At 33.9% G+C, this 72,089-nt stretch overlaps 3 protein-coding genes and 1 long non-coding RNA gene across 4 annotated transcripts in view; 2 read left to right on the top strand and 2 right to left on the bottom strand.

The window, feature by feature from the left end:
* Positions 1-5,671, top strand: part of LOC134718814 (toll-like receptor 6) — an 8,713-nt gene extending 3,042 nt beyond the window's left edge. Inside the window, exon 2 of the mRNA XM_063581551.1 lies at positions 1,932-5,671. Coding sequence (XP_063437621.1) covers positions 1,932-5,594 — 3,663 coding nt within the window. The 3' untranslated portion in view covers positions 5,595-5,671. The remainder of the gene's footprint in view (positions 1-1,931) is intronic.
* A 6,602-nt stretch (positions 5,672-12,273) lies between these two features.
* LOC134718813 (zinc finger protein 271-like) lies at positions 12,274-23,798 on the top strand. Its single transcript, XM_063581550.1, has 2 exons — positions 12,274-12,386; positions 20,414-23,798. The coding sequence occupies exon 2, from the start codon at positions 20,518-20,520 to the stop codon at positions 22,111-22,113; it is 1,596 nt and encodes a 531-aa protein (XP_063437620.1). The 5' UTR covers positions 12,274-12,386; positions 20,414-20,517; the 3' UTR covers positions 22,114-23,798.
* A 10,046-nt stretch (positions 23,799-33,844) lies between these two features.
* On the bottom strand, positions 33,845-35,507 carry LOC134718812 (uncharacterized). The gene is made up of 2 exons (XR_010107448.1): positions 35,325-35,507; positions 33,845-34,804 (listed from the first exon to the last, which is right to left on the bottom strand). It is a non-coding gene; the product is annotated as an uncharacterized LOC134718812 (long non-coding RNA).
* A 6,498-nt stretch (positions 35,508-42,005) lies between these two features.
* On the bottom strand, positions 42,006-47,912 carry LOC134719619 (uncharacterized). Its single transcript, XM_063582609.1, has 2 exons — positions 47,838-47,912; positions 42,006-44,142 (listed from the first exon to the last, which is right to left on the bottom strand). The coding sequence occupies exon 2, from the start codon at positions 44,138-44,140 to the stop codon at positions 42,143-42,145; it is 1,998 nt and encodes a 665-aa protein (XP_063438679.1). The 5' UTR covers positions 44,141-44,142; positions 47,838-47,912; the 3' UTR covers positions 42,006-42,142.
* Between the last annotated feature and the right edge of the window lie 24,177 nt (positions 47,913-72,089).

The raw sequence follows: 72,089 nt of genomic DNA, 5'->3' as shown, positions 1-72,089 counted from the left end.
TTGTAAAGTGCTTTATTATGGTCTGTTCGGAAAACCTCACCTGCATGTCGAATGCTCAGTTGTATATAAAAAGAACGGATTTCATATATAAGGACACAAGTTACATGACAAAAGTCTCTGTGGTTATTTCACCAATACTTTACATCAAATTAGAGTGTTTTTTCTTCCTCTTTCTATAATCAACTGTGTACAACTTTTACTGTAGAATGTAATTTTTACATTATATTAGAGTTTATAATATGTACTGTAATTGACAGGGTTCAATGTGCCAAGCAATGATTGATTATATAATAAAATTTGTAAATATTTATTAAACAATGGTTATTACCGATTTCTAGAAATAGACATTCAATTTACTTTATAAAAAATAATTCCAAGAACTTTCTTTAACATGTATGTATTCAGTCGATTGTAATTTAAACAATTGAATTATGTCTTTTTGCCATGTGACTTCTTGAACCAAATATTTTGATAGTTCGTCTTAGTGTGCCAATATTGCAATAGAATAAATATACAAAACGTAAAAATTGCATGTTGGTGAAATACATAGTGATTAAAATATCAATACAGGAAAACCAAATCAGTTATTCAATACGATTGAAATCGTTCTAAATGAATGTTCTTCCGCATTTATAAATGTATATACAACATACATTTGCATGTTAATATTAACGCGCAGAAAGTGTTTATAAGTGACAAACGTGGGAACAACCATTAGTCTAAACTACATAACCTTTTTTTTCTAACAAACTGATAATTTTTGTCTATATAATTATAGATTAAACATATACATGCATGATATCAAAAAATTACATAATAAGATAATCTTGAGGTGAAGTAATACCATGAACAATTCAAGTTAAGGGGTGTCAATCGCATACATATTATCTTCAAGATTAAATTCACCAACATGTGAAATTGTCATGACGCTTGGAGTGTGGTTATTCAAATAGAAGGTTTTCAATGTTGAAAATCGAAATAGTAAATCTGAACACGAACCCTCATATAAAAATATTGCAAAACTTTAAAACCAGGATGCAAACATAATATATATACATGAGAAACGTATGTTATACATGAAAAAAGTCCTGAACATGTGAATTTAATATTAAATATATAGTAAAGCATATATAGATCATGTAGATAATTGACTAATGTGGACCTTATTTTTCGCAATTCCATGGAATGCTGTTTATATACAATGCTAGACACGATATCACCATTGGGATCTAAAAGTGTTTAAAGTTTCGAGTTTGGGTCAAGCTATAAAAATAAAAACGAACACAGTATAAAACAGTGAAAAATCATTGAAAAACGAAATCATATAACAAAATTAAATTTCAAAAGAAAGAAAGAAAGAAAAGCTTCAGAATTAAATCAAACTAAAAACAAATCAGCTCGTAACATCATTGACGCTCACGGAAACCAGAACTCTTATCGTATATATACACTATTGGAGATCATGCATATGGTAAAACAGTCATGTCACAATAGAAAAATGGCCAGTCCGTCGAATATTTTGAATACCTAATAAATGACATATATGTAACCATGTCGTGTTTTAAATAATTCAAATTGTTGCTGGGTTACGACACGGATGTCCAATTTCATATAAAATTTAATAAAATATTCAAAACGTACGACATGGTATAAACTTGAGGAATGTTTTTTTTTCGGGTAATTGAGATGGGTGATGAACGCTTCATACGTTTACCTCTATTTTGAATTGAAAATTCGTTTTGCAACAAACTCTGTTGCATTGTCATTTTCTGGCATGGCTATGGTTCTTAGTTATTGAACTTAATTAGTCAATTAGTCATTAGTATATATAATATCAGTTAGACTTTGAAATGAATTGTAAATGCATATAGTTGAATGGACTTAAATATGCTTATATCTATTATCTAGTATCTCTATTTTTTTTTTTACAGATGTTGTTGCTGATTTTATCTACATTGTTTCTCACAACAACATACCGTACCAATGCAGCTTCTGATGACGTCATTACATTTGATGTCAGATTGCTGGACGGAGGGGACTTAACTTATAGCTTCAACCGATCTGAATATGGTGACTGTATCTTTACATCTCAACACCAACAAGTCACGTGCATGGTAAAACGGAAGTACAAATCTGTAGTGGATCAATGGAAATACAATCCTTTACAGTTAAAGTACTTGTCCGTTAATTGTATGGAACAGACATATTATGCAAATAATCGCCATGCTTGTATATGTGTTAACGGAAGTGATGCTGCGAATCCTGGGAAATCTAAACAACATGATAATTTGCATTACTGCCATCTAACAACATTGCCTGAAGGTATGTTTGCGAAATTATCACAGCTTACACTTTTGGATTTGTCTAGTAATGCCATAAAGGAAGTACAAGAAGACACCTTTGCTGGATTATTTTCTCTGAAGTACCTGGACATCAGCCACAATCCTATTGGTTCCATTGCTGTCAAATTTCTTTGTGATTTGCATATGTTAGAAGTATTAAAACTGAAAAATATAAGTATGAGCAGCAAAACATTCCATAAACGAATTCTATACTGTTCTACGTCACTGAAACAACTAAAGTTTATCGACTTGAGTGACAACCATATCGAAAGCATTCCAAATCAGCTGTTTGATAGTATTCCAAATGTTCAAACACTTATTCTTCGTAACAACTGGATAAACTTTATTTCCGTAACTGCATTCTTTGGTGCAAGTAATCTTAAATATTTGGATTTATCTAAAAATCATCTTCCTGCAATTCAAAATTCGTTTTGTAAGTTTATGTATCAAGTCAGGTATATCAACATATCGTCCAATCGATTGACACATCTCGATATGGATGACATGTCTAATTGTGAAACAATGACCGTTTTTGATACGTCAATGAACATGATACATGAAATAAAAGGAACTTTATCACAACGATCAGATTTACAAGTGTTCAACGCTTCAGGAAACAGCATAAAGACAATAAGTGATAGATTTCTTCTCAATGCATCAAATATAAACGTCATTGATTTGTCTAACAACGATTTGCACCAGGTAACGGCGGAAAGCTTCAACAGCATGCCAAGACTGAAAGTTCTTAAACTGAATGGGAATAACTTCAATGACACTGCAGATTTTCTCCACATTTTTAACTACATTTGGAATCTAGAATCATTTAATATAAGTTCAAATGTTATTAAGAATATTGTCAATGGTACGTTTCAGCTTCTTAACAGTTTGCAGACTTTGGATATATCTAACAATAGCATTGCAAAAACGTTTTCCGATACATTCAAAGGGATGCAATCGCTAAAAGAATTATATCTAGATCATAATAACATCCGGGATATAAATAGAACATCTCTTCTGCCGTTGACGTCATTAGAGATTATCGATTTATCGCATAACATGATCGACAATATCATAGACAACGTTACGATGCCAGGAACCTTGACAAATGTGAATTTAGAAGAAAACATTTTAAGTAAATTTCCGAAATGTTTCAATAAAACGAACCTCAAAAGTCTAAATCTTAGAAGCAATATAATTGCTACAATGAAAGGAAATCGTACCAAGGATTTACAAAGTTTAGAAAGAATTGATCTCAGTTTTAATCAGCTTGACTCGTTCGATAATGCATCCTTTATAAATATGACGTCATTATCAGATTTGAATCTCTCTTTTAATATCATATCCGGATATTTATCTGCTGATGTTTTCCGTGGAACAGAGAATTTAACTATATTGAACCTTAAAAAGAATTATATCAGTAACATAGAAAAGTTCTTTTCCTTTCATTGGACGAAAACTATAACTCATCTTGATTTGTCATTCAACACCATTCAACAAATCAATTCTTTAATGTCACATGAGTCCAATAACCAATCGGATCACTTGTTACGGGAATTGAACTTGGAACATGGTTACATCCAGGATATTTCCCAGGATGCTTTTCTAGGATTTTTGAATTTACGTCAAGTGAATTTAAGAAATAACATGCTTAGAACAATTCAACCATTTAACATTGCGTATAAGACAGAATTTTTGTTACAAAACAATCCTCTACAATGTAATTGTAACATGAGTTGGTTGTCGGACAGTTATGTCATAGTCGGCGAACATAAAGTGTCAACTTTTGATTACGAGGTTGGCACGTGCGTTGTTCAACCAAAAAATATAGAACTTTCGGTTAGAAAGGTACTGAAAAACGAGTTCAGGTGTAAAGTAGTTAATGACTGCGATCGAATGTGTGAATGTTTTTCGGATAACTCCAAAACAAGTGAGATTGATTACATAGATTGCAACGGTTTGATTGGCTACATGCCTGAAATATTGTCACGTGACGCCAGAGTCATTTATTTGGATGGCAATAGAATACCTATTTTGAAATTGCCAGAACACTATGGTCCTGATTTCCTTACAACAGAATTATATCTAAACAAGAGTCAGATCGGGTTCATAGAAGACATTTTCTTTTCTGGTTTTGATAAATTGGAAACTTTGGATTTGAGTAAAAATAAGATACCGACACTTCCAACAGCCATTTTTAACAATTTGTTGAATCTAAAAAATCTTTATTTGTCAGACAATAACATACAAACTGTTTCTCCGTTGTGGTTTAATGGACTTTCTCTTCAGATACTAAATTTAAACGGCAACAAGATACACCATGTGAGTCAAACATTTTTGTCCAAAATAGACGGAATGCACAGTCTGCGGTACCTACAATTACAGAACAACCCGTGGCAATGCGATTGCAAAAATAGAAATTTCAGGATATGGCTGAAAACTTCCGGAAAAGTTGTCCGACATCGGTATGATATCGATTGTTATGGCGATTCCAAACCATTGTTATCAGTTCACTTGTCCGAGTTTGTTTGTAAAGTAGAAGAAAGCCATACAAAGAGACGTGGTATCATAACAGCTGTGATTATTGCATTGATTTGTCTTGTCGTGGTTATGTCAGCAGCAATATACTACAGAAGAGATTTGATAGCTGTGCTATATGTGAAGCTAGGCATTGGTTGCTTACGACATAAATACGAACTTAACAAACCATACGATGCATATCTCATCTATGACACAAATGACGCAAAGTGTTCTGATTGGATAAATAAATCTTTATTAATATTCCTCGAAAAACGAAGAAATCCTTATAACATTGTAACAACAGACAGAAGTAAACTGTCCTCAAGTGTCGCAAACATTGAAAATACACAACTTCAAGAAAGCAAGAGTTGCATATTTATCATAAACAATACTGTTATGTCTAACTCTTGGTGCGTAGAAAACTTCCATAGAGCCTGGAACTATGCAAGAAAAAATCCAAAGTTCAAACTAATAATAATTGTGTTCGGTGATATAGAATTAAATATGTTAGAACAAGAAATGAGAGTAATGCTGTCTCAGGGACAATATATAACAGCCCGATCAAAATCGGTTTGGGAAAGACTGATTTATGAACTACCCAATCCAGAGACAGGCTTCCGTTCTGTGCGAGGCGAAGATGACGTTTCAGAAAATGACGTCATTATCTATAGTGCGTCCAGTAATATTTTAGACGAGTATGGTAGTGTATCAATGCCGTCGCACAAGTTTATGTAAATCATCGTGATTTTTAATTGTATGTACATGTATGTTTTATATTGTGTTAATGAATGATTAAAATATGTTAAATAACATTTTCATCTATGAGAAACGAGAAATTGTGCTATGACAGTGGAAACTGTTGCCGTATTCACATGGGCAACATCGTTAATTGCACGTTTTAATATCTATTAGATATTTTTCAAATTAGAATTGAGCTCCCTAAAGCATGCTGACCTTGGTTTGTCTTTGTTGCTTCGATTTATCCCATTTTGTCAAAGTTGTTTAGCTCTGCACACAAACACGTCCCGTGATCAAACTTGACAAGGGGGACCCAGAAACACTGTGTTGTGTATCCAAATGGTCCATCAAAAAGTAAAATCACAAAACTGCTGAACTCAGAGGAAAATTCAAAAAGGAAAGTCAAGGCTAATATAATCAAATGGCATTATCAAAAGCTCAAACACATCGAACGATGGTAGTACTACTGGTATTTTCTTATGTAGAAATGGTGGTTTAAACCAGGTGTTTCAGAAACCTCTCACATGCATGTATGACAGTCACATCTATTTTCATATTATTGACAAGGATGTGTGAACAAAACAAACAGACATAAATGTTATAGGTAAAGTTATACAAAATAGGGGTACAGCAGTCAGCATTGCGTTATAATTTTAATCACTATACAAACAAACAAATATGAAGCACAATATGGCTAATAGACCAAGCATATTAGCCAAAACTAAAGACACGAATACACAAATTTTCCTAAGTCAATAACACAATGACGGAATGTATTAGTACAGAGCCACGTCATATAGTTATCAAAGAAACATAAAAAAAAAAAAACATATATAGACAAAGCACATTAGCAAAAATGAAAGACAAGCATACACATTTTTTCTACAATAGCACAATAATGGGATGTATTCAAAAAAACACCAATAGGCATATGGACAAAGCACATTAGCAAATTTGAATATTACTTTTATTGTTTAGTCTGCTTTTATTGATATCCATTTGACGTGGCTTGGTACTTATACATCCCTTGATTGTGTTATTGTTCTTTGATAATTCTCGTATTCTTGTCTTTTGTTTTCGCTAATGTGCTTAGAGAAGTAAAATCAAGCGTACAAATGGTACAGTTTAGGGAGAAAACATTGTCTGTTTTGTGGTTTCAATACACGACAATATTATAGGAAAACATATACCCCCTCTCCCTTCCCATATTGCACCGAGTATGTGTTTGATTTGACTTTTTTTGTTGCTCTTACATATTATTATGCGGAGTGAAAAGTCGGTTATTTGAAAATGGTCTGGGAGATGCTAATCTAGACAAGAGCGTCGGATACCAGAAATTTATGTATTTTCATTTGAAGTAAAGTTCTTACACACAATTTTGATACGGGTTGTCTAATTGAGTGCAATATTTATGTATCCAAACACTATGTCTGTTTACAGTGAAACCTGTTTAAATCGAACTTCTTCGGGATTAAAGATTTTGTTCGGTTTTGGTCGATGATCGGTTTCGTCAGTTTAACAACGCATACAATTTGATATGACGGTGCTTAAAACATGTTTGGTTTATAGGGATTTTTGGTTTATGAAGGATTCGGTGTAGCCAGGTTTCACTGTATATGCTCAATTTCTTTACTTTATTGATGGTCAGCATGCATAGTATTGATAATATCTAAAATGTGTGATATGCACATATGTAGCTTCAGAATGTGTTTTATGCACATACGTAGCTTGAGAATATGTGATATGCACATATGTAGCGTTGTTGACATCTAAAATCAACAACGTTATAAAAGAGGAACGAAAGATAATAAAGGGACAGTCAAACTCATAAATTGAAAATAAACTGACAACGCCATGGCTCAAAATGAAAAAGACAAACAGACAAACAATAGTACACATGACACAACATAGAAAACTAAAGAATAAGGAACACGAACCCCACCAAAAACTAAAGGTTATCTCAGGTGCTCCGGAAGGGTAAGCAGATCCTGCTCCACATGTGGCACCCGTCGTGTTGCTTATGTGATAGCAAATCCGGTAAACAGTCTAATTCGGTAGGTCACCGTGATTCATAAAAGGGAAGGGGATTGTTGTTACGACGTAAGGAACATATCCGATATCATTTGTGAAACGGTTATCCCATAACGGTCAACCAACTCGTGATGGCGTCCGTAAAATTTACGCAGGGATGATTTCAACTTCACCAATTGGAACTCTTGGTTTAATAACTTCCTTGTGATTAGCAACCCTCTATCAAGAAAGTCATGATAGGAAATGCAAGCATGGGCAAAGTACGGTCTTCAACACGGAGCATTGGCTCACACCGAACAACAAGCTATAAAGGGCCCCAAAATTACTAGTGTAAAACCATTCAAACGGTAAAACCAACGGTCTAATCTATATAAAAAAACGAGAAACGAGAAACACGTATAAATTTCATAAACAAACGACAACTACTGTACAACAGATTCCTGACTTAGAACAGGTGCAAACATTTGCAGCGGGATTAAACGTTTTAATGGATCCAAACCTTCTTCCTTTTTCTGAAACAATAGCATAACATCACAACATAGAAAACCACACGATAAAATATCAATTGGCAGGCTTAACTAAATTGTCAATTTCTAGATGTAAGTCAAGATATGAGGCCGACTTAACTGTATCTGTAGTATCCTTTATCTCTAGTTCGATGGGATAGATGCGTTCCACATAGTCAACAAATTTTGAATAATTTAGTTAAAGAACATCATCTATATAGCGGAAAGTAGTGTGTAAAGAGTAGAAAAGTCAAATGTGTTAATACTATTACAAGATAAAAGAGAGTCAGATTGTATGTACTCTAAAAGATCTTTGGAATTTTTATGTATCCACATCTGATTCACGCCACCTCTAGAATAGGCAGTTTCGCAATATCTTTGAAGCCGTCTTTGATTGCTGATAAAATAGATGTTAATAATTTAGAAAGAGGTTTCGTGGAGCACTTGGAAGACCCAGTAATATACCGTTGTTTGTAAGGACATTTATGTAGTTTAGGTATCCAATACAGTGATGGAAGATCCAGTTCTTCATCTTTGGTTGAAATTCCAAAGGAACATAGAACATACCTATGACTTTTCAGTATTTCCTCTTTGGTAAGTGTCGTGAGGATATACATGTTGAGTTTTCAAGTGAATTGTCAATACCTAATTCGTTTAGTCGGATTTTATTCTAGTTTGGGGTCCGCATCTCCATGCACTTTTTAAAAGTTATCTATCCGCGTCTGCACAGACAAGATTAATACCTCTATATTCAACTCTTGCTGATTTGAAACTAGAACATTACTTTTCAATGGTATTTGTAAACGTTTTTTATGAATCGTTAATGTTCTCTTGTGTATTTCGCCTGACACAAATTAGGAGAAAGGGTTCGATAATCTTCTAAACAATTTGTCTAGCAAATCAAATAATTATACATATGCAACAAAATTGAGAATGGTAACGGGGAATATGTTAAAGAGAAAACAACCCGACCAAGGAGCAGAACACAGCTAAGGTCACCAGTGGGTCTTCAACACAACGAGAAATTTCCATCCGGAGGCGGGATTCGGCTTGTCCCTTTACATTAACGTGTTGCTACAACCACAGGGACTCGGTTAGAAGTTTAAAATGGTGTTCGTCAATGTTTTTAAATCTGTTTTCGTATTATATTCTGTCTATTTGTGTAACAGTACTAGTATTAACATTTTTTATCGTTGGCATAAATAATTCTTTGTTTTCCAGCAATATGCAGTTTACTACACATAAAGGGATATGAAAAGTTTAAGTAAACTGAACATGACTAGAAAACAAAGAATTATTCATGCCAAAGTTAACAATGGTATGGAAAGACCATTAAACTTTAAAGGGGGGGTATGGTTTACGTTTTTGTTTTCTAAAAAAATAGTTTGTCCCAATTTGATGAGAAAACAAAATCTGGACAAGCTAATGGCTATAAAATATTCTGAATCCAGTTTCCCACATACCTTATAGTGGCATTCTAAAAAAATAGTTTGATCGATAGCGCTGAAAAACTTAAAAAAAATATGTGTCCGCATTGCATGAAAAAAAACCTAGCTACGACAAAAAAGCAGTACCCCCCTTTAAAGTTAAATGATTGCTCCCTTAATGAAATACAAATAGACATTAAATACGAAGAAAACATTTAAAAAACATTAATAAACAAAATTTAAATCTGCTAACCTAGTCCCTGTGGCTACAACCTCCGTTAACAATAGAGATGTGAAATCTGATACAATGCGTTTTCAGTTCTGCACTTCAGAGAACTTTTGAGACAATTCCAAAGTGGTATATATGTTGCTCTATTGCAACTCCTTTCTTATTCATATCAAACACCCTTACTTTGTAAAGGCAGCCCAAATTTCACGTTCGACTTACTTGTAGAACCTGGGATTGTATTTATTGTTAAAGATGTTCTTAGGTGAGGTTTATGAATGTTTGTGAAATGTTCGAACTCCTTGTTTTTTCACTTCAATGCACGGTAAAATATTTTGTCCCACAACACCCGTTTTTGCTTGTTTATAACACTTCAATAGTTCATATTAAAAGGATCATTTAGCAAAATTTAAGAAGATTCTAGATATCTTTACTTTCAATTTGAAACCAAATTAATACCAATCCAATTATAAGGTAAAAGTTCAAGTCAGCCAATACCCGCCATTTAAAAAAAAATATCTCAAAAAGGAGCTCCATAATCACAGGGATTGGGGAACTCAACATGGGTTTTTGGATACAGAAGTGCAGCTTGGATTTCAACCCCATCCCCATTCATAATATGGTAGTTTTATGAAATTCGGTCAACCAATAAACCATTACCTTTTCCGGCATATATTTCTCAGTTATCACATTTTTTTTTTATCTCTTGACTTGATATTAAACGATAAAACAGAATTAATACAAAATCTATTAGAAAGATGAAAATTATTGACTCATTGACATATTACTTTAGTGAAATCGCAACCCATTGATATATTTGATGTGTAAAAAAAGGGACCCATTCCACATTTGTATTTATGTTCCAAACCACGCGGTTCGGATCGTATACGTATACTCGTACGGTCTGATCATACGCGTACGGTCGGCCCGTATGAGTATACGCGTACAGTCCAGCTAACCATATATGTTTTGGGATCATATGGGTTAAATCTGAACAAACATTTATCAAAATCTTAATTTTTAGTTATACAAATTGTTGTTATTACAGTTGGATGCATGGATAAAGTGAATAAGCGAACAATTGAAATTAAATATTTGTTTATTTGTATATATCCGTGAATCCTATTTTTTACTCAAGGTGACACTAGCCTCCACTAAGAACGTCATATTTTTTTTTACATTAACATGTTTTGTTCATTCATGTTTCTCTGCATATGCATTTTTTGGTAAAGTTCCTAAATATTCTAAAACTATTGTCCTCCCACTCTATGTTTACTTCCGATTACTTCAATTTCAATGAGCATATATATACTGGTCTGCAATTAATGAATTTACTGACACGCTAAATACAGGAGATTAACAGATTAAATAAGCGTGATTTTCTTAAACAGTTATAATATTAAAAGTTTTTATTTCAATTACTTTTGAACTTTTTATATTAATTTGAAATGTAAGTTATGTTGATCTGTTATTTACATTTGTATATAATGAAACTTGACCAACTTCTTAATATTACCAAATATGTTAGCTTATATAATTGTCCCTCTGAATTATGGTATCAATTCTATCAACTTTATATATGACTCAGTAGATAAGTAGTCTAGAATTCAAAAAAATATTATCTATTCTAAGTAAATCATCTTCAACTTATATGCACCATATATTCACCAATGGTTATTAATATTCCGAAATCCCGTCAGTACACGAACAAAACACTCATTGCAGTGTCGGGTCTTTGAGTAGTCGAAATGGTCGTGTTTTGATGAACACGATTTTTTTTGGGTGGCCTAATATTTAATATAATGTCAGCAGAGACATATATTATATGTCTCTGATGTCAGCAAAGGCAGAATCGGGTGAAATTGTTTCAAGTTGTTTATGTCTGTGTCATTTTGGTCTTTTGTGGATAGTTGTCTCATTGGCAATCATACCATATCTTCTGTTGTATACTTTATTATAAATGTGTTTATATCTTAATTTACCGTCATATATTTTTTATCACACACCGTCGGATTCTTCATATTTTTAAATGTCTTTATAAAATTCACTATGTTATATTACATCTTTAAAACATGGTTGAAATTGATATAAAAATGAAATGATATTGCATTTACATTAATTAATATTTCATTTTCAATTATAATCTGTAAAATTATTTCCCATTACAATACATTTATTGAGGGTTTTATTTACTAATTTAGCTTATATTCAAATACACTATTTTTAATACACATAGTTTTTGCAAAGATTTTTTTTATTAACTATTCTACATGTATATTTTAACTTCCCAGAAAGAATTTCACGGCAATGGATAATATATCACAATGAAATATTTTCCTCCGGATTAAAAAATAACAACAACTTCTGTTACATTTTCTGTCCAGATGATATTTCATCCGAATAGAACTTTGCTTTACATATATCTACTAAACTAAGCCCCACACAATGTTTTCGTTGGTAAACCTGTGGTGTGCCTCTAGGTGGCTATTTAAAGCTCTTCTGTGTGGAGTACTGAAATGTATGAGAAGCGCCACCTGTGTTAGCAAAAACAAAGAGACTTGACAGTTTTAAATGATTTTGGCACATTACAGACACAAAAGTAATACTTTTAAGATAGATGCACATATTTAAACTATTTCTTAACGTTAAGACTGGTTTTCCAAACAAGATTCCTCAATAACTAACGGCAGTCATGTCAAACAGATTGCACTAGTGTCGATATTTTCAACAACGGTCCCGTTTGTCAGAGCTGTCTGGCTTAACTTTATATCCCCCAAAGCACTTTATTCTCCTTAAATATAACAAGGACATGTCCTTCTCGTGGTGGGATTCAGATGGAGTCCTAATGCTCATGTCTCTACATTTGCCAGTTAAATTGGGTATAGTCTATAGATGTCATGGATGTAGCTAGTAGATACCATAACTGTCACTCCGAACAAAAGGCAACATGGTTAAGAATCTCATTGGGTCTAAGTGTGACATGGATTGCCCATTTTTTTTATAAGTGTGACACCTGAAAGTCAAATTATTGTGGTACTTAAATTGGGAAATGAGGACTTGGGGGAAATGACAAAAAAAGGAGAATTGCTTACGTACATAGTGTAAGCGGGATACAGGAATCTGACAAAACAGTAAGAGAGATCCAGAATCAGAACCTCCAATGAGACCTTCTTAAGAGGGTTGTAAAAGGGGATCATGACTATATCGAAAAGTAAAATAAAAATATCAAAAACGTTGGACTGAAAATAAAAATCAGGAAAAATGAAGCAACAGTAATAAAAGTGTAATATTGAGGAATTAATACATTAGTGACACATCTCCATTAATTATGTTAGGGAGTGTACATGGATTCCACTGTACCCTCGCAGCTCTCGAAGAGTTCTTTGGATATCAATTAATCTTCAAGTACATACAACTGTATTTATACATACTTACATGTAATGTACTTAATTCTTTGAGATCACTATTAATGGACATGACGGTCACCTTTGAACATCCGCAAGTTACATCTGATTTGAAAAAAAATATCATTCATAGTCTTTTGATAGCAACTAATATCCTGGGAATACATTATTCAAAACAATCTTGGGACTGACTTTGAATTTAGTCCCAGCTTCCTATTTATAATCAAATGGGGGATAAGCATAAAAATTAAGAGTGCCTGCGTGAAACAGGGAAAATAAATAAGGGGAAACATGAAGCAAACACATCGAACCAAACAAGAGAAAACAAGAAATTAAATGTCAAAATAGAAAACATGTGAGACAAAAAGGCTAAAAACATTGCATGAAAATAACCCTTTACCTCCCTTGGTTAAGATTCTGATTTACTACAGTGTGGATGTACAAGTCAAATCGGCACTTGGTTATTTATAGTCGCACGTAGTTATAAAGTCAAATTTATATTTTTTCTCAAATTGGCACCTGTAATTTGACGATTTTGGCATTTGGTTAATCTTTTTGCAGTAAACTCAAAACATTTTTAGCCTGCCGTCCTTTTATTGCAGATACTATTTTGTTCATATATAGTGATTTTGCTACCGCTGGTCATTTTTGTCATTTACGAACCTGTTTTCAAAATGAAGAAAGTATTTCTAATCAATTCCATAACTTAAATCTGGAAAGTGTAAAAGTATTATCACATATTATTTTACCTGTCTTCATGTTTGAGGGGGGATAGGACCTTTATCGGGACTCCTAGATGGAGATTTTTAAGCTTGGGATTTTGGAATCCAGGAATTCTTTTTCGAATTTTTGGACCTCAGGATTTCTTTTTTTTTAAGCCTGGGATTTCGTGTTTTTTAAGCTCGGGATTTAGGGATCAGGACCCCATCCTAACCCCCTCATGTTTCTCACAAGTTTACATGTATGACCCTCTGCTAATAAACATTTACAACAGGTAAAGATGTGATTACAGTTAATCTTCTAATGCAATCAGATGGGTCACTAATTCTTTAATTATTGATCTTTTAATAAACCTTATAATAGACCATCATAGTTATTTTCCCCAGTAAAATCAGCCAGTCAGTATTTGAATTTTTATATTTCACAAGGCCAATGACCACAATTTGAAGTTCGTTTGTAGTAGTTTTGACATTTAAACGAAATTGTTTTCCTCCTAACAGTTCGCTTTATAGTCCCCTACCGATGAAGTCACCAGGAAAAGATAAAAAACAGTGATGTCTGCAGCATCAGGGAGGGACCAAAACCAGTGATGTCTCCTCACCAGGGAGGGACTAAACCCAGTGATGTCTGCAACACCAGGGTGAAACAAAAACCAGTTATGTCTGCATCACCAAGGAGGGACCAAAAACAGTGATGTCTGCATTACAAGGGAAAGACCAAACCCAGTAATGTCTGCATCACCAGGGAGACCAAAAACAGTAATGTCTGCATCCCCAGGGAGGGACCAAAACCAATGATGTCTGCATCACCAGGGAGACCGAACACATAAATGTCTGCATCACAAGGGAGGGAGTGAAACAAGTGATGTCTGCATCACCAGGGAGGGACAAAAACCAGTGCAGAAGTCTGCATCACCAGGAAAGGACAAAAACAGTGATGTCCATATCACCATGGAGGGACTAAAATCAGTATTGTCTGCGTCATCAGGGAGGGACCAAAACAGTGAAGTCTGCATCACCAGGGAGGCACTAAAACCAGTGATGTCTGCATCACCAGGGAGGGACCAAACCCAGTGGTGTCTGCATCATCAGGGAGGGACCAAAACTGGTGATGTCTCCTCACCAGGGAGGTACCAAACCCAGTGATGTCTGCATCACCAGGGAGAAACAAAAACCAGTGATATCTGCATCACCAGGGAGGGACTGAAACCTGTGATATCTGCATCACCAGGGAGGGACTAGAACCAGTGATGTCTGCAACACCAGGGAGGGACTTAAAACAGTGATGTCTGCAACACCAGGGAGGGACTGAAACCAGTGATGTCTGCATCAATAGGGAGGGACTAAAACCAGTGATGTCTCCATCACCAGGGAGGGACTGAAACCAGTGATGTCTGCATCACTAGGGAGGGACTAAAACCAGTGAGGTCTGCATCACCAGGGAGGGACTTAAACCAGTGATGTCTGCATCACAAGGGAGGTACCAAACCACTGTGATGTTTGCATTACCAGGGAGCCAGAGGTACTAAAACCAGTGATGTCTGCATCACCAGGGAGGGACCAAAACCAGTGATGTCTGCATCACCAGGGCGGGACCAGACCTAGTAATGTATATGCACACCAGGGAGGGACTAAGACCAGTGATGTCTGCATCACCAGGGAGGGACTAAAATCAGTGATGTGGACATGACCAGGGAGGGACTAAAACCAGTGATGTCTGCATCACCAGGGAGGGACTAGAACCAGTGATGTCTGCATCACCAGTGCGGGACCAGACCTAGTGATATCTGCATCACCAGGGAGGGAATAAGACCAGTGATGTCTGCATCACCAGGGAGGTACCAAAACCAGTGATGTCTGCATCACCAGGGAGGAACTGGAAACATTGAATTCTGCATCAGCAGGGGAGGACTTAAACCAGTGATGTCTGCATCATCATGGAGGGACTAAAACCAGTGATGTATGCATCACCTGGGAGGGTCTAAAACCAGTGATGTCTCTATCACCAGGGAGGGACTAAACCAGTGATGTCTGCATCACCAGGGAGGGACCAAAACCAGTGATGTCTGCATCACAAGGGAGGGACCAAAACCAGTGATGTTTGCATCACAAGGGAGGGACCAAAATCAGTGATTTCTGCATCACCAGGGCGGGACCAGACCTAATATGTCTGCATCACCAGGGAGGGACTTAGACCAGTGATGTCTGCATCACCAGGGAGGAACAAAAACCAGTGATGTCTGCATCACCAGGGAAGGACTAAAACCAGTGAAGGCTCCATCACCAGGGAGGGACTAAGACCAGTGATGTCTGCATCACCAGGGAGGGACCAAAACCAGTGATGTCTGCATCACCAAGGAGGGACTGAAACCAGTGATGTCTGCATCACCAGGGCGGGACTAAAACCAGTGATGTCTGCATCACCAGGGAGGGACCAAAACCAGTGATGTCTGCATCACCAAGGAGGGATAAAAACCAGTGATGTCTGCATCACCAGGGAGGGACCAAAACCAGTGATGTCTGCATCACCAGGGCGGGACTAAAACCAGTGTTTTCTGCATCACCAAGGAGGGACCAAAACCAGTGATGTCTGCAACACCAGGGCGGGACTAAAACCTGTAATGTCTGCATCACCAAGGAGGGACCAAAACCAGTGATGTCAGCATCACTAGGGAGTGACCAAAACCAGTGATGTCTGCACCATGAGGGAGGGACTTAAACCAGTGATGTCTGCATGACCAGGTAGGGACCAAAAACAGTGATGTCTGCATCATCAGGGAGAGACTTAAACCAGTGATGTCTGCATTTCCAGGTAGGGACCAAAACAGTGATGTCTGCATCACCAGGGAGGGACTAAAACCAGTGATGTCTGCATCATCAGGGAGAGACTTAAACCAGTGATGTCTGCATCACCAAGGAGGGACCAAAACCAGTGATGTCTGCATAACCAGGGAGGGACCAAAACCAGTGATGTCTGCACCATCAGGGAGGGACTTAAACCAGTGATGTCTGCATGACCAGGTAGGGACTAAAACAGTGATGTCTGCATCATCAGGGAGAGACTTAAACCAGTGATGTCTGCATGACCAGGTAGGGACCAAAACAGTGATGTCTGCATCACCAGGGAGGTACTAAAACCAGTGATGTCTGCATCATCAGGGAGAGACTTAAACCAGTGATGTCTGCATCACCAGGGAGGGATTTAAACCAGTGATGTCTGCATCATCAGGGAGGGACTAAAACCAGTGATGTCTGCATCACAAGGGAGGGACCAAAACCAGTGATGTCTGCATCACCAAGGAGGGACCATAACCAGTGATGTCTGCATCATCAGGGAGGGACTAAAACCAGTGATGTTTGCCTCACAAGGGAGGGACTTAAACCAGTGATGTCTACATCACAAGGGAGGGACCAAAACCAGTGATGTGTGCATCACCAAGGAGGGACCAAAACCAGTGAAGTCTGCATCACCAGGGAGGGACTAAAACCAGTGATGTCTGCATCATCAGGGAGGGACTTAAACCAGTGATGTCTGCATCATCAGGGAGGGACTAAAACCAGTGATGTATGCATCACCAGGTAGGGAACAAAACCAGTGATATCTGCATTGCAAGGGAGGGACGTACACCTGTGATGTCTGCATCATCAGGGAGGGACTAAAACCAGTGATGTCTGCACCATCAGGGAGGGACTTAAACCAGTGATGTCTGCATCACCAGGCAGGGACTTAAACCAGTGATGTCTGCATCATCAGGGAGGGACTAAAACCAGTGATGTCTGCATCACAAGGGAGGTACCGAACCACTGTGATGTTTGCATCACCAGGGAGCCAGAGGTACTAAAACCAGTGATGTATGCATCACCAGGTAGGGACCAGAACCAGTGATATCTGCATTGCAAGGGAGGGACGTACACCTGTGATGTCTGCATCATCAGGGAGGGACTAAAAACAATGATGTCTGCATCACCAGGGAGGGACTAAAACCAGTGATGTCTGCATCACCAGTGAGGGACTAAAACCTGTGATATCTGCATCACCAGGGAGGGACTAGAACCAGTGATGTCTGCAACACCAGGGAGGGACTTATAACAGTGATGTCTGCAACACCAGGGAGGGACTGAAACCAGTAATGTCTACATCACCAGTACCACTCAATCCAGACATCTTTACATTCTCACATTTCTCCCCATTTAAGTTTTAGTTTGTGTTTTTGAGGGTATAGTTTATTATTAGATTATGAATTGAAAGTTGGTCTTTTCACTTTTTATTATAGATTGTAACTACAACAGTTTTCTTGATGAATTCTGATTGTCTCTTTGCAATATATCTTATGCCACTTATTCCCCATTGCATTCAATATTAGGGAGCTTAGTATTTAGTGGTATGAACAATGTTTGAAATACAATGACATGAACTGTAAAATTAAAAATTCAAGCTTCCAGAGGAAAAGGAAAAAGGAAAAAAGAGTAATCAAGTGAAGGCAAAGTCCACAAAGCCATAGAAAAAATATATTCAACTAGAAAAGAGGGAGTAAACTCTGGAAATAAAAGCAGTTTCTAATCTCCATGTTTACATTTTTGACTGTTTTTAATCTTGAATTACCTCTTGTTTGCAATCTTGATCTCTTGATTGTATTCTTGAACTCTCTCTTATTTGTAATCTTGAACTCTCTCTTGTTTGTAATCTTGAACTCTCTCTTGTTTGTAATCTTAAACTCTCTCATATTTGTAATCTTGAACTCTCTCTTGTTTGTAATCTTGAACTCTCTCTTGCTTGTAATCTTGAACTCTCTCTTGTTTGCAATCTTGAACTCTCTCTGATTTGGATCTTGAACTCTGTCTGTCATGTTATAGTTACTAGATCAAAACCCTTATTAAACATCTAATTTTCAGTCATTTTAAGACCTGTACCTTAGCATGACATTACATTTTAAAATTTGTTTCATTTTGGGAAAGTATGTTCAGTTGTCCAATCACACTGTTAAGGATGTTTGCTTGTCATGTTTTGGAATGTTTGTCAGATTTTCGAAATCCTCTGGTTTTATCCATTTGAATGCCTTAAATAAAATTGCCCATGAACCCAATTTTTCTTTCTATAAATCTTTTACATGTATAATTATAACCCATTTGTAAAAGTCTTATAAAATCTTATTTATTTTTTAACAGTTTTTAAAAAATTTATCTGGTCAATGATAAAGCTATGAAAAGTCAAGAGAGAACATTTTCCCCCAAAATTCCAATGGCTAATATCTTGAAAACGAGCACATTGACCCAAATATTTTTTTTGCTTTTATGATTCCTCAATTAATCCCCTATTAATATATACTAGTTTTATGGAAAGCTATTTATTTTAAAACTGAGCAGCAAACATCCTTAAGATACATTGACTTATAAAGAAGATGTTAGGGTACACAAAAGATTAACCAAAATTCCAAAATGTTAATACAAGCATGCCACCTTCTAGTACATCATTGTACATATAAAGGTACTGTAAATTGAGAAGTAATTGATCAATGCAAAAAATCTGCCCTTATTAGGTTTACAATAATAAAAAAAAAATTGCATTCATTAGTTCAGTAGCGTTTTCCTTCATAAACTTTTTTCAATCACATTGTCAATTTTGCCATCACTTGGTCAAAGACTTGAAATGATAAATGCTTGCTTTAAGTAAACATAAACAGTAATATTACTGTGAAGGAATGCTATATAATGAATTATCATATACTTAAGACTAAATAACATATAAATTTTACCGTATGATAATAGCATTAAATTGACGTAAATTTCATATTTTTCGAATTGGTGCTTAGCGGGCTGATATGAAAAGTTTATCACATGCTTCGATTGTTATCACATGCCTTTCCGTAACATTATTACATGGCATTCCGGTGATACTCGGCCAATTCCGGAAAATACACCTCAATGCTACGTTTTCAGTGAAAAACATTACAAAGTAGTGTATAAAACAATTATTTGGATACTGGAAAGTATATTGTGTAAAAGAAAGAAAAAAGAAACAAACAAAAACAATCAAACAAACAAATTATAAAATAAATGCATGTTTAAAAGATTCAAACATGATTTAGAATGTTACTTTAAAAAAGTTGACTTTTCCAAACAGTTCATTGTGTATGTTTTTGCTGATTCGTCCATATTAAAATATTGTTCTTCTCTGTTGAGGCATCTGATAGAAAGATTGCATATCGAATGTACTAAATTTGGGATCCGACGTCATTGAACTTTTCACTCTTTGAACTTCTATCTGGAAACCACGTTAAAGGATCAACATATGAATCTGTTATTTTTCTCCATTGTTGAAGCATATGATAAAAAGATCATAACATGTCATTTTTCATATCGCATGTATTATCAGCCCTCGGTCAATATCAGCCCTCAAGCCATGCGGTTCTTGGGCTGATATTGAACCTAGGGCTGATAATACATGTGATATGAAAAATGCCATGTAATAATCTGATAATAATATTTATATTTTTATATTTCAGGTATCTCTGCCATGAATATTCAGTAAAGTGTATGCCAACAACCAATATCAAGATGTAGTTAGCAAGGTTTAAGGTAAAGCCACATAGGTAATGGAGTCAGCGAAATGTCATTTGATTCAGCCATGGTTCACTATAGTTCTGAAGACAACAAGCCATGCTGCAAGTTCTGTGGTAAAAAGTTTGCCCAGTCGAGCTACATTAAGGCTCATATGAGACTACATACCGGTGAAAAGCCATTTGCCTGCTCATTTTGTCCAAAAAGATTTAGTGACTGTAGTAACTGGAAGAAACATGAACGTATTCATATTCGTCAACTTGGAATTAAAGTCGATACGCCTCCCCCACCTCAAAGAACTGAGTCCTCAAAATCTAAACCAGTTTTAATTTCTCCACCAATTAAGGTAAAACAAGAACAGATAGTTGGGTTTCAGTGCAAACTTTGTGGTAAAGCTTTCGCCAACGCCAGTAGCTTGACAACACATAAAAGAATACATAGTGGAGAGCGACCATATCGTTGTGGCATTTGTGGAAAATCCTTCACACAGATAGGAACACTAAGAACTCACGAACGTGTACACACAGGAGAGAAACCATACATTTGTAAAATTTGTGGTCAGACATTTGCACAAAGTGGTAGTTTTCGCATGCACGAACGTAGGCACATGATGGAAATGTTACACCAATGTCCGCTTTGTCCAATTAAATTTGCTAATTATGAAGATGCCAAACGTCATCTAGCAACCCATTCAGAAATGGCAGAGTCCAAAATGGCAGAGGGATCCCAGGGTACCGGGGAATCACCAGATGCCTTATCACCACACATTGATACATTTTCACCAAGAAGCAGTCATGCAGATCAAGTCTCATCTCCTCTTTTTCCATTTCCACCACAGATACCAACATTTGTGACAGCAGGATCTGTCTGTTTACCAGTAAGTTTAACCACAAACAGCAACATACCAACACCGGTCAGCATTTTACAGTCACAAGCATTAAATTTTCAAGCCAGATCTTTTGCTGAGTTTTACCATAAACCATTCACCCCAAATATGGGCATGTCTGTTGCTGACCGTGTAGCCAATGAAAACAGTGACACTGATGTTGTGAGTACAACCACTTGTCGGAACAGAAAATATAGTTCCGACTCACATACTTCCAGATCTATGTCAACCCCTGATGGAACAAACCATAATGAAGATTCTAAAAAACCCAACATGGATTCAGACGCCTACATTAATGAAATTAACCATAAGACATCTGAAAACTCAAGCGTAACCAGTGAGCACTCTGATAATGTTTGCAGCGATGAACCTGGCACTATAAATCGTACAAATCTACATTCAAAGCTACGTGGATCATCAAACTCCAGAAAGCAGAGATATCCACAAAGAAGATACAGTTCAAGTGTCACCATGGATCCTGTCACATCAACTCAACCCAGTACCAGTTACATATCAGTGGATACCAGTTCAAATATGTCCGGGGAGATGACCGAGGACGAAGGAAGAGATGAGGTCAACACTTCACAGAAGCAGTATCGATGTAACCATTGTCATATTATTTATGAAGATTGTACACTTTATCTGCTTCACAATGGGTTTCATTCACATGATACTGACCCATTTAAATGTGTCATTTGTCGAAAGTCTTGTCGAGACAGGATTGAATTTAATTGCCATTTGACCAGTCATCTGAAGTAGTTTTAGTTTTAAAATATTGAAATTAAAATTAGCAAATTTATTTTTTCAGATTTAATAATATTGTATTAAATTCTTCAAGTGCCATTTGACCATCATTGAAAACCAATTTGAATTTCATCTGTGCTTAGTCGTAACCATGATAAAAGAGATTATTTTTTTAGCAGATATTTAAATGGTATTTCTTTGATTTTTAACTTTTAAGTGTTGCATAATTGAAAGTAAACTATTTAAAGTGAATAAGCATTTTTTAAACCTTTACAAAAATCATTACTACTATGTTAAAATGTACAAAATTTGTCGAAAATTTTAAAATGTAGGATTTGGATAATCAATTTTTTTCAGGATATTCATATTCAAGAAATTCCTCACATTTTTTCAATTTAAATCTTATTATTTCAATTGCTTTGTGAATTTAAAGTACTTAAGATATTTAGTAAGGGGAGACAATTTTTGATTTTACATAAGAGTTGTTTCCCTTTAAACAGAAAGAAATATTGTATTACAATGGATATTTGATACTTATAGGGTACTCCTACCTTAGTTGTGCCTACGTATTCTCAGCTTTAAATTGTGAAATATGTATTTTTAATGTTGTTTGTAGTTTAGGGACCATATGTCGTAGTTGTGATATTAGTGTATTTTTACAGCATTAAAATGGCAATGTTTTGTGCAAAAGGGTAGCTGTGTAGATTTTTTTTAATTATTATTAATGTACATTTATCATTTACATACATATACATGAACCATTCATTTATTTGTTAATATTCATGATCACTGATCCAGTAAAGGAAAGCATACATTTTTAGGGTTGAACAAAAGGGATTTTACCGGTTGTGAAATATATTCTTGTAGAAATATCTTAAAATTTGTATTTCTTATAATAGATTTATGTGTTATTTTGGGGTTAAATTTAATTCTATTATATTTTTAATTTCAACATGAGCAAAATCTGTAAGCCTTTAATTCAAGCTTTAGTAAATTAATAATTTTTCAATATATTTATTTCCTATGATCTGATATATCATATAAACAGTTCATCAACATCATTATGATTTTTTTTTATTCATACCAATAGATCTTGACCATGTTGACATGGCTTTATGTGTAAGATCTTAACCATGTTGACATGGCTTTATTCGTAAGATCTTAACCATCTTGACATGGCTTTATTTGTAAGATCTTGACCATGTTGACATGGCTTTATTCGTAAGATCTTGACCATGTTGACATGGCTTTATGTGTAAGATCTTAACCATGTTGACATGGCGTTATTTGTAAGATCTTGACCATGTTGACCATGGCTTAATGTGTCAGATGTACTGGTAATATTTTTTTGATGTTGATTATTGTAATAGTTCATGTTGTCAAAATGTCCGCAGTCATTTCAGTATTCTATTGTTACAAAAATGTACTTAATTTTTTAATTGGATATGTTGTGCTTGTTGAATATACAACAGCTTTCTTGCAACATGGCTTCCATTGTAGACTGACTGTTGTATTTCATGTTTTATTGATTGCCATTTGCTGCATATAGATGCCAAAAGAAAATTTGTTACTGGATACAAATATAATTTATGAGTATGTTAATCATGTTAATGGGGGGTTTACAGATGAGATAGAGAGTAATTGGCAAAAAATATAAAGAATAGAGAAAACTGGACCCCCCCCCCCCAAAAAAAAAAAAAAGTAAAGTAGAGAAATTAATAATTGTAAATCAATGATATTTGGTATGCAGTTGCTTGTCTCATTTCTTTGGAGATTAATTATGGTAAACATATCTCTGTTTAACTTGTTTATTATATCTTGGTTCACTTTTGTTGCTGGATTGCTGTCTCAGAATAAATGGCAACATATGAATCAATAGAAATTATAGTGCTTTATGTCTTTGATAATTAACAATTGGCCAGTATAAATGTTAATGTTTAGGCTAAGAAAAAATGCATTATGCTCTCAGTTCACTAAGTATTTGAAAATTGGTAATGTATCATATTATCGGACAGATTTTTGTTTGGTTTTTTTTTCAAACTTTTGAAGTCTGTGCATGTGTCTCTCTAAATTTTGATGCCTATCTTGGTTTAGCTAATAAATCAATTTAAATAACCGAAAAAAATAGATTAGGTTTTTCCCTTATTTGTGATTTAAGATCAGACATTAGCTTATATTTAGTAGATTTCGACAGCAATAATTTATTGATCATTTGTAAGTCTGTTGACAGAATAACATAAGGAGACCCAAATTTTAATTTTCATTTTTCATAATAAAATATTTAGTCAAGGATCAAAAGATCAAATTTACAGAGACAATGTATTTTTTTTAGGCCTAAACAGGAGTTGTGACATTTCAGCATATGAGCTTGTAGATTTATTTAGCAGTTTCATTCCAATACATGTACATGCTGATTGTAGTTGTTGTTAATTGTGTATTAGTGTAACTGGCATAAATATCAGCATTTTGTCTTGTAAAATATACATTTTTGTTCATGTACAATGTATTTGACAGCATTTGTGTTTGTATCAAATGTATATTTAATTTTAACTGCCAAAAGTTAAGCCTTTTTTAACCATAGTCAAGTATTGAATCAACAGGAAAGATTTGAATGTCTGGTGCATTTATTTTATCCCATCTTTACTTTTTGTCACCTGGGATAGGTTAAATCTGCAAAATGGTAAAACAACTTTTCAAAAGAAACCAATTTACTAATAAGCATTTTGTAAAACCCCAACAATTTGAAAGGCATGTTTTTACTAGGAATTTTAAATACAGTGATGAATTTAAGTCCATTCTTTGTCTTTGGTGCTATTACTTTTTTTCATAAACAAAGCATGAAATACTTGTATTATTTATTAAGGGTAAAAATGTCATACCTGCCAACTTTTCAAAATGCCCATGGGGGTTTTGCGTGCAAGATGGCTGTCATAGTCCTAAAAAACCTTCAAGGGGGCCTGCAAATACATTTTAATGCTGTTTTTTGGCTTCTTCATACTTTTATAAGCCTAATGTCATTGTAAAATTAATATTTTTGTTTAAATTGTGGACAGAATTGCTCTTTCAAAATTTCAATTTGGAAGCCTCCATGTGGGAAATCCCCCGCATGTGACAGTTGGCAGGTATGAAATGTGTGCTTAGGTTTTATACATTATAATTTGCAGACTTAGTAGGTTCGGATTTCATTTTTTTTATCAATTTAGTACTCAATATTGCACTCTTCTGGTATTATTCTTTTCACCAAATGATACTTCAAAATCAAAATAAGTCATGTTTCTGTGATTTGGATTTGACTAGCAATTATTTGTTCGATAGATTTCCATGAAATTTTCTATTTTTCTAACTTCTGATTCTATTTCTACTGTATCGTCTGTCACACACCTACAGAATCATTTTGTATATTTCCTGCTTGTTACCATCCAACATTATTTTTTCGTTATTTTTATCTTCCTCAACCATAAGCAAACAGACCTGTCTACAATTCTGTATGATATATTATACATTGGTCAAGAATAAAACTTCATTTTTTATATTTTCTACAAAAGATCATCTAATATTATTTTCCCACCATTTTTTTTAACCACAAGCATACAGATCTGTCTTCACTTCACTTTTCTTTGATATTGATACATTAAACATTGTTGAAGAAATAATGTTTTCTACAAAAGATCATCCAACACAATTTTCCCCGCCATTTTTTTCTTCAACCACAGTCATATAAACCTGTCTTCAGTTCTGTTATGAAATTGATATATTATACATTGTTGGAAAAAGACTTCACTTTTTATATTTTCTACAAAAGATCATCCAACATAGTTTTCCAACAATTTTTTTTTTCAACCACAAGTATATATATGAACCCGTCTACATTTGTCTTAGATATTGAAATATTATACATTGTTGAAGAAAAAAGACTTCACATTTATATTTTCTACAAAAGATCATCTTGCATAATTTTCCCGCAATTTTTTTCTTCAACCACAAGCTTATAAACTCGTCTTTGATTCTTTATAAATCTTATAAACTTGTCTTCAGTTCTCATTAAATCTTTAAAGAAAAAAACTTCATGTATTACACCACCTTTATTCAAAGTCATTTCAAATTTGTATTCTTTTACTATGAAAAGACAAATAATGTTAATGTATTATACATTGTTGAAAAAACTTCCTTTATTGAAGTGAACAACCATTACTTAAACCTTTTTGTCATCTTGTTTGATATTTTTACTATTAAAAAGATAAACCTGTATTTATCAAAGCATTATTTTTGCAATATACACATTTAGAATCTCACCATAATGTTATTTTTTACAACTTTTGTTTTTACCATATCAGACAGTATTTTTGTACTTTTATTCCATTGTCTAAGTGTTGTGCTGTACATATGTAGTGCAATTATTCCATTGGGACACAATCAACTGTCAAAAATGAAAACCTGATCGTTAGATTTGTGCATTTTCCCCCAAAAAAATATGAAATTACAAATTTCATATTCATATGACTCTTATGAGGTGCATCTAATAGAAATCCACCTGATGAAAATGAACATCAAGACATTTGTTCACCTTTTTCAGGTTGAAAATCTCTACCATAAATCTGTATCTGTTTAAAGATTGATTTCTTATAAGAACCCTTCAAAACAGACCATAATTCATCTTTTATTTGGTATTTGAATTTTCCAAAAATCAATCAAAGGTTTATACATGTACATGACCCATTGTGGCCTTCGGCTGTTGTCTGCTCTATGGTCGGATTGTTGTTGCTTTGACACATTCCCCATTTCTTTTCTCAATTTTATGTATACGTGTAAATGCATACGGTCGATTTCGATATCCGATACAGCACATTTCAGTGAACTATGAGTTTTTTTTTATCAGAATAACCCCATGTCAAAAAGGGTAGTTTATATAGTTGAAATTGCAACTATTCTTCAGTTTTACACTGTTTTATCCATCTTAAAAGTTTTCCCATAAGTCAGGGACCAAATTTCATGTAGTTCCAGCTAAAAAATGGCTGACATTTGGATGTGTTTACATCTGAATGATTTGGTGTGAAATAAAATTGAACCCAACTTTCTTGTCCCCCCCAAAAAACTGTAATCTTGTAAACAATTCCCTACCCTAAGACCCAACATTCTCTATCTTTATATTTATTTCAAAACTATAAAGACCATACATTGACCTATAATGGTTTACTTTTATAAATTGTGACTTGGATGGAGAGTGGTCTCATTGGCACTCATACCACATTTTCCTATATCTATATACAATATCTTGAGGATTTTGTATGTTTCTGACATATGGATCATTGGCTATGTTTTTCCTATGCTTTTGTCCCAATGGAATATTTTTTTATAATTGCAATATAAACTGTAACTTGGTAGTGATTTTTTGCTTATACTATTATTTTAGAGATATTTTAGAACTTTTTTTGTTATTTATTCCATTACAATAAGTGCTATTGTTGTTATTAATATTTTATTTACAAAATATGTATGTTTGTTGTCTGTCTTGTATTTGATTGTTAACATCTTATGAGTTATCTCCCATTAACAGAAAAAATAGAGAGTTATCTCCTATTTATGCAGAAAGCAGAGAAAATTATCTTTATTTAAAGATCCAAAGATGAAAATTGTCTTGAAAATAAAGTTAAATTAAAAGGCCAATGACGTTTAACTGATAAGTATTTAAGTTAAAGTTCAATTTAACAGCCAATGATATCAGACCGACACTTGCATTGAAAAAAAGTTTAATTAAAAAGCCAAGAATTTTATTTTGAAAATTGTATTAAAAATAAAGTTAAATTATCTTAATTTAACATGTTTAAATTAAAGGTCCAAAGATGTTAAACTGGAAGTTGTATAAAGTTAAGTTATCTTAAAAGTAAGGCTTTTGATCCTTGGGGAAGGTTAACAATAATTTTAGTAAAATGACAGCTAAAGTGCAAGTTTATTTTGAATAACAAGTCAAATGGTTTAATTTTTACGGTACAGGTTACAGTGTGATTAATATTGATTAAATATTTTTTCATGGGAAAGAGGTGAAACTTAATAGGGCTTCCATCATAATCATGTATACATTAATTTGGTTAAATCTAGCAAGGGAAATAACTCAAGGGAGATAATTCTGCAGATATGAACAAAGAAATGAAAAACTATTATTATAAAGTTATTTTTAACAATAAGGATGATGGTTATCAGAGAGTGTAATAAGTTTATTTTATTTTACTACAAAATAAAACAATTTCAAAATATTTAAATCAAGTAAACATCATTTGCCAGTGTATGCTATGATATTATGAAAAAAAGCCGTTTGATATTTTGTTTGTGATACATGTCATAAAAAGACAAGAGATAATGTTTATTCATTATTAATTGTGTGATTCTAATTTTTCCTGGATTTTCTTGGTTTTTGGTTAACTATAAATTTGAGTGCACAACACCATGCACATTTTTTAAAATGCTAGTAAACAGAATTTTTCATAACCACAATATCAAGTATTGATAAAGGTGCATTTCCACCTTAATCCACGAAAAATTGGTGTATTGAAATTGTGATTTATTTTTAAATCAAAAGATGCTCTGAACAAAAAGTATTTTGATAAATCTACAAATACTTAAGACATTGTAGCCAAAAAAGGAATGATATATGTTATTATTGGTTACAAGTTCAAGTTAAGATTTTGTTATTAATGTTGTGATGTTTAGTATAGTGATTTTTGTATAAGTGTTGTCGTATTAAGATGTTGGTGCTATTTAAATATTGTTAAATTTTGCTGAAAATATGAAGCTTTTTTAGTTGTTGTTGTACAATTATGTTAGGAAATAAAAAAATGTTTACAAAATTTCATAGTTATTTATTAGATTTTAATTTAATATACAGATAAAGGTGCTTCCAGAAACAAAGTGATAGCATTTAAACCCTCGGGCTCATGGTTTCTTTTTCAAGAATCAACACTTATCCATTGTATCTATATCACAGAAACCACTGAAAGGAGGTGTTCTTGTTATTAGACCCAGAAACAATGTTGCCTGAACAATCAGATGTAATTAAAAGGTACCAGTGTCAATAATCAGAATAGGTACCAGGATTATAATTTAGTACGCCAGATGGACGTTTCGCCTACATAAGACTCATCAGTGACGCTCATATCAAAATATTTTTAAAGCCAAACAAGTTAAACCTTGAAGAATTGCTTAAAATTTTATTATGCCCCGCCTACGATAGTAGTAGTGCATTATGTTTTCTGGTCTGTGCCTCCGTTTGTTCGTCCGTCTGTGCGTCCGTTCGCTTTAGGTTAAAGTTTTTGGTCAAGGTAGTTTTTGAAGAAGTTGAAGTCCAATCTACTTGAAACTTAGTACACATGTTTCCCATGATATGATCTTTCTAATTTTTATGCCAAATTATAGTTTTGACCCCAATTTCATGGTCCACTGAACATAGAAAATGATAGTGCCAAGTTTAGGTTAAAGTTTTTGGTCAAGGTAGTTTTTGATGAAGTTAAAGTTACATCAACTTGAAACTTAGTACACATGTTCCCTATGATATGATTTTTCAAATTTTAATTCCAAATTAAAGTTCTGACCCCAATTTTCACGGTCCACTGAACATAGAAAATGATAGTGCGGGTGGGGCATCCGTGTACTATGGACACATTCTTGTTTTCCTAGTGGTCCTTGAAGAAAATCAGCTGGATCTCAATATTTCTTCTATTGTAAAATACCCAAATTGTGTCAGTCCTTTTGCAAAATTAGCTGGGTCACTTTTGAAACTCGAACTTTTGAAGATCTTACACAATTTTCGTTGTTCAGTCCCTAGTGTTAACAGTGGGTTACTTGCCAATAATTTTTATACCCTTTCCAAATTTATTTCTCCATGTTTAATGCCTCAAATTGTAAGTAGGGAGGTGAAATTACACTGTAAAAAAATTTGGGTCCAGAATTTTACAGGAAAGTAGTGATTTGGTCCAGCTGAAAAAGGTTGAAAATTAGCACTTCGGAAGCTGTCAAAAGATTTCAAGACACCCTAAACACAAAATTGTCCATATTACCGTATAGCGGGTTATTTTCGCGGGTGTTAAATTTCGCGATTTTCATTGAATAAGGTATACGAAAAATTTTGGCGGTTATTATTTTGGCGGATTCAACATTTTAACATTACCTTTGCATGTACACTTTTAAATTGGCGGAATTTATTTTGGCGATTTTGTTCTATCCACGAAAATAAGCGAAAATTTACACCCCGCGAAAATAACCCGCTATACGGGTATTTTGAGTTAGAGGCGATGAAGTTTTCTATAATTTTGATAAAATTTGTCCCAAAAGTAGTACAACACACTGTAAAAATTTCGTTGAGAAAGTGCAGGTGGGATTTTTCTAATTTTCATTTATGTTCTAAAAGAAATGCTCTACGAATTAATTGTGGTCTCGGACCCTATGACAATGGTATCATCAATTGCTAAATGTTTGTGATGAGGTCAGTTAAAAGGGAATTGCTTACTGTTCAATGGTCAATGAACAATTGGTGTACAGTTTTACACGCATTGTTACAACAGAGGTGAAAGATACCAAAGGAAATTTCAAACTTAAAATATCCTGAATTTCATGACAAAAGAAAAAGGACAACAAAACACAATATATATAGTAAAGACTGAGCAACACGATTTCTTCAAAAATCTCATGTGCTTCTTAAGGGTAAGCAGATCATGCTTCATATGTGTCACCCGTCCTGTTTCTCCTATAGAATATGCATAGCTTAAGTAGTTTTAACACCATCCACTTACAAGGCAATGATTTTTGTAACCAGTTTTATAAGAAATGATGTATCTCATACCCCTGTCCATGGATATTAATATTGCATTGCACCTTCAGTTTAATTACGTTGAAAGTTTTGCATAGTTTACATGAATTAGTGTTGTCATTAAATAACCAACCATTGCATTATATAGGTTAAATAACTATGTCAACACTATATTGGATTTAATTTAAATAGATAAGATCTTCAGTATGTGGTATGTGCCTTCTGGAGAATAACAGATTAGAGCAACATTTTAACAAATAACATAGTGAACATCCCTGATATTCCGATAGAATTGCTCAATACATCTCTGATTATTGATAACATTAATAACGAAAAATTTACTGTTTCAAAAATAATTCGTAAAACGGATTTGAAATAAATTCATATACACATTATACACGAAGACATATCACAGCAACTGCTGAATACTGACTTTTCCCTAACTAAAATCCGCGAAATTGAGTAGGGAGAATTATTAGATTTGACGCATTATTCAGAACAGATAATATATCTATAAAATGGTCAATAAATTTGTGTCTATTGTTGCCGGATCAACAACCCGAGCCTTTCACAATGTGAATTTGACTATTTCTGCATTTTCAAACCACATGATTTCATTTAGGATTTATCTTAGAATCTTGCCCCTAGTTTGTACCTTATTCTCTAATCCCGCCGCAGTCAGATTTTGAATGAAAGGCTCATCAGTCATCTCGAAAACAATAACCTTCTCAGTGAGGAAGAAAACGGATTTAGGCGGCTTAGATCATGTCTGGACCATATCTTTTCACTGTGTACAATATTGAGAAACAGGAAACTGCAGAACATAGACACTTTTTTGTGCTTTGTTGACTTCAGCAAGGCGTTTGATTCCGTGAATCATACTATACTCTGGAATAAACTTTTAGCCGTGGGTGTGTATGGAAATATGTACAAAGTAATTAAGTGTCTCTACTCAAAGCTACAAAGTGCAGTACGATTATCGCCTACGATGTTTACTGAATGGTTTTCCGTTGATTCCGGTGTCCGTCAAGGGGATAATCTCGCGCCCACACTTTTTGCATTGTTTATTGATGAATTGGTACCACTCATTAACGGACTCTCTTGTGGCGCATTAATCGGTGACGATATGATCAGCTGCTTGCTATACGCTGACGATCTAGTTCTTATTTCGGGAACTGTTGACGGACTACAAAATCAGCTCAATGCTCTAAACGATTGGACAAAGACACAATTAATGAACGTTAACACAGAAAAGACAAAAAATATGCATATTCGAAAGACTACAAAGGACAGAACTCAATTTACGTTTCGACTAGGGGACAACATAGTTGCATTTGTAAATAAATATCGTTACTTGGGACTCACATTATCCGAGCATATTGATTATAATGTCTCTGTCAGTGAACTCGTTAGTGCAGGTAGTAGATCATTGGGATCTTTGATATCTAAATTCTTTAATATGGGTAATATGGACTACGACATATTCACGAAAATTTATGAAAACACTGTTATTCCTGTACTTGACTATGCATCCGGTGTATGGGGAGCAAAGCAATATGACAATATCGAACGCTTACATTATAGAGCAATCAGAACTTTTCTTGGCGTCGGCAAAACAACACCAATTCCAGCAATATTAGCAGACATGGGATGGCATCCAGTTTTCATTCACAATCAATGTAACGTTGTCCGCCTATGGTGTCGTCTTATGAACATGCCTGGTCATAGGATTTGCCGAAAAGTGTTTGTTTGGGATCGTGAAATGTCGAGACGTTACCGAAACACATGGTTTAACAGCGCAAAAACTCTTCTGGACAGATGCAATCTTTCACACCTAACTGAAAACGACTCCGCTATCTCAACAAGATTCATACTCGACTCTGTAAAAAGTAAACTTGTAGCAGACTTCAAAGACAAGTGGTTTAACGAAATAAACAGTATGCCAAAGTTGAGGACATATAAACATTTAAAACCCGATTTTTTTGCCGAGCCATACGTACAAAAGCATTTAACAAGGACACAAAGATCTGCAATCGCTAGAATTCGCTGTGGTACTTTCCCACTAGAAGTCGAGCGAGGACGCTATAGAAACATTCCAATCGAACAACGAGTTTGTAAAATGTGCAATACTGGATCTATTGAAGATGAGCAACACTTCATCCTGTACTGTGATCGTTACTCTGTTTTGAGAAATAAACTATTTACTTCATTATCACCAGACCCTGCTTATCCTCTACGCATAAATGAACTTCCTCCAAATGCTGCCTTAAATGAACTGTTATCTAACAACAACAAAAGTATAGCGAACTTTATCTTGGACTGTGATCGTATCAGAAGAGAAATTATTTAACTATTTTACTTGAACTGTTGAATTTTCTAATAATTTAGACATTCGTCCAAAACTATGTGTTATCTATTTTTCAAATTTTGAACTTTAATTTGTCAGTGCATCGTAAGCCTATCTGGCTGGCTGTAATGTAATATTGTATTGATATGTATCTATTGTATATATACAGGTTGCACTATAATAAATCATTCATTCATTCATATAGTGTTACCCTTATCCGTCTGTGCGTGTGTCAGTGCGTCTGTATTTCTGTACGTACTTACGATCTAAAATTAATTTCCGTTTTCCCACTTTAGCCAAATTTTACGAAACTTACACCTAATGCTCCATTCCACAAAACACATAACAACTACGAATGTGGGTTGCGTCACTTTTGCCGTTAATTTTGTATGTGTGCCCCTTTATAACGTGATATGATAAACTCATCATAGGATTAAATTTGTATTTACGCCAGACGAGTGTTACGTCTACAAAAGAATCATCAGTGACGCTTAAATCCAAAAAGATTGGGGTCATTTAGATCTATGTCCTAAAGACATAATCTTCATTTATTTGTCTTCCCTTTTTTGATGTGCTAGAATATAAATATAAATGAGATGTGGTATGATTACCAATAAAACATTTAATCATCAGATACCGAATAACACTATAGATCACCGTAAGCCTATGAGCAAAAACCCATACAGTTTAAAAGGCGTATAAACAAGGTCCTAACATGATTTAATCCAAATGAAAGAAACAAAACAAACAAAAAACCAACGGCCGATTTTTTTGTTGTGTTTTCTTAAAGACGGATCTGTTCGTCTATATAATTATCACAAATCTTGAAACAATAAAATTGAGAAAGGAAATGGTGAATGTGTCAAAGCGTCAACATTCCCAGTGGCGGATTCTAGAATTTTTCATAAGTGGGGGCCCACTGACTGGCCTAAGAGGGGCCCCGCTCCAGTCACGCTTCAGTGATTCCCTATATAAGCAACCAATTTTTTTCTCAAAAAGGGGGGCCCAGGCCCCTGCCCCTCCTCTAAATCCGCCTCTGATTCCGACCAAAGAGCACACAACAGCCGAAGGCCACCAATTGGTCTTCAATTAAAGTAGCGAGAATTCCCGCACCCGTAAGTGTCCTTCAGCTGGCCCCTAAAAATATGTATACTAGTACAGTAATAATGGACGTCATACTAAACTCCGAATTATACACAAGAAATACCGTTTACCGTGAAGTAACACAAATATTCGACATGAATCCATAACACACCGTTTTGGCTAGACTGTTCTCATACGGCACATTTAGTTTACATACAGTACAGGGTTAGTTTTAAAAGGAATTATGCAATTCCATGGAAGTTTTACAGACAATATACTTCCATGGCAATTCCTAGTCCTAGTAACATATTGTATTTTGAAACTTATGACCATTCAACAAATGCTCTTTAATATAACTTTTGCAGTTGACTGAAATTTTGTCTTTCATTCTAACACTTCAAAATAACCGCAACATAGAAACATCCAACTTCCATCATTTTTTTCTGTAGTATAATCAGCATGTACTGTAGACAGAGAATCTGAAAATGATCATATATGAACTAATCATTATGAATAATTTTATGTAAACCTATCCCTTGCGATTTTGTTTTTCGAAAATGGTATTGGCCAATCATAATTATAATAATTTCGATTTTTTTATTATTATCAAAAATCAAGTTTAAAAAAAAAAAACATGATATTTAGGAATATTGCATTTTTTGTTTAGTTCAGTTACACATTAACAAACATACTCTGCACAATTTGACAATATCGGTCGTTAATTTTAACATTTTCCCGAGTGGTCTCAAAGATGAACAAATGTGCCCATTTTATCTTACTCTTGCTTATAAATTTTCTATATCAAATAAAAAAAATGACCAGCATAGCCTAAACCTGTGAACAAATCTTATTAATGTGCGTCTGCAGCCTAAAATCTCACTTTTTTTCTTCAATACTTCACCTTTATAAATTTAAATAAGACATAAGATAGGGTTTTTATTTACGCTATACATTCTTATTGATGTACTTTTTTTTAAATTATAAGAAAAGTGTTCCTACCGTGTCTCTGTTCGTCTCGACATCTGGTTCTGTAATGAGTAACCCCCCTAATCAAGCCTAAGTATTTATACCCACGTAAATAATCGTATGTAGTACGTTTAAATGTATTGCGTATAGATCAAAACGATGTCGAAACGTTTGTTATAAATATAGATATTACAGGTAATATGATAAATAATACAAACATATATATATGATTTCGTAATTGTCTGTCATTGCGCAATCTAGAATAAACAAAAACACAATAATCTTATCATTTAAATCAGAAATGCTCTGTCTTTTTAAAATGAGACACGTACTATATAAAAATAAATAAAGAAATCTCAAATCTGAAAGAAAAGACGAATTGCATCAATTTAAATTAATATTCAATAAATATGATTCATGATCATTCACACTAGTTTAAAAATGTGACAAAAAGCCAATCTATATAACATGCATGTCCTAAAGCCAGCATATATTTGTACGCAATAATTATAGCCAAGCTTTAATATCATTATTTAAACGGATAATAGCAGACATTTTTTTAATACTTTATTTCTATTTTGTACACAACCGTTTCCTTGATTCCTTTGGAAAGATATTCTTTTTTCATCCAGTTTAATGTAATACTTTTTCAAAAATTTCTTACCAAGGCAGAGTGGCCATCTTCATCGATTCTCTCCCCCCCCTCCCCCCCCCTAAAAAAAAATATGAAATTATCGTTTTCTTACAGGACAATACAATATATTAATCTTTTCAAGTGTGAAAGAAAATTCATTGAAAAGAAGTTGTTTTTGATACATACCGAAATTATACATAGAAGCTGTTCTAAAGTAATTTATGACTATTTATCGGCATTTTTCGCAAGATTATTAATACCTTTTTAACGATTGTTGAATGTTTAAATTTTAACATGTTTTAAACGTGTTTGAATGACATCATATTAATAACCCACTTGGAGCCTCTTTATAATAACAATTTCTTCCTACTACGTCACAAAATTATCATATCATATATTGACATTTACATTTTACACTCGGTAGTTAAGGTTAAAGTACAAAATCAATAAATACTATACATGTGTATTCACCCATTGTAAACAAACAGTAGTATTTATATACATACATAACACGCGTTCACATTTGAAAAATAACATGGATTTTCGTACAAATATAAAATGGAGATAGATATTATTGGTTTAAAATTGTGATTAAATGTAAGAAAATTGAGATCCCAATCGATTTTATCTTCTGATACCGGCTTTCTTTTGCGATGGATAACGGTGAGTCGGAATCAAATATGAATTTCTATTAAGTGAAAGAATTCGTAAGTCATGGTTTGGATGAAACGAGTGAGACCTATAAAACCAGGACGTTTACTGGCGGCAATAAATTTAGAACAAATATATTAGTAATTGTGGTAATTCTTGGAAGCATAGGAAATATTACAGGTAAAACCGGAGATTAGCTCAGTATATTAAAATGTCGCTATACGAAGATGATTCGGAAGTGGAACACGTTATCCCTGTCAGTTTACAAGTGGATGCGAGTGTGGAACATAGAGACGACGACAGTGAACATAGTGAATCACAACAAACTGATTCGGAACCAAGCCAGTTCAAAACATGTGGGACACACCCCTTTTCAAGAGGAAATACATTGGGAACACCATGGAATCCAGGAAGTCACGACCCACGATCGTTTGCTAGTCAATACGGTTGGTATACACCGATGCCCCCGACTATAAACATTTTTGCCTGTCCTCCACCACCGCCACCACTGCAATACAATATGAATGGTTACACCTCGGTCTATCGACCTCGTGTGGTATCCGCGTACCCTAGAGAAGCGATACCTCAACAGCAAGGGTTCACTGTGAATGTCCCACCTAATATTCCTCAACCACCGACATATTTTCAAGAAAATCAGCACCATTCTCATTTATCAGGTGTTCAAACACCTCCACCTCCTGATTTGTCGGAACCATTTCACTGTGAAGAATCGAAAGCCAATACAACTGCCCCAACATTGATTCGGACAAAGACTGACCATGCTGACAGTAGATTTCATCCATATAATCACGATGCTTCATACCGGCAGAGAATGAAAAGAGAACCAGATCGTCATATAGAAAAGAAAAGCTATTTGTTTGTTGATACTCAGGACTTTGATGCGAACGAAATATCTATAAAAGTGAAAGATAAAACTCTTACAATAGAAGGAACAAAATCAACGTCACAGATTCATGGAAGAATTTCAAATATGAAACAGGAATTTACATTCACAAATAGTAGAGAAGCAAAAAGTACTTCATGTACATTTCATCCAAATGGAACATTAGTTTTGCAATTTAACCATGAAACTGACGATACCAAGGACAATTCTCATACTTGTAACACCACCTCGTAAACATTAAACTTTTTAATTTGCACATGTCTTATTTAGAACTGTTTTACTCAGGGAATCAAAAACTGATCTCGCGTGCAATTTATTTTTACACAAAGGATTAATTTACTCCTTATTCGAAGGGGTTGGGGTTGGGTGAAGTTTTTTGGTACATTTGATGTGTTTTTGTCGTATTGTTTTGAACAAACAATTCATTTAAAATTGCAATATTATATGATTCTTTTTATCTTTGTATGCATATTTTCATTGATGGCTGATCATTGCTAGGTGTTGTTTAGTTATATATGCACGAAGAATCACATACAATTTTCTCTGACGAACCAACCAACTGATAAATTATGTGATCAAACTCTGTTTATTTTCATTATTTGTTATTTATTATTAAATTGCTTTGTACTTGGAATTTTGATTTAATGTTTGATCACTGAAATGTTTAAAGCTCCCATTATGTCATACATTTCATCTTTTATTTAAACATTTAATAAGATCAAACCAAATGAATTTCAAGGTTTTATGCAATTTTTTTCCTATCTACTTTCATTTTCGGTCAAAATCGATTCACACAAACATTTTTCCACTGAAAACGAACATGAGGGTCTATGTGTTTTCTCTGTCGTAATTTACAATGTTTTTGAAACGTTGTTTCTTATTTACTTTTAACAGCTATAATGTCCTTGGATATTTTGGTTGGGTTCATGTTGTTCAGTCTTTTGTTTTCTATGTACATGATGTAGAGTTTTTTTGTACGGTTCTTTATGTTTTGGTATTTTTCTTCTTAGCTTCACATCTGGCCGAAATGGCCAATCAAGCTTTTCATATCACCTGGCCTCCACTTTCCGCGTACGTCGTCGCCGTCCGTCGGCGTTAACTTTTACAAAAATCTTTTCCGCCGAAACTACTGAGTCTGGCTTACATGAAGTTCAATTTAACAAAATTGGGCCACAATCATCACCAGAAGGGTAATAATAGTTAAAAAAAATGTGTACGATGACCAAACTTGCCAACCAATATGACCGACATGGACAGACTAAATAGAACATAGAGATAACATGCAAGTTTTATCTCTTATATATAGAAAAAGCTAAGAATAGAGAAAATCTAACACAGACAGGGGCAAACATGTTCAGAATGACGAGACTTCGGTATTGTCTCTATGAGCGTTTTAAAGAAAATTGCCTGATATTTGAAAATATATAATTATATATAATAGATGGAGAGATTTTCTTTTACGAAGAATGAATAACAAGACAAGGTCTAAAAGAAACGTCCAATGGTTGAATCAATTGCCCTTTAAGTTCAATTTTTCATTTGTTTTAGTTTTTGCCCAATATCTGTAAAAAAAAACCTGTTATAGATAGCAATAAGCAAAAGTGATCATAAAAACAAGATATACAAATAAGTTTCCTGTCTTATTGAACTTATTGCCCTTTCAGAATTTTTTTACATGTTTTTTATTTTGCTTTTTTGCCACATATCTGGAAAAAACCTGCAATAGATAGATACAAACATAATGACAAAAAAAAACATTATCAGCAAGATTTGATCTTCAAATAAGTGAAATAGCCGAAATCATCAGTCGACTTCTTGTAGGAGTACGAACACATTAATGGCGATTTTAACTAATATTTTATATTTTTGCAAACTATCCTCAAAACTTGAAAAGACAGATCATATTAGACATTTTAAATAACAAAATTGATCAACAAGACAAGATCTACGATTGAATAAAAAAAATTGCCGACCTGGGGCCGGTAACAAGAAATTTTATTAAGAGAGGTCGTAAGTATTGAATTAAGGGGAAGATAAGATAGTTCTAAGATCACTCAAAGAGTGTAAATCAAAGCTCCCTCAGGTTGTTCGTAGATCGCTCTTATTTCTCCCTTAAGTTGCATCGTAATAGTTTTCAAGTTACGAGTTCTTAATAATTTTCTGGTGTCTCCGATTTTGGTTCCTCGCAAAGAAATTAGAATCACCTTAAATGAATCATATAAACGTTTAAATGAACGATTAAATGCACATAACAATCAACTAGCCATTTAACCTAAGGAAAACTGGCCGCTGACCACCCTTACTCTTCCGGTCCTTTTTTGATAAAAGTAAAATTGAATTAAAAAATTTGCACCGCTTCAAACATGAAATTATTTTAACTGCTTATAGAACATTATTATTTTAATAAAAATATGCTTGACTCATGACAATCATTTTAAGGGCCCTATTATTCACCAGGCCAATGCCACGGTAGGATTTGAATCTAGTATGATTGACGAGTCTCAAAAGACGCAGGCTTATTTTTCTATCCTACCGTTCATTTCGGTCAAATCACTACTAGAATGGTTTACTTTTATAATTTTTAATTTATATGGAGAGTTGTCTCATTGGCACTCGTACCACATCTTCTTATATTTTTTCACTTTAAACAATATTTTTTTCACATTTCAAAAGCCTTCTTACAAAAAATAAAATCACAAAAATACTTAACTCCAAGGAAAATTCAAAACGGAAATTTAGTCCTTAACCAAATGGCAAAACCAAATGATTTAACACATCAATCGAAGGGACAACATTTGTCATATTCCTGACTTGTGTAAAAAAATGATGGATTGAACCTGGTTTAAAGAGCTGAACCTCTCACTTGTTTGACAGTCTTGTCAAATTCCATGATATTGACATACATGGCCAAGAAAACACTGATACATAATTTCCTATTCAGATAAATTATTAACTAGAATAAAAAAGATCTAAGGTTGACGTATTAACTTTTTAAAGCAACTTGTACTAATATTAACAAGTGAATTGTTCTTGGTACACCCCTAAGTTGCTAAGTTTGTTTAAAGAACACTTAATAACTGACCAAAATTTCAGAATGATTTTGTGTTACCCGAATTAGTAAGAATGCTTTAAGGTAGACGTAAAAATCGTTCTTAAATCATGCACTTTTCAAAACATTAAGGACTGTCAATCATTCTAAGATAGGTCTGAGGTAGGGTCTTGTTACATTCTTAAGTCTTAAGACTCCCATTAGACGTTCGTAAGACATACGAACGCTTCTTGTTACCGGCCCCTGGATGGTTTACTCCATAGAGTAGTGCTCATTAATGCCTTGAATGATATTTAATTATATTGTTACTTTTTTGTGTTTTGGGCAAAAACTAAAGAAAATGTACACAGAAAAATTACCAGCAGTGCAAGATCAAAAAGACGATTTTTGTTATGTCTTTTATATTTACAATGTATGTGAGAGTTCATTGTTGAAGATACTCGTACACCAAGGTGAGCGACACAGGCTCTTTTGAAGTCAGTGAGTATTTTGATAGCATAAGACATAAGAAGATAACCTCAGAGAAAACAATTAAAGATTAAACTTGAAACAAAGTATTTAACCCAATTGGTCATCGATTTAGTGGAGACTTTGTTGAACGTCGTTTTGGTAATACATACGAACTTTGGACGTTTTTAAGAGGGGAACATATTTGACATTGATTTAAGAATGTTCGTTATTGAGGAACCGATGTCGATCCGATTCAAACATATATTCAAGTTTCTCTAATTCTTCGTCAATTTAACCCTTTCTGCACCCATTGTATAAACAAATTGAATCAACGTGTGGTTCGTTAGATCTTAGTAATTCATTGGTTAAAATCCGATTATGACGTCGAATTTTCTTGATTTCCTCTTAATTTCTTTTTGTGACGGCATGAAAAAAGGCGACCATGTCTAATGACGTCACATAGAAAGAGCACATCTTTTTGCTGATCATTCGAAAAGAAGGAATACGTCTGCCTGCATAATGTTAGAAAATCATTAGAGAAACAGATTCCACCACCAAATCTCGTGTAATACGATATTTATCCACTCTCGACAGTTAAATTTTAAATATTTAAAAGGCTCGGGCAAGCCTCTCGTTTTAAATTTTAAAATGTAACCTTCTCCAGTGGATACATATCGTATTACACTCGATGCAGTGGTAAAATCTCTCTCTCTCTCTCTCTCTCTCTCTCTCTCTCTCTCTCTCTCTCTCTCTCTCTCTCTCTCTCTCTCTCTCTCTCTCTCTCTCTATATCACATATGGCTTATAAAAATATCTGCCTGATATAAACAAGGCAGCAATTCGACAAAAGAGCATGCATTAGAATGCATGTCACTAATGGATCTTCAACACTGCGAAAAATCATCGTCTATGCCGTAGTTAACTCTGTAATTAATTGAAACCTTTAAATTGTATTCCTCTTTTTTTTTAGGTTTTTGATGTCAATAGAATTTTGTTCATAAACTATAATTAAACGAATTAACATCACCTTTCAACTTAACTTGCTTTGCATGGTTACACTATCCAATATTATCCTGTCTAGAACCAGTCTACAAATCGTTCACTGATATCTTTTGTCATTTATTTAAAAAGTTTTGTAAGCGAAGTCAAATCGTTTTTTTGTTGTCATTTTGCATTCACAACGCCCTTGTTCATCAAAGGACCATTTTCATGAAGATACAGCGGTGGCCATCGCATGCTATCAACATTTCTTCCGTCGCCACCTTCAATATCTAGCTGATCCAAATCTATTTGTTCACTCTTGTTCCATTCGAATTTCAAAAACATCGGTGGCTCCGTAACACACATGAGCCAGCAGCACTCTATACTTTTCTCGATGAACGAAGTGCAGTCTAACAATTGCGCATTAGAAATGTCCACCATATTTGGCAATGTTTCTACGAATGATTTGATTAATCTTGGCAGGTATTGCAAAGCATTCTTTCTTCTATACTCTATTAATGGTTTGACAACATCCGACGGCAATGACGTTTCAATACCATCTATCCCGCAGGTGGGATGTAATGCTTGTGTGATGGTGTTAATTTGAGCATGGGCTTGCTTTCTGCATTCATCATAAGCCACATGTAGGATCTGTAGTAAAAATTCTTCAGATTTAGAATTGTCACGACCTTTTCCAACAATGGCTTCTAAAATGTCAGCATAGTCACTTTCGTAGAGATCTTGAAGTTTTGTTGCTATTTTAGAAGGACGAATAAGATCTGGTAAGTATGATACGTTTGTTGTTGTACCGGTATCTATGCTTAGTTTGACAGCAGGTTTATCATTGATAGATGTTCTGAAATTTGATGATGATTTAAGTGCGGCTTGTTTAATATGTAACATCCCGACAATTGACATTTTCGGAATATATAGAATACGACTATGCTTTTTTCCGGATAGTATTTCATGTCCAGCTAATGTCGCTCCTATTGTGGCTGCCATGTATGAATTTGATGGAACAATGATTTCAAATTGTGGATAGCTCTCGCGGAACACTGTTTTGGTCATAATAAATTTTGAAAAATCACCAACAAGAATAACATTTTGGATGGTTCCTGTATTAAAAATATTGATTTCCCTTTTTAAATGATCCATCAATGGTGACAATGCGTTTTGAAAAACTTCGTGGATTACAGCGATTTCGATTCTGAGCACACCAAACTGTAATTTGAAACCGTCATTGGAGAACCTTGTAACATGTTTGCGCATATATTCTATCAAATGTGACGGGATTTTAATACCAACATGACTACCGTGTGCTTGTCTGAAAACAGAACCCTCTAATGCAATCTCTAACCAACACAACACGTCACATCTAGAATTAATATCAGTCAGACCAGTGAAGATAGAACATCCAATTCGCTTTTTCATGATTGAATCAATATCGTCGACAACCGAGGACATACCAATTACATTTGTAGCAACCTGGAGATGCTTCTGAAAAGAAATATTCGGACAAATTTGTGTCTTGGCACAATTCAATATAATTGTACTTTTATTTTGAATACCAGATGTTTCATAATTTCCAGATGGTTCAATGTAACGAGCAAATGCTTGGATCGCAAGACTCTCACCAACAAGTAAGATGTTGTCTCTATCTATACCAGTGTTTAGAAACGCCTCAAGAAATATTAATCTTACGTCGAACTTATCTAACTCTGGATAAACTACAACCCACAAAATGTTATCATCAGCAATTTGAGATTTTTGTATCTCATTTAAAAAATGTGTTTTTAAATACGAAACTGAATGACGTATTAATGTTTGTAATAGAACAGGTCCGACACGGTTCAAAGGGTTGACGTAAATTTCACCGTTTTTTTCTGTAAACCAATTTGTTTGACATAAAAAATGTTGAAAGAAATAGAAGTTGGTATCTTTGTTATTTTCACAGGAAAGCAGGTACTGATCTTCTGCTTCAAAACCAAAGCTCTGAAATCCTTTTTCGGCATTTAGAATTATAGAGGAGGGAGTTTGTTCAGACATTCGGTTATATTGCGAATGCCATGAGATACTATTTATTTTCATAGGATCATCATTAAACTGTGCGGTCGTTGAAAAGGTGTATCCTGTGTAAATTTCTCCTATATTGAATGCCACAACTAATTTTGTTCTGTCCATTTCTGAAATAAGGATGACATATTATTTGTATAAAACGAAAATTAGATTATAGATTGGAAAGTACATTAAAGAATAAAATCAACATGTAATAGTCAGATCAATCCAGGAGAAAAATATACAATGTAAATAGTCCATTTGCCAATTACCGATTAGATTCTGTTATTACACACTTTTTAAACAAAAAACTTCCCTTTGTCAATCGTCGACTGGTTCTATACCGGACAAAATTGGCATTTGCCAATGCAAAGCATGATGAATTGAAAGTGATGTATCGGCGGTTTAACTAATTCTTCATGAAAAATAATTGATAATATATATAAAGTATTTAGCTTAACAGCAAATTAATGTAATTAAAAGATTTGAAAACCTTAAAGATTACTCACATTACGCAGAGGTAAATTTGCTCTTTCTGCTAGCTCTCCATTGTAAATAAAAATTAATGTCCCTCATAAGCGAGAAAACTTGAAAAGGGACCTCTAATTACAGGGTCAACATACCAAGAAATTCTAGTTAAAAATCCGGTAGACCACCTACGGCACCCATTAGTAGTTACAGATTTTATTTCATTCAACAAATTAATTTATTGGACATGTAGTTTCAGAGAACATCTGATAACAAGCATGTAGATTTTTTTTCAGAAGAGATATAAATACATATTAAAAACCAATTCTTCAGAGAACAATTGAAGGTCTTTCCACCTCGATAATAAGAATGAAATTTAAAAAACGATGTTAGAAAATGTCACTCCTTGTTGATGTAATTTAGTACCTCAAATTGATATAAACACAATAAGATTAATAGGTATATGCAGAAGACTTAATTGTTTTATAATGAACAAGAAAGTATTTTTAGCAAAGGTCAAAATCTAGAACGTCAAATTGACCTTTGACCTTGACCTCAATTTCAAGGTCATAGGTCAGTGATCTCAAATCAAAAGACACAAGGTCAATCACTTGTATGGTTGTGGAGAAATACCGATTTAAATACAAAAGGGGAGAAAACTCATATAAGGGTTGACCAAAACACTTCGACTTAAATGGGTTGAAGTTGCGCCTTATCGTAAACAACTATTTGGAAAACACATCATATCATTTCCTGATACAGTTTCTTTTGAATAAAGATTACAAGCAAAATTCAAAATTTAGAATATGACCTTGACCTTCAACTCTGACCTCAATTTCAAGGTCATAGGTCAGTGAACTCAAACCGAAAGACCCGAGGTCAATCACTTAAGTGGTTGTGGAGAAATACCGATTTTAATACAAAAGGGGAGAAAACTCATATAAGGGTTGACCAAAACACTTCGACTTAAATGGGTTGAAGTTGCGCCTTATCGTAAACAACTATTTGGAAAACACATCATATCATTTCCTGATACAGTTTCTTTTGAATAAAGATTACAAGCAAAATTCAAAATTTAGAATATGACCTTGACCTTCAACTCTGACCTCAATTTCAAGGTCATAGGTCAGTGACCTCAAACCGAAAGACCCGAGGTCAATCACTTGTGTGGTTGTGGAGAAATACTGATTTCAAATACATAAGGGGAGAAAACTCCTATAAGGGTTAACAAAAACACTCCGACTTAAATATGTTAAAGTTGCGCCTTATTGAAAACAGTTATTTGGCTACACTTCATATCATTAACTGTTACAGTTTCTTTTGAATAACGATAACAAGCAAAACTCAAAATTTGGAACATGACCTTGACCTCAATTTCCTTCACATGGACCAAGGACTTCATATCAAAAGACTGTAGGCCTCTACGACTTATAATGTATGAATTTATCCTATCTTAAATTTGCAAAGGGAAACAACTCCCATAAGATGTCTTCCGATCACTCAGGTTAAAATTAACCATATCATTCTTAATAAAATCAACGGTACCAATTTTGTTGCACCAGATGCGCATTTCGACAAAACATGTCTCTTCAGTGATGCTCGTGGCCAAAATATTTGAAATCCAAAGCTTATATAAAAGATGAAGAGCTATAATCATAAAGGTCCAAAAAGTATAGTCAAATTCGTGAAAGGAATCAGAGCTTTGCATGAGGGAGATACATTCCTTAATTTATAATAATTTCTAATATTTTGGAACAGCAAATTTAGATAACACAAAAAATCCGTACTTTCATGCCAGTACCGAAGTACTGGCTACTGGGCTGGTGATACCCCCGGGGACTAATAGTCCACCAGCAGAGGCATCGACCCAGTGGTAGTAATAAAATCAACGGTACCAATTTTGTTGCACCAGATGCGCATTTCGACAAAACATGTCTCTTCAGTGATGCTCGTGGCCAAAATATTTGAAATCCAAAGCTTATATAAAAGATGAAGAGCTATAATCCTAAAGGTCCAAAAAGTATAGTCAAATTCGTGAAAGGAATCAGAGCTTTGCATGAGGGAGATACATTCCTTAATTTATAATAATTTATAATATTTTGTAACAGCAAATTTAAATAACACAAAAAAATCCGTATTTTCATGCCAGTACCGAAGTACTGGCTACTGGGCTGGTGATACCCTCGGGGACTTATAGTCCACCAGCAGAGGCATCGACCCTAAGAGTAGACGAACAATTTGGTCAAAACAGTTTGTTAAAATCCTTTACGGTTTTAGAGATATAGCGATAACAAGATAAAGGGGACGTGGGAGATAACTCCTATAAGGATAAGTGTTCGGTCACACAGGGTGAGTTTTGAAACCCCCATTACTGTACAACATCATTGGCCAAACATGCATTCAATATGTTGTAAAACAAAAAAAGCATCTCAGACGGCAGAAGAAAAAAAAATAATCAGAAGAAAAACAAAAGGTCTTTCCTCGAAAAGTGGAAAACCTTCTTATAGGGAAAAAAATGGAGTTGTCGTTCTTCTCCGTTGACATAGTACATAGAACATAGCTTTATACAAGAGTTGTAAGTGGAGGTTAAAAAAAAAGGGGGGCAAAAGGGGGTCTCAGGGAGACCTTTTTTTTTTTTTTATATATAAACGGAACATATGATTGGTTAAAAACGCCGATTTACAATATAAATCAATTGCTTTAAAAAAGCAATTGTAAACGGTCTTTCCACCTTTGAAACATGATTGATTGATGTGTGTGTGCTTGTTCGTTTGTTTGTTTGTTTCTTTCTGTAAGAGGTCCATATTATTGTTACCCATGCCAAGAAATGTTAGCTAAAAGTTCCGGTAGACCACCTACGGCACCCATTAGTAGTTACAGATTTTATTTCATACAACAAATCAATTTATGACCTTTATGTACGTATACGTGTCGCTTAGAACACGGCCATATACCAAATGGTCAATATTAATCATCCATGTAATTTGCTCTATTGGATATTTGCAGAATTTCAACGGAGGCAATTTCTTGGCATGTATGGGAATTAGCAAATGGACTTTTGGATTAAATAGTGGACAATGTAAACAAACCCACCAGCACAGAATCAGGACCCACCAGCACCAGTCAGGACGGAATCAAACGCACAGATCTTTCTCTCGTAGGAAAACCTCACCCACCGTGATCTTGTCATTAACTATGAACTATGACATATTTTTGTGCATTACGTATTTGTTTGTTTTGTATTACCGACAATTGGATTTTAAAACTAGATATTTTTAAAGAAGATATTTTTCAAGTAAAGTAAAAGAACGTATATACACATCGTTTGTATAGTGAAGTAGAAAAATAGACTTACCGACAACAATTTATTGTTTAACCATGTTAACGTGTGCGTGCTCCCTTTAATAATTGACTTCAAGGTAACTACACAATATACGTCACAGAATTTTTAATACACACATATTTAAATTCCAAATGGATAAAGCGGATTATATCAAAATGTTTAAGAAAAATGTATTGAAATTTTATTACTCTTGTTAGGTGTAGAACACATTTTTTCTTGTAGCGTAGATAACTTTTTTAATTTTGAACTATAAGCCTGGTACCTTTGATAACTATTCATATATCAAACAATAACCATTTCAGAATTTCCATTTCCTTAAAGAAGAATACAACAACTGCACAAAACGTCTATTGTAGTATTTTCTGGACCATGCGTTTATATATCAAACAATACTAATTTCAGAATTTCCAGTTCCCTTATACATGAACACAACAAATACACACAAAGTCAAAATTGTATTTGAATATGCATTATGACCATCACCACATTCTTTACACTACATTTTTTGTAGCTTTTTTCTTAAAATGAATATAACATTTTAATAGATTCTATAAGCATTATTTTCACCCGCATTTTATTATTTCTATATTCGATTCATCTCTCAACTTGCAAAGAATGTCCAGAAGATTCCTTTTTTTTAAAATCATATAAATTGACCTAAGTACGATAAATAAAAGAGCAGCTTAGATTCTGGAAATTAAATACTACCGTTCTACCTTTAGAAAGTCACATGGAATATCGAATACAACATTAACAGTCATACCCTTATAACGTTCTTGTATATTCATGTTTGAGAATCCATATTCCACTCCGTATAAGGGCTATCACAACAATGATAGACTAATGCACCATTCATGATTCCTAAAATAGTGAAAATAGGTGCAAGTTACTAAATAAAGGCAACAGTAGTATACCGCTGTTCGAAAGTCATAAATTGATTGAGAAAAAAACAAATCTGGGTAACAAAGTAAAACTGAGGGAAACACACCAAATATAAGAAGAAAGCAAAGAAACAACAGAAACACTAAAATGCAACAAAAACCAAAACGACAAAGCAACACAAACAGAAACGAACTATAGGATAACAATTACCTTAAACATAATGACGAAATAGCAAGAAAAAGACTAACCGACAACAAACTATTTTTTTAAAGTAGGTGTGCTTCCTTTACACTAGAAGGGGGCGACACAATATGAGATACAGAGGTTAAATTACAAAATGAATACAATATTTACACAGAGATATGTCTTGCGTTTTTACATTTGATGGTATAATGCAAATGCTGCAACTGAAATGGCAATATTTAAACATGTCAACTATGCAGATCATGCAAATTCAAAGAACCAAGGTACCGGGTCATATAACCTCCATGGAGACGAGAAATGCCAATGCTTATAAAACTGCATACCTACTACCACTGACTTATCATAAGTGGATCTTCTTGAACTAACATACACATAACCTTTATCTTGTAAGCCATGTGAAAGTTTGAAAGTCGACGAACCTTCATGAGGGGAGCGAGACTGTATATTTTCTATAATATAGAAACTTGCTAATGCTGATACCAAATAGCATTTACTAACCAGTAGTCTCTTATATCAAACAGTCTAATCACAAACTAAAACATAGAAACTTAACAAAAGTTTCAAATTCAATAGACCATGACTGATGATTGGGGACACATAATCTTCATGGAAATGCGATGTGCCAATTTAGTACAATTGTTTATCAGATAGCAGTGACCTACCATTTGTGGGTCCCCATAATCACACACTAATACATTGTCGAAGCCGACTCCTCCGCTGGAAATAGAACACATAAGTCTCGCTTTTTCGTCTTTGTCGACGTGAGAACATATTTTCGGTAATTTTAAAATATTATTTTTTTTTTGAAAATTTCTATTGCAGTATATTGAATATAATAGCGTTAATTGAAAGTTAAGAATACTTTTTTACCTGTAGTTAAGAACTTTGAATTATGTATTAGGCCTTGGGGATATATACCACATGAATTCCCTTATTCTACACACAACGTCTATTGAAATGTTTTCATAGTTATGCATTTTGACAATCGTCTTATTCTTCAATTCTCAATGTGTACAGATTTGTCCAGCAGATTTTCTTTTTTTTTGCATATATTAACCAAGCTTAGTAATCTGGAAAAGGACAACCTAGTTTCCGGAAAATGAATATTATAATTCACCTTTAAATGATATTCCAGAGCTGGTGTTTCTATTATGAATTTTATATTCATGTTTTCTGCTAACAAAACAGCTAGTGAACATGTTGAACGAAAGGGTCCAAGTGCATGAAAGCATCCATACGAACGTTTTACCGACGAATGTACGACCATAATTAAATATTTGTGTTACAGATGACCACGCTTAAGTCCGTCTTTTCATAGTTTTTTTTGTGTTTGCCATTGAGTTGCAACTTTTTCTTCGAGTTTTGAATGTTACCTTAATATCCTCCACCTCTTTTTGTGATTAAATCAAATGAGGTATCTAATAATCGATTGAAATGATGTAAAAGAGAAGCGAAAAAAAAAAATAGAGGGACATTCAAACTTATTAGTCGAAATTAAAGTGACAAAATCATGGATAAAAAAGAAAAAGACCAAAAGACAAACTTAACAATAAATGGACACAAAACACAACATAGAAAATAAAAACAAATCCCACCAAAAACTGGGGGTGACCTTAGGTTTTTCGAGAGAGTAAGCAGATCCTGCTCCACATATGACACCCGTCGTGTTGCTCATATTAGTACAAACCCAGTAATAAGTATAATTCGGTAGGTCACATTCGGGAAAAGGGGGCGGGATTGTAGTAACGACGTTATGAACATATCCGTTATCATCTGTGAAATGATTTGATAGACAATCTATTGTAAAAGGAATAATAATTTCGGCCCTTTTATTCAAGAGTTGACTTAATTTTGCACTCAAAGTAAAAGATAGTTAAAACAGAACTTCCAAAGACTACATATATAAATGAACGTTTTACTTTATATCACAGGAATTAAGCAATCAACAAAGACATGAACATTTTCATATCATGGTATTTGTTTAAATAAGATACGAAAATAACGATGATTCGATTCTGTCCTTTTTAATATTTTGAGTAATATCGTACCATCAACGTTAAGTCCATATCCTTTTCTAAGGCAGCTCATTTCAGCGTCTAGTAGTCTAATGCATTCTGGGAATGTTTTTAAAAGTGAACATCAATATGTTATGATTGTCTAAGGCCGTGTTCACACCAAACGCCGTGTAGAGTAAACATGTTTACAATTAGTTTAGTGTAGTGTACACTGGTTTCACATTACATTTGTTCACATCTATACACCTTGTTTAGCTACATGTACATAAGATTTGTTCCCACTTGTAAACTATATGTCATTTAAATGTTCATTACGTAGAACTGAATTCAAAATTTTTGGAAAATTTTTCTAGCGGTAAGGGGACAACCATTTGACTTCAAAAGGGGGATGGGAATGGAAATATTCCGATCCCCAATTTGATAAAAAAAAAATATGGTCATACAGATGATAAACAAAAATATTCTGAATCAAGAGTTTCCCCATACATTATAGTGTTAAATATTGAAAAAAAAGTATTTGATCACCAGCATCGAAAAAAAGGAATAAAAACGTACGCGCGAAAAAAAATCTGACTCAGATAAAAAAAAAATAACCCTCCCCCTTTTTTTAAGTTAAGTGGTTGCTACTTTATGAAAGCCATTTTTAAAATTTGCAGTAGTTTGAATATACTCGAGATGTCTCGATATCATAACGCATTAGAAAACTTTAGCTGCAACAGCGTGCTTACAGCCGAAAAAAAGGATTGAGATATTAGGGATCACTACATTTTTATCTTTTCTGTTCGTTTCAAATAGTATTTCTTCTCCAAGGAGTATTTGGTAAAGGAATAGGGTAACGTTTTTTTTTTAAATTTTATCTTGCGTGTTTTTTAACGGATCTGAGATACTAGACAAATATATCATTTACCTAACACTTTTTTTAGTCATGCATTTATGCGTGAATCGTTTTTTGAGTAAAGACCAGTGGCGAATATTTCTGTGTACGTCAATTCGATTCGATTTGAGGGTGAAACAAACAATGTGTTTTTCAGGGCCAAAAACTAGAAGCATTTTCAACTATAATAACCCCCCTTCCGAAAATCAATTGGTTGCTGCCTTGTGGGTTCGGCAATGATGCTGCATTGAGTCTTGGTTAGAGGTTAATAAAGTACGTTAATTTTTTTTAACCAAAAAAATTCTGTAAAATTTAGACAACTAATAATTATCAAAAAATATCAATTTTACTCAAAAATAGTTTCCTCCTTAAATATATACACGATAAAACTAATGTCATAATTGCCTAGTTTTGTGTACACTTAACCTACACAAGGCCTACATCGACTATCGACTGTGTGTAGGTAAAATATGATTTAAACTACATGTAAACATTGAGTTTTATCAATGGGAACGCAATTGTGTTTAGTTTACGTGTGAGTTACACTAACACAACACCGAATTTAGGTCAATGTGAACACGGCCTAACATTGTGTTAAACAATATTTTAATCAACGGCGTGTTGCTATTTTCATCTTGGCGTTCAAAAAATAGAAATGGCACGTTGATGATGATAGTCTTTTTGATGTTGAAACGGCAACTTTCCTATCTTTATAGCAGATAATGTTTTCTATGTGACAGTATAACATATAATTGTACTTTGTTATTCATACCTACTCAAAGAGCGTTAGAAGATAAGGTAACTGCTTTCAAGATACACATTCACATTTTTATCTAGTTTGATGGATTTATTGTTTAATTTCAATGACAAGCAATGCATACAAATTAATGAGGTGTAATACCACCAAATCATAGTACGTCACATCCGGATGCATACGAAAAAGGGTAAAAAAATATATTCTCTTAAATTGTAGTTGTAGGAAATTAATCTTTCATTTCATTGCAGTAACCCTTTCTGAGTCATAAACATATACGATATCTTTGGTGTTTCAAAGCACCATTCTTTTTTTATTTGGTGTTTCTATAGAATATTTTGGAAACTTCAGGTTACATGGTTACAAAAGCTTGAACACAGGATGAAGACTTTCTTGATTTGTGTAACCGGCTTTTCGGAGTTGATAGTTTTTTTGTGTTTACCTTGATACGTGTTTTAACGGATCTATGAGATTTTATTAACTACTGTTGCCTCTAAAATTTGAATGCTGGTTTCTATGATGAATTTATTTACTTCGGGCGAAGTTTGTTTTGCACAGGTTTCCACAATGTCTTAACTCCAGCCAGTCAAGAGATATGTTAACAGCGTCCAGCACAGTCAATATGTTTATATTGACCGCAAGATCATATAAAACACTTAAAATGGACACGCAATATGGAGCTGTTTGTTTTGTTCTACCACAAACTACACTAATGGGTGCCATTAGTTGACCAGGATCTGATTATCCTTTTTGAGCACTTGATATCACACCAAGTGTTTGGTGGTGTTCCTGTTGGCCAGTCTTTATTTTTCTACATATTTTTATTTCGACCGCAAAGTTTTGTATGTGTCCATATATCTTCTGCTATTTTGTCAAGCAATAAATATAAGTAGTCGCCCAGTACGCTGCTTTTATAATAAGCAAACGCTGTATTCAAATTACTGATTATTCGGGTTGTTATCGTTACCTTTTTTTATTCATATAATACATAAAAAAAGAGTTGAATATGTTTCTTTATTCTTGACGTGTACTGTATAGACCTTCTTTCAAAAGAAATTTGGTGCCTCGGTCTAAGTAGTTACTATTTCAATCACTAGCAAGTCAACACTGAGGTTGTGAGTTCGAACCAGCTTTTGCGGGTGCACTCGACCCCAATCTTAATTGACTAGGATTGTCAGTTTTCTAATCGAAGATTGATGGTTTTTCTCCAGGCACTCCGGCTTCATCCACCAATAAAAAATGGCCACCACGAAATAACCCTAAAGCGATGCTAAAAAGGGGCGTTAAAAAACATAAAATCAAAATGAAAATGAAATCAAAAGAAATTTTATCTGTTCATCTAAAGGTCATTAGAGAAACAGATTCGACCAACAAATGTCATGCAATACTTTATTTATCAACTAAAGACAGTTAAATTTTAAAAGTTATAACTGAAGGCTCGTATTTTATGTCATTTTGCATTCACAACGCCCTTGTTCATCAAAGGACCATTTTCATAAAGAAACAGCGCTGGCCAAAGCATGCTCTCAACATTCCGTTCTCAAACTTTCCGTTCCCGCACTCGATCTCTAACGCATTCAAATCTATTTGTTCACTCTTGTTCCATTCCAATTTTAGAAACATCTGCGGCTCTGTCACGGACATTAGCCAGCAACACTCCATACTTTTCTCGATAAATGAAGTGCAGACTGAGAGCTGATCATAAGATATGCAGATTTTACTCGGCAACGTTTCTACGAATGAGTTGATTAACCTTGGCAGATATTGCAAAACATTCTTTCTTCTATACTCTATCAATGGTTTGACAACGTCCGACGGGAAGGACGTTTTTATATCATCTATTGTGTTAATTTGAGCATGAGCTTGCTTTCTGCATTCATCATAAGCCTCGTGAAGGATCTGTAGCAAAATTTCTTTAGATTAAGCATCATCACACTCATTTTCTACAATGGCCGCCAAGCTATGGATATCCTCACTTTCATAAAAATCCTGCAGCTTTATTGCAATTTAGGAAGGAGGTGTTGGATCTGGTAAGAACGATAAATTTGAATTATTGCCAATTACCGCATTAGTATCAATGCCTGCTTTGGCAGTAGCTTTCTCACTGAGTAAATTATCGTTAGTTACATCAGTGGTATCCATGCTGGCTTTGACAGTAACTTTCTCGCCGAGTGAATTATCGGTAGTTACATCTGTAGTATCAATGCTTGTTTTGGCAGCAGCTTTCTCGCTGAGTGAATCATCGCCAGTTTCATCAGTAGTATCAATGCTTGCTTTGGCAGCAGCTTTCTCACTTAGTAAATCATCCACACCTTATAGTGTACTCAGTAAATCAGGTTCGTCCCATCAATTGACATTTTTGGAACATATTGTATATAACTGACTGTCATATTTATCAGATTGTGTTTCATGTCCAGCTATGGTTGCTCCTATTGTCGCCGACATATATGAATTTAATGGTACAATGAATTCATATTGCGGAAATCTGTCCTGAAAAACTACTTTTGTCATTGTGTATCTCGAAAAATCCTCAACAAGAATAACTTTGTGAATAGCTTCTCTATTCAAAACGTTGATTTTCCTTTTCAAATGATTCATCAATGGTTCCAATGCTTTTGAAACACCTCATGGATAACAGTGTTATCACTGGACAGGTAAGGGTCCCGTAATTGAAACCCTCCTTTCCATGAGTTTGTAATATGTTTACTCATATGCTCAATGAAAGATACCGGAAGCTGAATACTAACACAACCCCTCTGTTGCATTGAAAGACTATTATATTTTAGTGTCTCGTCAATATCATTGATCAATTCGCACCTATCATTGATATCAGTCAGATCAGTGAACATAGAACATCCTAATCGCTTTGTCATCACGGATTCTATATCGGCTATAATTGAGGATATGCCAATTAAAATTGTATTAACCTGGGGGTATATCTGAAGAGCTTTATTCTGACTGACTTGTGTACAATTTAGTATGACCGTACATTTTGGTAGAAGTCCATCTATTTCATCTTTTTTAGATGGTTCAATGTGGCGGGTAAAAAATTTGATGGCAATGCTCTCCCCAATAAGTACGAAGTTTTTCTCACTTTCACCCGCGGTTAAACAAACTTCATGAAATGTAAAACGGGCATCAAACTTGCTTTCATCAGGATACACTACCATCCATAGGATTTAATTTTCCACAAAATTGAAAGAATTTTTTATGACTTTTAAATCAAAGTATTTTTTGTGGTAGGATACTGATTGACTTAACAAGGCTTTTAACGGAACGGCATCAGAACGATTCGTAGGTTTCACGAACATTTTGCCATTTTTTCGATACCATTTTGTTTGTCAAAGAAAATGTTGAAAAAAATACACATAGGATGCTTTTGTTTCGTTAGTAAATGACATGTACTGATCTTCTGCCTCGTAACCAAAACTCTCAAAACCCTTTTCTGCATTGAGAAGAATAGACATTGGTGTTTCTTCAGAAACCTTTGTCAAATGTTCCGATTTTCATTTACAAGTTTTGACATGGTTAGGGTTCTCATCAAAATCTGATTTAGTAGAAAACGTGCATCCTGAATATATTTTCCCTATGTTCACTCCAACAACTAATATTGATCTGTTCATCTCTGAAAGAAAGGTGAAATATTGTCACTTTGTGGTTATAACTAATACATGTGTAACCAATCTGAAACGCAAGAAATGTGAACTTGTTATACTAACTTATAGCATACGCTATATTAATCATATTATACAAGGAACAAGGTTTTACTTTGAAACAGAACTATTAGATGTTTGTTGCATTATTCATACATGACTTTTGTTTAGATTATAATGTCATGAGAAAGCGCTTTGACAAATAATGATAATAAAGACAAATAACAATGAACAATAAAAGTAAAGTTATCAATCATGTAGTATCATCATTGTTTTCCTAATATAACACAAAACAGAGGAATAGAGGAACAGCGTGCTATATAGGCAGGCTATGCAAAATAAAGTTATGATGTTACGGTCGATGTTTTAGAGACAGTTTAACTAACGTCAAACGTTAACGCTACTTTTAATGCCGCTTTCTTTTATCCATTGTTAACGTTGTTCTATTATTATGTAATACGTTATTATATTGAGTTGAAATTACACGAAAAGATGAAATAGACGATGTTTACTTCCTCTCAAGACATTAAGCTTACCCGTCCGTCATAAAAACTAATTTCTAAGCCAAAAAAAATATATATACTGCATCTATGTGTCACAGGGAAATGTTGATTTACGTTATTTGAACAAAGCTTGACCAAGTACGTCAAAGATGAAAAACAATTGAATTTAATGATCTTGATCAAAAATACATTTTTCGAATTCAGTATATATACTAGTACTCTAAATATTTGACAGAACGTTAATCGGACTGCCATATACATAAAACCATGTTTTTTAATATAAATGATCGTAAACATATATATTAGCCACTCCATACGGAAAAGTACAAACAGTGTTTAACTTTACTGTTAAAGTTCGATAAAAAATTTGGTAAACGATTTTATCCGTAAAAATTGGTATAACTGAAAAAAACATTCATAGAATGGTTAACTATCTACCGAATTTGTCACTTAAAAAAAAACCGAAAATGACACAAACATGTATGATTTGTTTTATTTAGCAAGTGTAAAACGATTGAGGCAAGTGTAAATTAATCCTTAGTTGTATGTAACAATGTTTTACTGATCATAAACAAAAGTAATATACCATATGCATCCTACCTACTTGTCCATGAACAAGTGAAAATACAAAAGTTAAAGGTAAAGAGAAATATAAAAATTAACTCATCATCTGTTTCTGAAATTGAACTGAAGTTAAGTTGTAAATAAACTCGTCATACATAACAGGATTATATTTTTTATTGACGCCGGACACGCGCCTCGTCTACAAAAGGCCCATCAGTGAGCCCGAATCCATAAAAGTCCAAACGTTCTTGCAAAGCATGACGTTGAAGAGCACCGATGACCAAAATTCCCCAAAACGCCTTGTCAAACACAGCCAAGGCAATCTACTCCTGAGGCAGAAAAGCCCGAGCATCACATAAACTCAAAAGTCTTGTAAACAGCTAATTTATAAACATGACCAAATCCATGGCAAATCATGTCAACTGGCTACTATCTTGGTGATACCCTCGAGGAATTGAAACTCAAACAGCAGTGTTATCGAATCGGTGGTTGTAAATAAACTCATTATAGAGAACAGGATACAGTTGTGTATTTACGCCAGACACGCGCTTCGTCTACATTAAAAATTTATCAGCGACGCCCGATTAACAAAAAAAGCCCAAAAGGACAAACTAATCACGAAGTTGAAGAGCTCCGATGACTAAAATTAAAAAAAACACAGTCAAGGCAATCCAAGCCCGAGGTAGAAAACAGCTGTCTGTTGTTTGACCAAGTATCCTCATAGTTTTTTTCTGTTATCTTTGTTACTGGATTAATGTCTGATTAACATAAACCCACATCTCATTTTATTCATATGGATATAAACAGAATACAACATCAGTGCCATTCATAATAACCTTAATTTCCATATAACAATGTATTTGTAGCATAGTATTCTGACAAAACCTCCTCTTCGCGCCTGTCAACCGTCGAACACTGCACCTTTTTTGTTATCTATACTCATAAATGTTCTATAATATTATTCCCTGGGTGGCCAATTTTCATAAATAAACTAAATTATGATGATTTGTAATGTTTCTACAAATAAATATATATATATATATGCAAAGCATGCACACAATGAGCCAACATAGGCTGCATTATAAGTATCCATTCAGAGAATAATTACGGATTAAACTAGAAATAAATGATTCAATCACATCGGACATCGATTAGAGTAGACTCTGATCTATATTTTTGTAAAATTTTGATCTACATTTTTGTAAAATTTTGATCTAATTTAAAAAAAAAAAGTGCCGACCTTTTAGACGTTGATTAAAGAGTAACAAATATTTGATCTGGATTAGAGAATGTTAATTGAAATTGAACGTCGACTTGAGGGACTGACGCTTAAAAAATGATAATGATTGATGGTTGATTAACGCCTTTTTGCAATGTATATGCATAGTCAGGAAACACAAGTAGATATGAATAGTTACTCTGCTTTGTTCTACACAGACACGTTGAGTTCAAAAGAAAACAGTCCACAGGTAAGCATGTCACCTTACCTGGACAAAATATTCGGACTCCGATCCGACCGAATCAAATCAGTAATTCACACACAGGGTTTAAGCAAAGCTTCACCAGATGGTTTAGTAAAAGTCCGTTCCTGTTCCCAAATGTCCAACCACCAGTCAGAGCGAGCCATTATGATTGTTTAATTCTTATTGTTATTAAATAATCGCCAATGAATGTCGAGCAAATCAGCTGATATCGTTAATAGAGTTTATAAACTGTCATCTACGTTTCTCAAAAACTGATAAAAATGCCCAAATTATTGATTTAAAACATTTCATCTATTACTAACGATAAGTGACTTCTGTGCGAATAAGGATAATAACCATCAACAGATCGTAATCTACTGTATAAAATAATGCCTGATTTCTGGGTGGTAGAAAACAAATCATCAGTGAATCTTTTGAATAATCTATTTTATGTTTATTTAGATGACTATACTATTTTGTACAGACTGAATCAAAATTTGTCTGAAAATACTGAATATAAACTTTATTTTTACTATAAAATATAAATGAAAGTTTTATAAGGCAAGTCAAATTCAAATTTGTTTGTCATTTGGCATTCACAACGCCTTTGTTCATTAGAGGTCCGTTTTCATAAAGAAACAGCGTAGGCCATCGCATATTGACAACGTACTTTCCGTCGCCACCTTCAATATCTAACTCATCCAAATCTATTTGTTCACTCTTGTTCCACTCGAATTTCAAAAACATCGGTGGCTCCGTAACACTCATGAGCCAGCAGCATTCCATACTTTTCTCGATAAAGGAAGTGCAAAATGACAACTAAGCATTAGAAATGTTGATCCTGTTTGGCAATGTTTCTACGAATGATTTGATGAATCCTGGCAGATATTTCAAAACATTCTTTCTTCTATACTCTACTAATGGTTTGATAACATCCGACGGCAATGACGTTTCAATGTCATCTATCCCGACGGTGGGATTAAATGCCATTGTGATTGTGTTAATTTCAGAATGAGTTTGATTTCTGCATTCATCATAAACCTCATGAAGGATCTGTATCAATAATTCTTCAGATTTAGCCTCACAACCACTTTCTGCAATCGTTGCCAAGCTTTCGGTATACTGACTTTCATAGATATCCTGCAGCTTCATAGCAATTTTCGAAGGACGTATTGGATCTGGTAAGAATGATAAATTTAAATTCTTGCCAGTTAGATCAGTGGTATTCATGCTTGTTTTGGAAGCAGCATTTTCACTGAATGAATGATCCAAACCTGATGGTGTACTCAGTAATTCATTTTCAATATGCGACATCTCTACCATTGACATTTTGGGAACATATATAAAACGGCTTGATTGATCAGATTGTAATTCATGTCCAGCTATTGTTGCCCCTATTGTCGCCGACATATACCGTATAGCGGGTTATTTTCGCGGGGTGCAAATTTTCGCTTATTCTCGCGGACATAACTAAATCGCCAAAATAAATTCCGCCAAATTAAAGGTGTACATACAAAAGTATTAATAAAAGTTTTTAATCCGCCAAAATAATAACCGCCAACATATTTCGTATACCTTGTTCAATGAAAATCGCGAAATTTTACACCCGCGAATATAACCCGCTATACGGTATGAGTTTAATGGTACAATGAATTCATATTGCGGAAAACTGTCTTGAAAAACTACTTTTGTCATTGTGTATCTCGAAAAATCACCAACAAGAATAACTTTGTGGAAAGTTGCTCTGTTCAAAACACTGATTTCCCTTTTAAAATGATTCATCAATGGTTCCAATGCATTTTTAAACACCTCATGGATAACAGTGTAATCAATGGACAGGACAGTGTGTCGTACTCGAAACCCACCTTGCCATAATTTTGTAGTATGTTTACTCATATGCTCAACGAATGATATTGGAAGCCTAATTCTAAAACAATCCCTTTGTTTCATTGAAAGAGTTCTATATTTTAGTGTCATCTCAATTTCATTGATTAATTCGCACATATCATTGATATCAGTCCGATCAGTGAACATTGAACATCCTAATCGCTCTGTTATAATGGAGTCTATATCGGCGATAACTGAAGATATACCGATTAAAATTGTAGGAACCTGGGGGTATATCTGAAGAGCTTTATTCGGACTTACTTGTGGTAAGTTACAATTCAGTATAACTGTACAGTTTGGAAGAAATCTATTTGATTCATCTATGATAGATGGTACAATGTGGCGGGTAAAGATTTGATGGCAAAGCCCTCCTCAACAAGAACGAAGTTTTCCTCACTAATACCCGCGGTTAAACACGCTTCATGAAATGTAAAACGTACATCAAACTCGTTTACATCAGGATACACTACCACCCACAAAATGTCTTTTTCCTCACAAATGGAATAATTTCTATTGTTTTTTTTTAAGAAACTGTTTTTTGAGGTAACATACTGAATGACTTATCAAGGCTTTTAACGGAACGGGATTAGAACGATTCGTAGGTTTCACAAACATTTTGTCATTTTATCGATACAATTTTGTTTGACAAAGAAAATGTTGAAAAAAGTACACATCGGATGATTTCGTTTCGTCAGTTAAAGACATGTACTGACCTTCTGCCTCGTTACCAAAACTCTGAAAGCCCTTTTCTGCATTGAGCATTATTGACGTTGGTATTTCGTCAGAAAGCTTTCTCAAATATTCAAATTCCCAAGTTTTGACAAGGTTAGGGTTCTTTTCAAAATCTGGTTTAGTAGAAAAAGTGTATCCTGAATATAGATTCCCTATGTTCACCCCGACAACAAATATTGATCTGTTCATCTCTGAAAGTAAGATTTAATATTGTCACTTTGTGGTTATAACTAATACATGTGTATCCAATCTGAAACGCAAGAAATGTGAACTTGTTATACTTAAGAAATAATTCATGGGGGCTTGAATATATCGTGATTTTACCACGGGTTGGCCCTTTATGACAATTATTTTACCCTGAGCGATAGCGAGGGGTAAAATATCGGCATAAAGGGACAACCCGTGGTAAAATCTAGATATATTCAAGCCCCCATGAATTATTTCGATTCTAATAGGTCAAATACGGCAATTCTTTTAGATCGAAGCGCTCTAGGTGGAGGCAAATATTTGCCATTCCAATAAATAAACGCACTATTAAATTGGCGTAAAAGAACGGAGCAAACTGAATTAGTGACATGCTTAAACTATTTAAAATAACGCATATAGATAGTTTTGAATTATTTTAAATGATAATTTACTTATATGTCTTAAATGTTTAAACAAATATGGCTTATAACACATTTTAGCATCGTTTGTTTACGTTGCCATGTTGTGATGATTTTCGGTTTTTCAAGCGTGTATTTTCCCGTAAAATGCTCATATTCTAACGTCATCGTATTATGACGTCGCGAAACTCATTCATAAAAAAGCATATGACGTGGGAGTACGATCGGAACAGCCTATGCAATATATTCAAATTTTACCACGGGTGTGTACTCAAAGCGTTTGAAGGACGTCATGTTAGAATAACTTATAGCATACGCTATAATAATAATTGTATTATACAAGGAAAAACGTTTTAATTTGAAACAGAACTGTAAGTTGTTTAATGCATTATTTATACATGACTTTTGTTTTGATTATAATTTCACGAGAAAGCGCTTTGACAAATAATGATATAAAAAAACCAAAAAAATCCAAACCAATGAACAATAAAAGTAAAGTTATCAATCATGTAGTTTTATCACGTGACTGTTTTCTCAATGTAACACAAAACAGAGGAACAGAGAAACAGGCATTATATATATGCAAATCAAGTTATGATGCAACGGTCTGTGTTAAAGAGACAATTTAACTTACGCCAAAAGTTAACGCTACTTTTAACACTGTTTTCTTTTATCTATTGTAAACGTCGTTCTATTTAATGTAATATGTTATTATACTGAGTTAACACAATCAAATGAAATAGATGTTGTTTACTGTCTCTCAAGACATTAAGTTTACCCGTCCGTTATAATTATAAGCAAACAAAATATCTACTGCATGTATTTGTCACAAGGAAATGTCACTATACATTAGACATGTTATGTGAACAAAGCTTGACTAAGTACGTCAAAGATGAAACACAATTGTATTGAATGATCATCTTGATCAAACATACATTTTTCGAATTCAGTCTCTATACTAGTACTTTAAAAATTTCATAGAACGTTAATCGGACTGTAATATAAACTAGAATATTTTTTTTTAATATAAATGATCGTAAACCTATATATTAGCCACTGCATGCGAAAAAGTATTTTAACTTGACTGTTTTAGTTCGATAAAATATGCTTTAAACGATTTTATCCGTAAAAATTGACTTTGCTGAAAACATTTCTAAAAAGGTAAACCATCTACCAAATCTACCGTTATTTTCGAATTATGAGTTTGACTGTCCTTCTGGTATCTTTCGTCCCTCTATTGTCACTTTAGAAAAACGAAAAGACACAGACATATTTGATTTGTTTTATTAAGCAAGTGAAAAATTATTGAGGCAAGTGTAAAATCATTAGTTGAATGTCACAATGTTTTACTGATCACAAACAAAAGTAATATATAACATACATCATCCCTACTTGTCCTAGAAAAATTAAAAATATAAAAGTTAGAGGTAAAGAGAAGTATAAAAATTAACTCACCATCTGTTTCTGAAATTGAACTTTATGTTTTTACGCAATATTCGCTTCGTCTTCATAAGAGGGACGCTCGAATAAAAAAAAGTCTAAATAGTTATCAAAGGTACCAGGATTATAATTTAGTACGCCAGACGCGCGTTTCCAAAAGGACAAACTAACACGAAGCTGAAGATTACCATGACCAAAATTCAGAAAATGCCTTGCCAATCACAGACGAGACAATCTACTCCCGAGGCAGAAAAGCCACAGCATCCTAAAACTCAAAAGTCTTGTAAACAGCCAATTTATGAATATGTCCATATCAATGAAAATTGTCAACCTACTACTGGGCTGGTGATTTCCTCAGGGAATTGTAACTAAACAAGCAGTGGTATCGCCCTAGTGGTTGTAAGTCTTGTAAACAGCCAATTTATGAATATGTCCATATCAATGAAAATTGTCAACCTACTACTGGGCTGGTGATTTCCTCAGGGAATTGTAACTAAACAAGCAGTGGTATCGCCCTAGTGGTTGTAAATAAACGCATCATAGATACTAGTAACAGGATTTGATTTTGTATTTACGCCAGACATGTGCTTCGTCTACAAAAGGCCCATTATTAACGCCTGACTAAAAAAGTCAAAAAGGTCAAACAAAACTCGAGGTTGAAGTGAACCGATGACCCAAATTCAACAAAGCCTTGCAAAACACAGCCAAGGCAAACTACTCCCGAGGCAGAAAAGAACCCAGCATCTCAAAAAATCAAAAGTCTGGTAAACAGACTGACTTATGGTATGGATTTCATAAACCACCAGTACTTAGACTGGTTTCTAACAATTGCACGTCAATATCTTTTGTACCCGATGGCAAGTCAAAGCACTAAAGATATGTACAATGCTATGTTAACCTTTCTGGAGCTCAGAAACTGGATTGCTTAAGTTTTCTATGTTGAGTTTTGTGTATTATTGTTAGTATTTTTCTCGTTTTTGTTTGTTTTTGTTGTTGTCATGGCTTTGCCAGTCAAATTTTGATATTATGAGTTTCAATACCCACTGTGTATGTTTTCGTCTCTCTTTAAAACTAAACAAAGACAAATGATATTTTTTTAAAAGAATTAAGCAAAATCTAAAGAAGAAATGTCAGTGGATTTAAGCAATTACATGTGTATATAACATGTGTAAAATATGTAAATTATTGCATTTTCCATTGTTAGTCTTAATAAGTTTGTATGTTAAATGAAACTTCACTGAACAGTGCTTAAATCACAAACCTTATTTATTTCAAGCTTTGTTCCACTAAAATGTTTTTGTTCTCGAAAGCCGTATTATCTGCCTATAAACATTTAACATGTAGTGTTTTAAAATATGACGTGAATTATTTCTTCAGTGAATTAAATAAATTATCAGCTGATAGGTCAAGTGACAAGCATATGACAAATACATTTGATAAAATGTAGGTATATTGTACCTGATTAAATATATAGTTATCTTGATTATTATATCAATTATAGTTTGTAACAAGATTTTTCAATAATATAAGCAAATTAATATATATCTTTATTTTTGCTTTTAATCGATTTATCACAATAACATTCGATTGTCTTATATATATGCAGTTTATTCAGAAAGAGAAGAAAGATTTAACAAATTGTATCATTAATATTGTTATGTAGAAAAAAACTCATTGCAATTTTTTTTTACCGAATGAACAAAGTGGATAATCTCAAAATGTTTTCATGGTTTACCGCTATCCTTAATTGTACAATCGCAGAAAAAAACGGGTCTATTTATTTGCCCAAATCTGCAAATTTGGAGACAGATTTGCAATTGAATGGTTAGACTGTATATTTATATAAAGAAAACGTGGTGATTTATAGTATTATTCAAAATATTTAAGCAAATATCATAATAACAAATGAGACATTTAAGGGGAGATAACTTTTTGAGTATGTAATTCATACAGGACTAATAGGAAAACAAATTATTTTTACTTGTAGCAATTCTGAAAACATATAGGAAACCTATCTTCTCACAATTTATTTCAAAATTCTATCTCATAGAATTATATATACTTTTATGCACACAAATGTGTTTTGTCAAGAACAATTGAACCAAATTTAGGCAACTTTCAACGACTTATAGCTTTAGAAATAGCACGGTGACCCATACTTTTTATTATCTTGAAAAAAGCGTAGTAAAATCTTCACTTTGGTAATTTATAAAAAAAATTTGGCTGACAAAGTTTACAGTTGTGATCTGCCTTAAATCATTTTTTTAAAAATGGTATGGAATACTAAGAATATCGTTTTTGAAAACATTTGGGTTGTTATAGACACATTTTTACATGTAGTGTACGTATATTAGAATGATGAAGGATCTATAAGAAACATGACTTCAAGAAATTTGGATAAAATCAAAGCTTTGTCTGGACTATTAGGATACCCTTTTTAGAATTTCCACTTCCATCATGAAAGGACATGGAAACTGCGTACAACGTCTATTGAAGTACTTTTATCATATTTTCAAAAAATATATTTAATCTGCACTATCACCATCTTTGCAATCTTTTTACTAGTTTTAACTGTTCAAAATGTATAACTACTAAATATGATGTTTATTAAAAAGAGAAACGAAGCATACCACAAGGGATCAGCTAAGACGTAAGGCGCGAGATATAAAATCATATAGCTACTAACGCTGAACCCTTGACATCAAATATTTGTTTAAGTGTACACTTATATGGACATAATTCAGCAGCTTTAAAAATCGACGAGTTTAACATACTAGTAGTTTACCTGATCCGTAACTATAAAATCAACTCTTCATGTTATTTTTTTCTGATGATTACAAATATTTTATTTCGTAAATTTTTTTCCGTTATTCCAGTTCAAAATAATCTTCAGTAGTTGTGTTTGTCATATCTAGATAAATATAGTAAGCTGTAAAAGTTTCGATAAATTCGCCCATAGCCAGTGGGTACGAGAGATTTGTACAAACTTACCGTTGAATAAAAATTAGCATTTTTGAAGTCGACACTCTGTTTGAACTGTGACAATCAAGGTTAAAATATGTTTTTCGGCAGTCGATTTTAAATTCCCATTTAAACATTCCTAGATACGGGATTATGTCTTTATGCATACCTCGTTTTTGTATAAACAGCCGTTTATTGTTTGGCCAAGTATCTTGTCTTTTAAAGATATATTTGTCGGTTAACTTTGTCACTAGAATGCTGTCTCATTGACATAAACCCATATATCCTTTTATGCATAAGGATATAAATAGAACACAATGTCAATGTCATCCACTCTAACATTAATTTCCATATTACAATGTATTTGTATCCTGACAAAACCTTCTCTTCGCGTACTGTTTGTTGTTTTTTAACATACACGTTCTGTAATATTGTTTCATATGTGGCCGACTATGATGATTTGTAATGTTTATACAAATATATGTATATATATATTCATGTATTTATATGCAGCAAAACACCCAAACACCTAAATTTAGGCAGCATTATAAGTATCCATTCAGAGAAAATAGTTAAAGATTAAGTTATAGATAAATGATTTTATCACATCGGACATCGATTACGGGAGACTTTGGAAAAAAATGCCGACCTTTTGGACATAGATTAAAGTGTAACACATATTTGATCTTGATTAGAGAATTTTACTTTAAATTGGACTTTGACTATGGGGACTGTCGCTAATAAGATAAAAATGATTGATGGCTGATTAACGTCCAAATATTCTTGTTTTTGGTTTGACCCGGTGAGGATTCAATCCCTAGACCTCCCGCATTTGAGACATAGACGCGACCATGAGACTACTGAGGCGGTCCCAAATGCTCATAAGAGAATGTAGAGACCGATCAAAGTCCACCATAAACACATATATAATGCAATTATCTATGTTATGTAAAATTGATATTACATCTTGAGTAATTTTCAAACTAAATGCAAGATATACCAAAATTATTTGCAATTCCGTAGATTTTTAAGTATCAATTCATTTGAAGAGTTGTTTCTCTTTAAAAAAAATCAAACTTTCAAATATGATTATAATTTTACCAGGATTAAAACTATGATATGGATAATTATTTTTTAATAAAAATGGTTTAAACGTCTTCAAATCACTATCAACTTATCAAGCTTTGAATGGAATAGTTGTTCTTCTTCTTAGAACTAGATTACATTAGGGACACATCTGGTTGTAAAAGTGTGTAAAACATAACCAAATCAGTAATTCATAAACAGGATATTGACTGAGCTTCACCAAATTGTTAAGTGGAAGTTCGTTCCGGTTCCACATTCTTGTCCAATCACCTTGCAGAGCGTACCATTATCATTGTTTAATTCTTATCGTCATTATGACGTATTTGCTAAAAAGTGTCCAATGAATGTCGAGCAAAACAGTCCACCAAGCTTATATCTTTAATAGAGTTTATGAACGGTCATAAACGCTTCATATAAAATGATAAAAACGCCCAAATAATTGATTTAAACTATTCCATCTTCCAATAACAACAAGGCTGACTTCTGTTAGAATAAGGTTTAAGTTACCATCAATAGATCGTGATGTCCTTTATAAAAGAATGACTGATCTAGAAAAAAATCATCAGTGAATCTTTCGAATATTCTATTTTATGTTTAAATAGATGACTACTAAGCTTTCTATTTTATATAGACTAATATATAAAAGAAAGTTTTAATTTGTAAGCGAAGTCAAATCGTTTTTGTTGTCATTTTCCTACTCTTACAGCGCCTTAAGTCATCAAAGGCCCTTTTTCATGAAGATACAGCGCAGGCCAACGCATGTTATCAACGTACTTTCCGTTGCCTTCTTCAATCTTTAACTCATCCAAATCTATTTGGTCGCGTTTGTTCAATTCAAATTTCAAAACATCGGTGGCTCCATAACACACATGAGCCAGCAGCACTCCATACTTTTCTCGATAAAAGAAGTGCAGACTGACAACTGCACATAAGACATGTTCATCTTATTTGGCAATGTTTCTACGAATGATTTGATTAATATTGGCAGATACTGCAAAGCATTCTTTCTTCTACACTCTATAAATGGTTTGACATCATCTGAAGTTAATGACGTTTTAATATCATCTATATCGACGGTGGGGTGAAATGCCTGTGTGCTTGTGTTTATTTGAGCATGGGCTTGCTTTCTGTATTCATCATAAACCTCATGAAGGATTTGTAACCAAAAAGTTTTAGATTTAGTATTGTCAAACCCATTTCTTACAATGGCCGCCAAGCTTTCGGTATACTCACTTTCATAGAGATTCTGAAGCTTTACAGACATTTTCGAAGGTCGCATTGGATCTGGTAATGATTAATTTGAGTTATTGTCAGTTACATCAATGGTAACAATGGTTGTTGTGGCAGCAGCATCCACATCGAGTGAATTGTCAAAACTTGATGATTCACTCAGTACTTCATTTTCAATATGCGACGTCCTATCAATTGACATTTTGAGAACATATTGTAAACTACGACCAAATTTTCAGGATCGTATTTCATGTCCAGCTATTGTCCCTCCTATAGTTGCTGCCATACAGGAATTGGGTAGAACTATAAACTCAAATTGCAGAAAGCTCTTCTGAAGGACTACTCTAATCATTTCATATCTGGTAAATTCCCCTACAAGAATAACTTTGTGGATGTTTGCTCTATTGAAAATGTTGATTTCCTTTTTTAACTGACACACCAATGGTTTCAATGCGTTTTGAAATACACCATGTATAACAGCCCTGTCGACTTTAAATTTATCTGCAACTAATTTAAAACACTTGTTCCTGGAGCTTGTGATATATTTTCTTATGTTATCTATACAAGATGACGGAATACGTAAACAATAAGTTAAAGGATATCCTTGCAAATGAGAATCAAAGATTTTAATCATGGTATATGTAGAATGTATTATCAGTCAAATCACTTAACATAGAATACCCTAATTATTCTTTCATAATTGAGTCTATTTCATTGATAATTGAAGACATGCCAATACCACATGAAGCAACTTTGGGATATTTTTGAAAAACTCTTTTTGGAATTACATGCGTCAGTGTACAATTCAATATAAAAGTACTATCCTTGGACACGTAATCTGTTCATGTTTCTTCAATGTCCCGAGCAAATTGATTGCATTTCCTTCTATTAAAAGTGCAAGTCTGTTTTTACTTATACCATTATTAAGATATGTCTCAAGTAATATATTTCTTACATCAAATTTGGTTTTATCAAGATAAACGACCACCATAAAATGTCTTTCAACTGCACACAAGTTTGTAAAACATCATTAGCATGTGTTTTGAGGTAAAACACTGAATTATGTAATAAATAACGTACAGGGTCTTCACGGTTTGAAGGTGTTACCATAAGTTAGCCGTCTGTTCCTCGGTGCCACTTAGTTTGGCAAAAGAAATTCTGAAAAAAATACACATCTGCACTTTTGCTGCTCTCACACATAGCAATATAGCGTGTTTCCGCCTCGAAACCAAAACTATCAAATTCCTCATTTTCGTTAAGAAGAATAGAAGTTGGTGTTTGAATATTCGTTCCACTGTCATACGAGTTCCATTTGAAGCTCCTGACGTCTCTAGGGTCTTCGTCAAACTGTTGATTAGTAGAAAACGTGGATTCTGAATATAATTTCCCGATATTCACTGCAACAACTACATCTGTGCTGCTCATTTCTGAAATAATAAATAATGCTTGAACATGAATACACGTCATAATTTGAAATTAAAGTGTAAAACTAATGCAAATAATGAACAAACAAATTTGAAAACGCTTTTCATTTGATAAAGTTGTATGCATTGTTTTCATGGTCTTATTGGTCTGGTAAAGAATCAGATAACACGTCTTTCTCGAATATAAACAGATAGAGCATATGATTACCATGTTGGTCATGTTGTCTATACTGTTCGTGACGTCTTTGCAATAAATCAATTGGATTTATAATGAATAATCCTTTTGTTCCGGATACACCATTATTCATAAGTTGTTAATTGAGAAGCTCTAATTGATGGACGCTCTGATCTGAACTTTCTATATCAATTTATTTTTGAAATGTGTTGTCCTTTTCTGTCGTTTTTTTTGTGGTTTATGCTGCTGTTGTGTCGAACTGAACTGTCTTAGGTTCGGGTTCGATTTGGTCGATAGGAAACGATTGCCTGTAATATAACGGTTATAGCATCAGATTAAAATTTTATTTGTTAAAGGAGGCATTAGTCATGTAAGAATAGGCGGGATTTCGGAGCCGCGAAGGTCCCAAGAAATTAAGCAGGTTTTATTAGTACTTTAGTCGGATTCTTATCGGAGATATTTAAAGAGAAATATTTTGGAACCTCAAAACTAAACATAACAATAATAAATAAAGGCAACAGTAGTATACCGCTGTTCAAAACTCATAAATCCATGGACAAAAAACAAAATCGGGGTAACAAACCAAAACCGAGCGAAACGCATTAAATATAAGAGGAGAACAACGACACAACACCGAAAAGCAACACACACAGAAACAGACCAATCATCAGACAAAACACCACGAGAATAACAAATGTAACATGAAAACCAAATACATAAAATTAACGGTACCAATTTTCTTGCACCAGATGCGCATTTCGACAATACATGTCTCTTCAGTGATGCTCGTGGCCAAAATATTTGAAATCCAAAGCTTATATAAAAGATGAAGAGCTATAATCCAAAAGGTCAAAAAAGTATAGCCAAACCCGTGAAAGGAATCAGAGCTTTGCATGAGGAAGATACATTCCTTAATGTATAATTATTTCTTATATTTTGTAACAGCAAATTTTAATAACACAAAAAATCCGTATTTTCATGCCAGTACCGAAGTACTGGCTACTGGGCTGGTGATACCCTTGAGGACTAATAGTCCACCATCAGAGGCATCGACCCAGTGGTAGTAATAAAATTAACGGTACCAATTTTCTTGCACCAGATGCGCATTTCGACAATACATGTCTTTTCAGTAATGCTCGTGGCCCAAAATATTGAAATAAACTTCACATAATTAAACTTTTCTTATTTTAATGTTTTAAGGATATCCTGAACATTGTAAGCTTTGTTTTTGGATTTATTATTTGTTCTTATTTGGGAAAAAATCTACTCAATAAAAAATTCTGGACAACTTTAACGGTACAATCCAAGTTGAAAATGTGTAATGAGTTTTATTTGAAAAAAAAGACGAATTTCACCTAATTTTTGGGTATTTAGATTATGACTTATGTTTACTGCATCTGAATTGCTATAATGTGGAATATGTACCATAACATTTAACGTTAAAGTGTTTCAAAAGTCAAACTTATGTATATGGATGTGATGTATATCGAGCTCTGTTATTGTCGACAGGAATCGTTTTTCTTAGTTGTCAAACATGACCTTGACCTTTCATAACATATGCAATTTTGGTTTTACACCTAGTCAACGCATTGACAGATTTGCCAAAGAAGTGCCATTAAAATTCTGACAACTGCATATTTTCCTTTGTTACTTGTTTCGTCCATGGTGAATCCTCTTGAATTTCACTCAAATCAACCATGACACATCACCTACTGGCCTTTTCTTGCTATAGTTTTAAAATAAATATGTATTCCGTAATTTAGAGGATGAAGCAACAGACATTACGTTTTTCAATTCTATTTTAAAGTGCAG

This window comes from Mytilus trossulus, chromosome 5 (genome assembly GCF_036588685.1).
Source record: "Mytilus trossulus isolate FHL-02 chromosome 5, PNRI_Mtr1.1.1.hap1, whole genome shotgun sequence".
Classification (NCBI taxonomy): domain Eukaryota; kingdom Metazoa; phylum Mollusca; class Bivalvia; order Mytilida; family Mytilidae; genus Mytilus; species Mytilus trossulus.
Note: the sequence above shows the minus strand (reverse complement) of the source record. Positions and strands in the feature narration are given on the sequence as shown.

Bases quoted from the DNA above. Each gene is read 5' to 3' on its own strand.
- LOC134718813 (XM_063581550.1), top strand. From the start codon at position 20,518: ATGTCATTTGATTCAGCCATGGTTCACTATAGTTCTGAAGACAACAAG.
- LOC134719619 (XM_063582609.1), bottom strand. From the start codon at position 44,140: ATGGACAGAACAAAATTAGTTGTGGCATTCAATATAGGAGAAATTTAC.